A 72089-nucleotide genomic window follows, 5' to 3' on the forward strand; every position below is an offset into this window, starting at 1 on the left:
TCTTCATTTATAAAAAAAAAAAAAAAGTACTTAGATCAAAAAGTTACAAATAGAACTACCCTATGGTCCATCACTTGTACTACTTGGTATTTACCCAAAGAATACAAAAATACTATTTCAAAGGGATACATGCCCCCTGATGTTTATAATAGCTTTATAACTTTATCAACAATAGCCAAATTATGGAAACAACTCCAGTGTCCATTGGCTGATAAATGGATAAGAAAGAGGTTGTGTGTGTGTGTGTGTGTGTGTGTGTGTGTGTGTGTATGGCTAGAGAGTATTAGGCTAAGTGAAATAAGTCAGTCAGAGAAAGACAAATACCATATGATTCCACCCATATGTGGAATTTAAGATACAAAACAAATGAGCTAAGGGGGAAAAAGAAAGGCAAACTAAGAAATAGACCCTTAAGTATAGAACAATCTGATGGTTACCAGAGGGGAGGTTGATCAGAGGATGGATTAAATAGGTGATAGGGATTAAGGGGTCTACTTGTGATGAGCACTGGGTGTTGTATAAGTGTTGAATCACTGTATTGTACACCTGAAACTTATATTACACTGTATGTTAAATAACTGGAATTTAAATAAAAACTTTTTTAAGGTACTTAGATATTGGATAGAATTTGATATGGAAGTATGGTGCTAAAGGCATTTTTAAAACCCCTCAACATCTTTGTTTTTAGCCCCTAAAATAATCAATATCTATCAGTAGTGTTGAATGAGCAAAAAAAGTTTCTCTTGCTCCAGGATAGGCACTAGTATATATCAATAAACTTACATAGAGAATAATGAAATATTTTTAATAGAGAAATCTTCATGGACATTATTAAACAGTAAAGACAAAGTAGAAAAAGATTAAGTGTCCATAAAACGTAAACAATGGAGGCCAAGAAACTAGAAATGTCAGGCCCTTGAGTGAAGTTTGGGGAAATCAATCAATCAGTTATGATAAAATTATCCGTTCTCACTATGATTATTTTTAGTTGAGAAATCGTTATGTACTACTAGACTTTCTTGGATAAAGAAACACAGTAATTAAAATAGACAAATAAAGCAATACTATTCATAATTTGTGATGCTGAGGAACTTATAAACAGACTGGTTGCCAATAGCCTCATCTGTAATTTTCTTCATCCTGTAAAATACCCAACTATCAAAATATTTACTTATGAAGGGACTTCATAGCTACCATATCTGTTATTAATGTTTTTCTTTCCACTTTTATGTTTTACATCACACATTTACACAATCCTCTGTCGCTTTTAGAATGATATAGTAGTTTTCAAAATAGTAAATTCTCTACCAGTTACAATATGTAAGAATATAAAACTTAACCTCAGCAGGAAAGAAAAATGGATATTGTCATGAGATGCCTCTATTATCTTTACAACAGCTACTAAAAGAAGGTCTTGCTCCTAAGACATTGTTATTGGGTTGGGAAAAAAAAATCTCTATATTCACAGTAGTATATGCTTGTACTTTCTAACAGGTTAACACAATGGAAGCCAATTATTCTGTTGGGTCAGAGGCCATTTACAGTAAAAAGACAGCCTGTTATAGAGGAGAAACCTCTTTTCACCTCTGCCCATAGGTTGCTGAATGATATCAGCTCAAACACTCTGATTATATTATGACAATTATATCAAAAAATGGCTTTCTACTTCTTTAGCATTATCAATAATACAATTGGACATAGGAGTGAAGCTTTGTATATACTTTCTCATTTTCTCACCTTTGATTATTCTCTCCTTCATGCAGCTGCTTATTGATCTTACACTCAACCCCTTGACAACTGGATGTCTAAAATCTAACTTGCTAATTACATTTGCTGTGGTTCCAAAACAGACTCATGTCAGTGAGGCACCTGCAAATTTTATTTAATGGGCATATTATGTATTTAGAAACCGCATTATTCTCGCCTTCATTTGCAACTTTCTTACAAAATTTAAGTAGAAAATTTCCTATAACCCAGTCTATACAAACATTGCATTCTGAAATTTAATGTAAAACTATGTTATTGTGGTCTTATATTTGTTATATTTAATATGTTATTGTAAATATATTTTTATAGATATAAATCCAATACTTTCAATCAGTATTTATTGATTACCATTTTGTGGAAGACATTGTTCAAAGGACAGTGGCAGATACAATGAGATGAACTATAAGGAACTATTGTGATCAGAGCTATACAATAAATCATGGATGATAAGAGTATGGCTGAGCTTTAAACAAATTCTGTGATAGTGTCAAGGAATGAAAATTAATGAGTTAATTCAATTATTAATCTGGAAAATAAATAAAACTCAAGAATATCTTTCCTAACAAATGTTCTTGCTACTGTTGTCTTACATTTTGCTATTATCATCACAATCCACTCAGTTATCCAGTTCTGAAGCTAGGAGTTGTCTTTTGCAAGGACTTACAATGTGAAGACATGAGTTCAAACTGTGCCTTCCTAAATCACTAGCTGTGTAACGTTAGGCAAGTTGTATAATCTTTCTAAGTCTCAATTTCCTCATGAACATGGTGGATAACTATTTGTACTTCTCTCGTGGGCTTATGGCTGAGGATCAAATAAGATAATATGAATCAAGGTTTGGTTTATGTAAACCACCTAACTCTTAACAAATGTGAGATGTTTCTTTTTATCTTTCATTTCCCCAATATTTATACTACTTAGAGCATACAATCATTATTCTTTTAATCCCGCCAGTTTTTATAATTGAAGACCACAAAGAATGGGGACGAGTAAAGAGCAGAGTTATCATCAGTCTCTGAATCATCTATGAACAAGGCCATCACATAAAAAGATTTTCCTTCAAAATTGGAACATTAGAAGAGGAGGGAGATTATAGTTGCCATCAATATAGACTTGCTCAGTGGATGGTAATAAGTGTAGGAAAGGGAGGGAGTGTGCGGGCTCTTTCACTTTTTTCAAAAATTTCAGACAAGATTCTCTCTTATTAAAACTCTGAAAAGTTAGATTAGTAATGTAACTCTTACTTAGGGACTCAATTGTATCAAATGTTTCAATAATATTTTTATAGCAACATTTATCCCTCTAGTAAAGGATCTAGTCCAGGATCCTTTAATTTGGAATCATTTCTCAACTTTTATATTTTATAACATTGAAAAATTTAAAGAACACAGGCATTATAAAATGCCATTTAATTAATTTGTCTGATACATCTCTTGATGTGGCATAATAAATGCCACAGTTCCTAACTTCACAGACAAATTGAATAAAGGATCAAAAGAAGGAATTAAGGAGGCATACATAGAAATTCTCAAACTTTGCCTAGTAAGCTTTTTTTTTCTTAATAGCTTCAAACTGGAAACAAAAATAACAATAGTAGAGAAGATAAAACATTTTCATACAATGGAAAACTACACACCAATAAAGGAAAATAAACTCCTGATGCAAGCTACAGATATAGAAACATAATGTTGAGTAAAAGCAACCACAAATTAAAGAGCACCCAGTGAATTTCTCTATTCATACATATTTCAAGAACAAGCCAAACTAATCAATCTTACAAGTATGAAAATATGCCTAATCCTGTTGACGGTGGGGGGAACCACAAAGAAATTTCTAGGTAGCTAGAAGTGTTTTCTCTCTTTATCTGAGAGGAATGCTTGCACTATAAAATCATAAAAAGTTACAAATTGTATACTTAAAATTTATGCATTTTTCTGTGTTAATTATAATTCAGCCATACAAATACATGCAATATATATGTATAACATATTTAAGAATAAAAATATATAAAAAGAATATATAATTTACTTAATAACTTAGCTTGCCATTGCCCTGAAGAACTGCCCTGAAAAATAACATGAGGTATTGAGGTATTGTAAGAGAGGTATTGTAACATTAACTCTCATATGAGGCAGAAAAGTTTACAAATTGGTATAATTTACTGTTTACTTTTTAAAACCCTTATGCTCTTCTATCCAGTGGATGCATGTGCAGTGGTGAGTAGACATATGTCAAACTCTCTTCATATACTGGAAGAATATTTCCCCAATATTTGTGCTATTTCAGTGTAGTAGCCAAACATACAATATATTTAAATTTAATTTGCTTTTTTAACATTTTTTCATCACTTGTTTAGACAATAAAATTAACAAAAAATAAAATAATATAGACAATAAAAATAAAATAAGTAAAAACAATAAATCAAGTACCCATTTGTTGGGTTTGCCAGTTTTCAATGTCTAAATCCTCCCACTAAGGTCAATTTCAAGCTACTGCCATGACGTCACTAAACATGGAGTTGAGAATAGGTGGGTAGTAGCAATACAATTACGTAGTATTTCCACCAGACAGGTATAGTATATCTAAATAACCTCAAGAGCATATAAAGTAGTAAAATGTAGTCAAATAGTTAGGAAGTGATGGGTTGTGAGAAATTATTTTCTTTATTTCCAACATAGTTTATTTAATAGCTTATATACTTTAATGTTTAATATTGACTGTATTTAGCAAATTTGGTTCTCAAAATTCCTAAAAAATTAACAATCAGTTCCTGCAAACCAGTTTGAAATGGTTCCAGCTAAACACTACTTCTGCCAGTCTGTAGGCTTAATACACTACAATAAAAAATCTCAAATCTTATAGCCAGATCCCCACAGTTCTTTTTATATAGCATAGTTTCCCCCTCTACAATTTGATATTGTGTATCAGCACTTTTTTGTGGCAGGATATATATTCATGCACTGTTCCTTCACTAGTCTACAAGCTCCTTGATGACAGTTACTCTGTCTCTGGAATCTACCTATAGGCTCTTAGAACATAGAATAGCAGTGGGTATAAGAAGACATTCAATAAATACAGAAATACATTTATTCTAAACACATTAATCTTCCACTCTTAGCAATCTGTTTGACCAATAGCAAATTATTAGTCATGATTACTGTCAATCCAAAGAACTGAAGTCCAACTCAAAATACCTCAAGCAAAAATGATCATTCTTGGCACATGTAATTGGGAAGGATGCTAGGTAGCTCAACTCAAGATCAAAGAAAGAAATGTAGGAAAGCTATGAATTCAGGACATTTTCATAATTGCCTTGGTCCATCTCTGATTTCTGCTTGTCTCATTATCAACAATGCATCCTCAAAAAAATTTATTATTTATTTATTTATTTATTTATTTATTTATTTATTTACACCAGTCTTATTGACTCATTCAACAAATATTTGCTATCTGCTACCTGTGTGGTAGTGTGCTTGATATTGCAAATAGCATGCTGTAGAAGACAGACACATTTCTTGTTCTAATAGATAGCTCTCCAATGATGAAGAAACCAATACACAATTGTAATACAATGGGAAATGCTTTATGTAAAATGATTTCTTGAGATCTAAGGGGCATATAGGAAAGACAACAAATTAGCCTTGCAAGTCAGAAAATAATTCCAGGAGAAATACTGTCCAATCTAAGATCAAAATATGATTAAGAGTTAGGTGGGTCAGTTTTATAAAGACTAATTGTTTTATTGAATCCAATGTTATGTTCTTCATTCTGGAAATACATTTCTCATATTTTTAATGTTTCCTATGAAACTCCAAAAAGGAGAGAGTTAAGCTACAAATGTGACTAAACCTAAAAATTTTTAGACTCCTATTAGCAGCAAGTCAAGGAACTGAATTCACCATTCTTTTCTAAGAATAGGGAAAATGTTTTCAACTTATCTGCCATGATGAGAAAAAATAATAATAAGCACAGTGAAAAGGTCTAAGCAAGCGCATAATATTCCTCATCCTCCTGAACGTAAAATCAATTTAAAAGAGATTAAGTTGGTAACATTGAAACATAAATTAGTTTAACAGGCTCATCCTATACACCATGTTGTTGGAGAAAGCCCAATTAGTGTTAAAATACTTTCCAAAAAACTAAAATATCTTAGATTTTTATTTAAAATCACGTTTGAAGAAAAGGATATTTCTGAGAATCTCAACCTGTGGGGAAAACATCTTTTATTTCCTTAGGAACTAAATGCATAGATTTTTGCTCTACCAAATTAAGTAATTCATTTATTCTCTTTTCACAGCATTCCCACTTCTAGGTCAGAAAGGGGTTGAAATGTGAGAGAAAACAATTCTCAGAGAGAGACTTGGAATTGAATAAGCACTAACTTATTCACTCCAGCCAAGGGAAGATTAGAAATTTGACAGACTTCGTTCATGACTAGAATGAAAACCCCACACAGAGGATTAACTTGATAAAACAGCAGTTTCATCAAACCAAGTATAAACCACTTGTGCGAAAAAAGCAAAAACCCAACTACAATCTAACAAACGGAGAAAAGAAGATGGATGTTATATATTGAAACCATGAGACACGGCCACCTTCCCTCCTAGTTAATGACATTAGACCAGCACCAAGTGCATTCATTGCATAATGCAGTCTGCTAAATCTGTGAACTAATGACATAAATTGGCTACTATATGTCAAGTATGGTGCTAGCTTAGTCATTAAAATAATTATATGAGAAATATTATTATCCCCAATTTTACAATTAGATTATTAATAGTGATACAGAAATAACTTGTTTTACAAAAGAGTTAACATCTCTGATAGGATTCAATCCCATTTCTACATCTAAAGCCTTTTTCATGTTCTCTGACATATGTGCAATAAAATAATAAAAGAGATTAACAAATACATCATGTTTTAAATAATATTTTTCTATGAAGCACGTCTTCTTAAAAGTATTTTTTGTGAATTATCTAAAGTAATATGTTTCATGGCATTTTGACAGGTGGATGAGAGATCCTTTCCTAACATTCCTAAGTATGTCTAAATTATATGACTCCCACTATCACAGTAAGTATATATAATTGATATAAATCAGTATATGACATATATACATAGTACAAATTACTTCTTTTGTAGACAATTATTATTCCTGGGTCACCCCACTTTGAATGAGCTGCTTACCTCATCACAATTATTAGCTTACATTCTGCACCCAATTAGTCTATATATTAACCATAAGATTACTTACCCCTTATGGTATTACCCCTCACACATAGGGGTAATACATCTATAGATTCCCGATTGGCCTGAAATTCTACCATACTTGCACTAGACATGTCTTTCCTCCCTCTGCAAACCCACAAATGATGCAGATTCATCAGGATCTGCTGCAAACCCCTTTCTCAGAGATGCAACTCTTGCTCTAGAAAACCTCACATGTAATTTTTAATGTTGGCAGAAAACCCCCTTCAATCCAATCCTAAAAAAGCTATTATTTCTCTGACAATTTCAGGGAGATTTACTTGTTGCTAGCTGCCTAGCCTTACATCTCAACCTTAGAAAACACATTACCAAAATGTGGGTGACAGGAGAAAAGAGTTAATTTTATTTCTCTGAAATACTTGGTCTTCATATTTTATAGTTTCTTCTACCCCTCCCAGATATCATCATCCCCAAGCATTTTTTTCTCCCCCATACTGTCATTTTAATCTCTTTGGAGGCTCTTTTCATTTCTTATCCAGCCCTTCAATGCCTACCTTCTTGCTCTCCTACATGTTGACATATTATTTTTGAAAATAAAAGGAGAAAAAAAGCAGTTTTTTTCACACAAACATACCTCTACACACATTACACACAAATTTGATAAATGAGCTTAACAACATAATATCTATGACCAGAAAGACGTGGTGAACTTGAAGACAGTATAATAGAAATTATTCAATCTGAAGAACACAAAGAAAGGTTTTTTTTTAATAAAAAAAAAAGCTTTGGGAACCTAAGTGACAATATCAAGTTGTGTCATGTATGTTCAATTTAAGTTTCTGAAAGATACAAGAGAGAGAATAGTATAGAAAAACTGTTTCAAATAGAGTGGTTAAAGTATTTTCCTCAAGTATGAGGGAAAATATTAATTTTCAGAATCAAGAAAAGTAGCGAATTACAGGAAGTAAGTATGGGGAAAAAGTATGCATAAACAGGACAGTAAAACAACTGGAAAACAAAAATAAATAGAAAACCTTGAAAGCAGTCAGAGAAAAACAATATGTTATATACAAATAATGATGGAAATGTACAGTGACTTCTAATCAGAAACTATGAAGTCCAGATGATGACAGAAAAATATCCTTAAAATACAGTAAGAATAAAACAGACAAAAAAACAAACCCTTTAAGTCCCTAATTACGTATCAAAAAAATTACTTAAGAAAAAATTAAAAATAAAGACATTTGCAAATAAATGAATATTAAGAAAATTTACCAGTAGATCTTGGCTAAAAAATACTTTTAAAAATTTCTTCAAGTTGAAAGAAAAATTCCTAGAAAATCATTGAAAATGCTAAATATCATGAAACTACATAGACCCATTTAAATAAAATATTATATAATTGCCTTATGAGTTATAAATAAATGTAATACATACGACACAATAATATAATTTATAGCACCATAAATGGATCAACATATTGCAAGATTTCCTCATTTTCTGTGAAGTATAATAATAAATCTAAGTAAACTGTTAAAATTCATGACGTATATTTTATATCCCCAGTGAAGCCACTAAGTATCATTATAGAGATATAGTTAAAAACCCAATAGATAAATTTAAATTTACCTCTTTAAATACTTCAAATTATCCAAAAGATGTTAGAAAGGAAGATTCAGAGCAACAGAAAGCAGAGAGCAAAAAATAAAATGTTAGACCTAAATTATAGCATTTCAATAATTATTTTAAATAGTAATACACTAAAGAGTCAAAATAAAGGGCAGAGATTTTTCACAAGGGAAAAAAATGGAAGCCAAATTCTATACTATCTGCAAGAAACACATTGTAAATATAAAGACATAGACACCTTGAAAGTAAATTGATCAAAAAATATGTAAACCATGCAAATAGTAAACTTCAGAAGTAGTATAGACTATATTAATATCAGATAAAATAAAATCCAAAACAAAAAGTATTTTTAAGTTTATTTATTTGTTTTTGAAAGACAAAAAGCATGACCAGGTGAGAAGAGAAAGAGAGAGAGAGGGAGACAGAGAATCCCAAGCAGGTTCTGCACTGTCAGCAGAGTCCAACGTAGGGCTCAAAGTCTCAAATTATGAGATCATGACCTGAGCCAAAATCAAGAGTCAGCCACTTAACTAACTGAGCCACAGCTGCCCCCAAAACAAAGAGTATTAATAGAGACAAATGCAGACATTTCTTAATGAAAAATGGTCAACTTATTGGCAATACATAAATATCATAAATGTATTTTCAAGAAAGAAACTGTGAAGGTGGAAGATTTTACCCTATTTCAAAGCTAACAGCAGAAAAGGCAAGTCTTCTGGCTCAGAGACAAATGACACTATTTCTTACAGGAGTAGCAATAGCTGGAGTGACATTCTGTGCCATTTTCCTGAGCTCCAAGTCCCATGAAATGAGGTGATGAGGACCAAGCGGAATGAATTATAGGAGAGAAATCCCAATATTAGGCAACCTGGTCTATTGTGCTCATTCTCCCTTCCAGAAAATGGCACTATCTTTATTTCCATGTTATAGAAATAAATCAAGTCCAGAGAGGGGAGGGAGACATCCTATCTTTAATTTCTAATTGTAAATAAGTCTTCTCTGGGGAGGGAGACTATCTATCCATCTATCTATCTATCTATCTATCTATCCATCTATCTATATATTTATTCCCTGGATTGTAATTAAAACTATTATCAACAAGATTCCAGGTAGCACCATGTGGCCAACCTGCAGTACTAACCCAAGCTAGAGACTCTAGTGTCTCAGTTCTAGATAGCTGAAGAGATCCAATAAATAATCATGATCTACCTTAGAAATCCAGGTGGATTTCTCCTTAAAATTCTCTAAAGATTCTTACATCTGCCCACTACCATTGACCATTTATTGCAGGATATATTACCAACTACAGACTCCACACAGGCCCACAAAGGAGAAGGGAGATTTTGTCATCAATATCAACCTTGACCAGGGAGTTGAGACTGAGTTGAATAACTTCCAGGGCCAAGGTGCTGCCATTGATTACTTGAGCCGTCAAAGACAAATTCTATACTACCTTTTCTAATTAAATGACTATTAAGGGTAAAACTGACCACCAAGTGTGCATGAATAACTAATTTATTATGCCTCTGGAAATCACTCAAGTAATTTAGGATTACCTCATTTATAGACAGCTCTGTAGTCACCTCAGGGCTACATGACCTTCTAGTAATGTTTGCTTAAATATTTGAAATTCTCTCATGATCATCCCTAAAGAACCAGTCACCATGTTTTCATAAGAATGACATGTTCATGGGGCCCTGGAGTCTCTCAGTTGGTTAAGCATCTGACTCTTGATTTTGGCTCAGGTCATGATCTCATGGTTTTTGAGTTCAAGTCCTGCATTGGGCTCTGCACTGACACACAGAACCTGCTTGGGATTCTCTAACTCTCCCTCTCTCTCTGCCTCTCCCCACTCTCTCTCTTCCTGTCTCAAAATAAATAAATAAACATTTAAAAAAATTACGTTTGTGTATGGTTTCCACACAAGAAGTAAAACCCCAGGGGTGTACATGGTACCCCTAAAAAATATGGTTTACAATATTCAGGGCTTCCAAGGGAGGCATCCATTCATTGAGGATCGCCAGTTGACAGTACCTTCTACATAGTCTGAACATAGCCCCCTCCTGTGCATTCAAGCACAAAGAGAAAAATCAAAAGGAAAAGTTAATTCAAGCATGCTTCTATCAGAGAAGAAATGACTAGAGATAAGTATCAAACACTATTTTGAAAAAATATGAGAGAAGTAAATACAATGATAAACTCCAAAATGTGAAAAAACACTGACGCCTATAAGCCAAAATAATTAATTTAGTATTTTAAAAATTGAATGTAAAAAAGAAAGGGGGAGCAAAACACCTTAGGATTAATATTACTATTTTAATTACTAGATTTTGATACTATATTAAATTTGTAGAAATCTAAAAAGTGAGAGGAAAAAAGCTGAGAATAGGAAGAACTACATTACTACATTAATTTTTTCCATATGTTAGTATCACGTTAATATCTTAATCTTTATGGAACATGATTTTTGACTTAAACTATAACAAAATTCCCACTGAAATTAAAAATTTGATGTGTTGGGTTGATTTTGGAAAATTATGAGCATGAGAGTGAAAAAGTTAAAACATTTAATGGTGGGGAAAAAAAGAAAAACAATCTGTGTATTTTTCAAATCATGCAGAAGATGAAAGGTTTTGCATAAAGCCTGATCTATATCACAAAAGAACAAACAGAAAGGGAACCAAAATGAATACAAAAGGAAAAAAGAAAACTACAAGACACAGAAGTCATAATAAGCACAATACTTTAAAAAATAAACACAAGATTTTTTTTAATTTTAAGAGTTTTACTTTGAATTCAACATAATAATTTGATATGTATAATAAATAAAATAAAGGAAAGAAAGAAAGAAAGAAAGAAAGAAAGAAAGAAAGAAAGAAAGAAAGAAAGAGGCACTTGGGTGGCTTAGTCCATTGAGTGTCCTGCTCTTAATTTCAGCTCAGGTCATGGTCTCACCATTCATGGGATCAAGCCTCATGTTGGGCTCTGTGCTGACAGTGTGTAGGCTGCTCGGGATTCTCTCTCCCTCTCTCTCTCTCTCTCTCTCTCCCCCTCTCCCTCTCTCTCCCTCCCTCCCCCACTCGTGCATGTTCATGCTCTCTCTTTCTCTCAAAATAAATAAATAAACACTTTTTTAAAAAGCTGAATTGGTAATATTAAGACCAGAGCATAGAATTAAGAGAAATAAATCAGTAGAACAAGAATAGCTGTATTAACATTAAAAATGTAAAAGTTTGGGGCACGTGGGTGGCTCAGTCGGTTGTGTCTCACTCTTGATTTCAGCTCACATCATGATCTCATGGTTTATGAGTTGAAGCCCTCCACAGGGCTTTGCATGGAGTCTGCTTGCAATTCTCTCTCTCCCTCTCTCTCTCTGCCCCTCCCCTGGTTGCACACTCTCTCTCCCTCAAAAAATAAATAAGTAAACTTTTAAAAAATCTTTCATTCAAGTGTACACAGAACATTCTCCAGAATGTTAGGCCATAAAACAGGTCCCAATATATACAAAAATATCTAAATTAGACCATGAATCTTTTATGACCACAACACTATGAGACTAAAAATCAACCACAAGAAAAAACCTAGAAACACCACAAATATATGGAGGTTAAACAACATCATACTAAACACTGAATGGATCAACCAAGGAATCAAAGAAGAAATTAAAATTACATAAAAAAATAAATGAAAATCAGAACACAATCACCCAAAACCTTTGCCTACCTTTGGGAGGCAGCAAAAGTAGTTCTAAGAGTAATATAGGCCTATCTCAAAAAGCAGGAAAAATCTCAGGTAAATAACCTAACTGTACATCTAAAGAAGCTAGAAAATATAGAACAAACAAAACCCAAACCAGCAAAAGGAAGGAAATAATAAAGATTAGAGCAGGAATACACGATATAGAAACTAAACAAAATCAACAATAGAACAGGTTAATGAAACAAGAAACTGGTTCTTTGAGAAGGTCAACAAAATTGATATATTTCTAGAAAGACTCTATAAAGAGAGAGAGGACAAAATTACTTATGAAAAAGGAGAAATAACAACCAACACTATAGAAATACAACCAATTGTAACAGAATATTATGTAAATCTATATGCCAACAAATTGGACAACTTAGAAGAAATAAATTCCTAGAAACATATAACTTACCAAAAATAAAGCCAGAAGAAATAGAAAATCTAAACAGACCAATAACCAGCAATGAAATTGAATCAGTAATAAAAAACCAACCAAGCAAACAAACAAGAAACCTCCAAAAACACAAGTCCTGGGGCGCCTGAGTGGCTCAGTTAAGTGTCTGACTTCAGCTCAGGTCATGATCTCACAGTTTGTGAGTTTGAGCTTCGCGTCAGGCTCTGTGCTGACAGCTCAGAGCCTGGAGCCTGCTTCGGATTCTGTATCTCCCTCTCTCTCTCTCTCTCTGCCCCTCCCCTGCTCATGCTCTGTCTCTCTCACTCTCTCTCAAAAATAAATAAACATCAAACACACACACACACACACACACACACACAAGTCGAAACCAGATGGCTTCACAGGCAAATTCTACCAAACATTTAAAGAAAAGTTAATATCCATTTTTCTTAAACTATTCCAAAAAATGCAAGAGGAAAGAAAACTTAATTCATTCTGTGAGATCACCATTACCCCAATACCCAAACCAGAAAAAGACACTAAAAACAGATAAAACCACCACCAAAAAAGGGAAAAAAAAGAAACTAAAAGAAAAAGACCAGTGTCTCTCATGAATACAGATGCAAAAATCCTCAAGAAAATATTAGCAAATTGAATCCGACAATATATTTTAAAATTCATACACTATGATCAAGTGGGGTTTATTCTCAGGATGCAAGGGTGGTTTAATATTCACAAAATAATCAACATGATACATTACATCAATAAGAGAAAGAATAAGAACCATATGATCATTTCAATAGATGCAGAAAAAGCATTTGACAAAATACAACATCCATTCATGATAAAAACCCTCTGCAAAGTAGGTCTAGAGGGAACATATCTGAATATAATGAAAGCCTTATATGAAAAACCCACATTTAACATCATATTCAATGATGAAAACCTGAGAACTTTTCCCCTAAGGTTAGGAACAAGACAAGGATGTTCACTCTCACCACTATTAGTTAACATAATACTGGAAGTCCTAGGCACAGCAATCAGACAAGAGAAAAGAATAAAAGGCATAAAATTTGGTAAGGAAGAAGTAAAACTTCCATTATTTGCATATGACATGATACTATATATAGAAAATGCTAAAGACTTCACCAAAAAACTACTAGAACTGATATAGGAATTCGGTAAGTTTGCAGCATACTAAATCAACATACAGAAACCTATTGCATCTTTATACACTAATAATGAAGCAACAGAAAGAGAAATTAAGAAAACAATCCTGGGGCACCTGGGTGGTTCAGTGGTTAAGCATCCAACTCTTGGTTTTGCCCCAGGTCATGATCTCACAGTTTTGTGAGTTGGAGCCCTGCATTGGACTCTGTGCTGGTAGCATGCAACCTGCCTAGGATTCTCTCTGTCTATCTCTCTTTCTCTCTGTCTCTCTCTATCTCTGTCTCTCTCTCTCTCACCATGCCCCTCCCTCACATTGTCTCTGTCTTTCTAAAAATAAATAAATAAACTTAAAAAAACTTAAGAAGAAAACAATCCCATTTACACTTGTACTAAAAACAATAAGATATCTAGGAATAAACTTAACTGAAGAGGTGAAAGACCTGTACTCTGAAAACTATAAAACATTGATGTAATAAATGGAAAGACATTCCATGCCCATGGGTTGAAGAATAAATATTTTTAAAATGTCCATACTACCCAAAGCAATATACAGATATAATTCAATCCCTATGAAATATCTAAAACATTTTTCACAGAACTGGAATATGCAATCCTAAAATTTGTATGGAACCACAAAAGACCTCAAATAACCAAAGCAATCTTGAAAGGAAAAACAAAACTGAAGGTGTCACAATTCCAGATTTCACATTATATTACAGAGTGGTAGTAATTAAAACAGTATGGTACTGGCATAAAAATAGACACATAGATCAATGAAATAAAACAGAAAACCCAGAAATAAACCCACAAACATATGGTTGATTAATTTTTGACAAAGGAGAAAAGAATGGAAAAGAGTCTCCTCAACAAATGGTTTTGGGAAAACTGGGCAGCAATATGCAAAAGAATGAAATTGGACCACTTTCTTCCACCATACACAAATATAAACTCAAAATGGAGTAAAGACCTAAATGTGAGACCTGAAACTATAAAAATCCTAGAAAAGAGCATAGGCAGTAATCTCTGTGCCATTGGCCATAGCAACATTTTTTTAGATAGGTCTCCTGAGGCAAGGGAAATAAAAGCAAAAATAAACTACTAGGTCTACATTAAAATAAAAAGCTTATGCACTGTGAAGGAAACAATCAACGAAACTAAAATGCAACCTACAGAATGGGAGAAGATATTTGCAAATGACATATTCGTTAAAGGATTAGTTTCCAAAACATACAAAGAACTGATACAACTAAATACCCAGAAAATAAATAATACAATTAAAACATGGGCAGAAGATATGAACACTCATTTCTCCAAAGAAGACATAGATGATCAACAGACATAAAAGGTGTTCCACATCACCCATCATCAGGGAAATGCAACTTAAAAGTACAATGTGTTATCACCTCATACCTGTCAGAATGGCTGAAATCAAAAATATAAAAGAAACAACAAGTGTTGGTGGATACAAAGGAACCCTCTTGTACCATTAGTGAGAATGAAAATTGGTGCAGTCATTGTGGAAAACAGTATGGATGTTCCTCAAGAAATTAAAAACAGAGATACCTTATAATCCAGTAATCACACCACTGGGTATTTACATAAACAATACAAAAATACTAATTCAAAGGGATACATACACTCCTATGTTTATAGCAGCATTATTTACAATAGCCAAGAGACAAAAACAGCCCAAATGTCCATTGATAGATGAATGGATAAAGAAGATCCAGTATATATGGGGCACCTGAGTGGTTCAGTTGGTTAAGAGTCTGACTTTTGATCTTGGCTCAGGTCATGATCTCATGGCTCATGAGATTAAGTCTCGTGTTGGGCTCTGTGCTGACAGTATGGAGCCTGCTTGGGATTCTCTCTCTCCCTCTTGCTCTCTGACCCTCCCCCTGTTGCTCTCTCTCTCTCAAAATAAGCAAACAAAAAGAAGATGCAGTATATATATTCAATGGAATATTATCCAGCCATTAAAAAAGAATGAAATCTTGCCATTTGCAATATGGATAGAGCTAGAGAGTATACTGCTAAGTCAGTCAGAGAAAGACAAATACCATATGATCTTACTTATGTGTGTAATTTAAAAAACAAAACAAATGAGTAAATGAAGAAAATGAGAAACAAACCAAGAAATACGTTCTAAACTATAGAGAACAAAATAAGTTGTTACCAAAGAAGAGGTGGGTGGGAGGATGGGGGAAATAGGACATGGGGATTAAAGAGTACACTCATCATAATGGAAAAAAATTAAATGAAAAAAAATCCCAAAAAGTTTGAAAACATAATGGCATAGAATAAGTAGATGTGTATTGAATTTTGAAGACTTTCTTTATAAATTTCCTGTGAATATTTACTAAAATTTAGAATAGAAAACATCACAAAATATATTTAACACTCAATAAATTATTGCTCAAGCTACGTTTTTCTAAAAAATAAAGATTTAAAATTAACATTTTTAAAATCCCAATTATATTCAATGTTAAATGGTTTTTTAAATAATTTTTTAGGTCAAGGAAGATTTTAAGAATTTATTTAAAAGCCAATAATAACATCAGATCGAATTCCAGGAGTAATTCATGTCTGAAAATTCTAGAAGGAAATTAAATAGAAGACTTTTGATAATATTAAAAGGACAACTCTTTTTTTAATACTCTTAAAAAATCTGTCTTAAGTGCAGAGTACATAAAAGTTCACAAATCAAAAATGTACAAGCCAATGAATTTCACAAAGTAAACATAAGTCAGCACCTACCAAACCAGATGATGAAGCAAAACATAATCAGCAGGCCGGATTTCCATCTCATACTCCACTGTCACTACTTATAAAAGGTAACAACTATCTCAGATATTAATTTCTATCCATCTGTTTCACTCAGCAATGTTTGTATGATTCCATGTAACATCTATGATATAACAGATAGAATAACAGTAATGTGTTCATTTTTGTAGCTCTAGAGTATCCCATTCTATGAATATATCAAAAATCACTTTCCATTCTGTTAGTGGTTTCACTTCAGATTTTACTAACACAAATAATAGTACTATGAAAATTATAAATACACACAGACTCCTACACCTACACACATACACATGTTCTTTAATTCGCATATGTAGCTATTTTGGCAGAGAGGGCATATCCCAGTAGCAGAATTGATGGTTCATAGGATATATGGATTGTTTAACTTCAGTAATAATTGCCAAGAGCTGACTGTGATTACTTAGACACTATTTCATTTCAAACTTTGGGGTATTTTCTTGATATTCATTTTTAGCTTTACTCCACTGAGGTCAGAGAACATATCTTGTACAAGTTCACTGCTTTGAAATTTGTTGAAAGTTGACCCATTGTGTAGTCAATTACAGTAAATCCTAGGTGTATTTGAAATTAATGTGTATTCTGTACTCAATAGGCACAGTATTCTATATATGCCACTTAGGTCTATTTTACTAATCATGTCCTTAAATATTTTTTATCTTTATTTTTTGTCTACTTGTCCTGTCAGTTTTTGACAGATGTGTGTTCAAATCTCCCACCAAGATTATTCTTTTGCTAGGTTTGTAGACAATGTTTTCACTCTTGTATTTCAGTTTCCTAATTAAAAGCTTTTGTGTCTGTTTAATTTCCTATGAGCCTTTATGACTAAAACTGTTTCTCCTTATCTTTCTATGATCAAAGAGTATCTAACAAAGAGTAGGCATCAATTAAATGATAGTCTATGGTAAATGAACAAAAAGGATGGCCATATTCTCCATCCCTGCTCCCTTTTTCCCCAGGCAACTTGACACACAGTTGCTTTTTTGGAGAACAAAGGGTATCTCAGTAGCAAATTTAAAAGTTTGTTAGAAGGTCTAGCAAGAGAAATATGTGTATCTTTAGCAATTCTATAGAAATTCCACCTACATATAGTCACACAGGATTTGAATGTAGGTCATATACTGTAAGACTTAGTTTACACTTAAATTTGAGAAATTAGTATCTGATTTTTCCTTCACATCTGGTAACGATGATATTCCCACCCATCTCAGAAACTAAAACCTGAGCGCTCACAGAGCTCATGCTAGCTAATACATGAGAGAGAAGAAAAGCAAGCTTCCTAATTTAGGACAGAAGCCCTAGGAATTATTTTTAATTGATCTTTCAGGAGACTAAAGTGACCTTACTTTGCTGATGGGTTACCCACACTTTAGAAAAAGGTGGGAAAATAAAAGACTTCATGTACAAACAAGGGAAAGCTCTGGTATATGCAGGTTTCTGTGATCTTTAGACCACTCAAAAATATCTCTCAGTAACTGTATCCAGGGAATACCAGATGCTGAAAATGTAATCTTTCATAAGGAAAACTCTGGGGCATGATTTTTCCCACTTTGCCAATTCTTCTATGGCCTTACCACAAGTGGGCAATTTAAACTGGTTTCCAAATATAAAGCAGTACTCAAATTTCAACATCTCAAAACAAAGAGGTTGATTTGGGAGAGGTTAGATTTGGTAGATTTATAAACTCTGTTCAAGTTTTCAGCTCTCCCACAGTATCATGAGCTGTACATGATACAAAGACAAAAATGATTTTTTTTTTACCACTGGGAACTTGGGTAATAAAAATGCCAGTGCCAAAAAAAAAAAAAAAATCAGGTACTTGATGAGACTTAAAACTGGAGAAGATAAAAATCCCTCAGACAATCTTGAGTGGTAACAAAGGTAGGACTGACCTTATAGTTAGCTGTACATGGACCAAAAAATAAATGGAGCCCAAATACACAAGCCTGACTAGAAGTGGAGGCACAATCCAAGAAGCAAGCATGAAAATGAGAAATGTAAAGATTCTGAAGTAAATACAATTCTTCAGAACCAAAAAGAGAATGACGAAGAGAAAGAGGAAGAAAATAGTGTCATATAAGGAATTAAATATACAGTAGAGAGAAATTCGGGAGACACTTTGAGAATGGCAGGGACCAGCTTTTCTTTCTCAAGGTAGCTGATTATCTCATTCAGAATAAATATATAACCTTGACCTGTTGCTTATATGGGATAGCTGAATGCTTCTTTTTGTCACATACTTAGAAAATTCTTATGTATAAGACATTGAGCTGAGATCTTTGAGCTGGTCAATTATGCAAAGACTATTCATACATAAATCCTATCATCACCATAAATCTAATGGTAAAATGGGTTAAATAAAAGCTTTATTTTATTAATAACTTCAGAGACTAGTCTCTGACAAAAGTATTTCTCAAATACTGTTGACTAAACTCATTTTTCTAAAACTCATAATTGATTATATTATTTGTTTTTAGTTTCTCATATGGATGACATTCTTGATGGGTGAATTTTTCTCCTTGTGGGAAATCCATCATGCCTCACTAAGAGCAGCATTTCGGCAGCTTCACTATAATTTTAATACAGTTGTGGAAAAATATATGAAATATAAAGGTATAATTCATTGGCAGGACACAGGAAGAAGAGATTCTTTCCCGGTAGAGGAATCAGAAAAATCTTCATGGTAGCTTAACTCATGCCTGTAGGGAGTAGGTTCAGAGCAAGCAAAGATGGACAAGAGGTGTTCAGAGCACAGAGAAGAGTGCTTCAGCCAAGAGAATGACACACATAGCAGTTCTGCAGTAGAAGAGCCATGGCCAGCATGAAGATCTGATGGAGGCCCATGTGTCTGGAATGCAGTAACAGAGCTTAGCTCACGATGAGGCTGAAGGAGTAGGCAGATGTCACAACATGCCTGGCCTCACAGAATGATAAAAAATAGCCCCACTGTGGTCTGAGACCAGTGGGAAAACATTCATTTTTTTTAATCAAGAAATTCATGGTTTTTTAAGGAAGGGTTGGGGACCTATCCATATTTGTGTTTTGATAATATCACGCAATGTAGAAATGTCATCGTAACATAGAAAACAGAGAGGAATTTAGAATGAACTACTACTAGGAAAAGCAAAGTAAATTCTATGCACAATGTAATTGGGCATGAATTACTTTAATGTATACCATTATATGTATATGTATACATTATACACGCAATGCTAAGTGCTAGCAGAGTTATACAGTTATAAAAGAAAGGATAAAACATTACAAATGGATAAAAGTTATAAAAGATGGGTTATATATACTTATATACATAAACGTGTATATTTGTATTTGTATACATACTTACATATATATAATGTAAAAACAAAGGAAATAATCTACACAAAGGAAATCTTTAAAGTGATATTTTAAGAGTTAAATATCTATTTTAAATGTTAATATCAATAATATTTAAAGTTTAGATTTAAAAAATAATACAAATGCTTAAATATATCCAACATCTTTTTTTTAACTTATTTTGAAAGAGAGAGAGGTAGAGAGTGCACGCATGCCCAGGAACACAAGCGGGGGAGTGGCAGAGGGAAAGGAAGAGAGAATCCCAAGCAAGCTCCATACTATTAGCAGGGAGCCCAGTGTGGGACTCAAACTCATGAACCATGAGATCATGACTTGAGCAGAAATCAAGTCTGTCCCTTAACCAACAGCGCCACCCAGGTGCCCCCCAATGTCTGTTTTGGATTAAATGACATAAAGAGTAATATAGACCATAAAAGTTATGAAATAAAATAAAAGAGAATATTAGAATGTGCTGAAGTATGTGGGCAATGATTTATCAGAGAGGTGAAATCTAAGAATGAACATCAAAAGATTTGCAAATATTCCAGTTATCTATTGCTGGGTAGCAAGCCAACTTCAGAACACATAAATCATTTCTATTGCTCATGATTCTGCAATTTTAACATGGCTCAAGGAGACAGGTTTATCTTTGGAGTATCAGTGGGGGAAGGCCCACTGGGACTGGAAAATCAACCTCCATAGTAGTTTAATCACAATGCTGGCAAGTTGGCACTCACTGTCAGCTGGGATCTCAGCTAGGATACTAACCAGCGGTTTGGTTCCTCCACTCATGGGACTATACACGAGGTTGTTTGGGCTTCTACACAGTATGTTGACTTCAGAATATATGATCTTTTTTCATGGTGGCTCAGGAATTCAAGTTTAAGTATCTTAAGTATCCTGGTCCCTTAAGGCTGATCTAGAAATTGGTGTGCCATCATTTCTGCCATATTCTATTGATCCAGCCACAGAACCCATATCCAATCCAAAGGGTAGAAATAAATCCCCACCTCTCAACAGGAGTAGCAAGGAGTTTGTAGCTAGCTATTATCCATCACAGAAAAATACAGATAGACAAGCTGTAGTGCAAAATCTATTCAAGGACGGGCACAGAAGGTGATTGCCCTAATTAATAATAATGGCAAAAACTGAGATCCACTGAACAATTAATATGTGCCAGTCACAGTAAAATTTGCTTTGTAGGAATTATACAAGTTATTACTCACAAAAATCTCATGAATTATCATACTCATTTTACAGATAGAGAAACTCAGCCTAGAGAGAAAGATGAGCTTATCCAGTGCCACAGATCTGGTAAGGAGCATAAGCACTGTTTGAAATCAAAGTCTGATTTAGAATTTTGCTGAGTTAGCTACTACAACACACTACCAATTGGTTAAAACAGAACAAAAGTTTGAAATCTTTTGTGAGACAGGCAAATATTTTTATCTATCAATTATGCACTTATATTGAAATCATGCATTTGTCAGAATAACTCTTTTCTAAATGTAGAAATAGCCTCTGATAATTTCCTTTTTCACTATGAAGAATCTTACTGATTTTGAATGCCCAGTTCATCAAATTGTAAATATACATTTATAACCAGCATTGCCATCTCAATAATTCTATTATAAATCCACATTTTAATTTCATATTTGAATTAAACAATGGACTGTTAAGCTCAACTAGAGCTAGATTTAACATTGGTTGTACATGTAGCTCTAGCTCTGTCTGATTACAAACTACACATGACACAGAAGAAATAATTGTCTTCTAACTCTTCCTCATTGATAATTTGACAAATCCGGTAACTTCCATAAAAATAGTACATTTTCATAGGGTTTTTCAACTTAATTATGGGTAAGTATAAAAACATAAATAAAAAGAGGAATAAGAAAATATTATTAAAATACATTTTACTGTGTTTGAATTATATATTTTTAACATAATAAGCATTCTTTAATTTTTGATCAAATACGACATAGAAGTTAAAAATATTTCTACTGATGATCACAACTAACCTTTTTGTTGTGTCAACCATTCTGGCTTATCTGAGGAACCCTAAGAAATTTAATCTTCAAAGGATTTATACCATTTTAGACTAAGGTCTGTATTCTATTGAATTTGTTAATACTAAAGCACCCTCTGATTCAGTTTAGAGGACAGTAATATTTTTATGGGAAATTCATACAGCATGGTTCTTAGCCTCACTATGTACTTAATCTGCCTGGTGATATTAATATTTTGTAATAAAGAGGCATTTCTAACACTGAGCAAAATCATATTATCCAGCTAATCCTCAGAACATTAATCGGAACCATCTTGCTAAGAAGTATGAGCTTTCTATTTCTACAAGAAAAAACAGAGAATTTAAGCTATTGAACAAAGATGGTGACTAATATCTGTTCTTTTCTTAGGGCAACAAATGACCTATTCCAAGGGTTAGGAAAAGGAACCTTCAGGATGGTTTCAGGACCAAGTTTTATAAGGCAAAACTGAGACTCTATGTACAGCCACCTTCAGGTGGCTGAAGTTGAAGCATTCATACAAACTCCATCTTGAGGGCTCACTGCCCAAGTGAGAACCTGGAAGTTACTAGTGATTCGGGAAGAATATTTTGACCAGCAGTCATTCTAACATATAGCCTTTGGCAAAAATGGGCTCCTTTCCATTTACTTCCTTTTCTTAAAGACCCAATATTTGAACTGAAATCAAAATAAGAAAAGAAGCTCTCGTCCTATGAAACCTACAGGCTCTAACACAAAGCAGCTATCTGGGCAGCTATCACTGCAGTGGCCTTGCTGAGACTGATAGGGGCCACGATACAGACCACAGCACAAAGTCACACCTCAAGTGAGAATAGGGACTTAGCCCTATGCCAGGCTAGAAAGTCCTTAGAAGAATTATAATAATGCCTATACAAATATGAACACAGATGCAGCACTGTTGCAGCTTCATAAACCTTGACCACAGTGGAACCTTTGCACTTGCTGTGTCAGTTAGTTCAATATGAGAGGAAAGTAGTGTAATTAGCAGTAGGAACCTCTCTATTGTTGTTGGGTATTCCCCCACCTCCCCAAATCACAAAGAATATGGAGTCATCTTGGACAACCTACATTCTTCCAAATTCTTCTGTAAACCATTTACTGCTAAAGGGGAGCTAGTCTAACTGCAACTCAGATGACTTAGAAAGGGAAACAAAAGCCAGGCTGCAACCAGGAGCTGATAAACAAGATCACAAAAGAGAAACCAAATGATAACAAAACATATAGATGCTCATGCAAAGCAATGCATAGGAACAATAAATCAACCAGCCTTTTATGGAGTACTAGAAGGTATAGATGCTTTGGATTTAACCATTCATTCATTCATTCATTCACAATGCAAAAGCCATGGTGTGTCCTGAATTACACATGCATGACCTTTAGCTTTCATAAGTGAAAAAAACAAGTAAAGGAACTCTTGTCCCAGACAATGTTTGTATATTGTTGTCTGCTTAAGTTCATGTTGATCTCAGAGACTCCAGGGGAGAAAGCAGAGAAATGGAAGGATAAATAACATCTGAGAAGGTCTTTTTCCTTGCGGAAGATGAGGATCCAAAGGCACTGGAGCAAAGGGGATGTGACCCTGAGTCGAAAACAAGAAGACATTATAGAGGTGGACTTTCCTATTTTTTTTCTTTTTTCCCATCTGATAAACCTAAATTTCCAACTCTTTTACCTCTTTTGATCCTCCACAGAGCTTACAACAGTGCCACAGCCATACAGGTACAGGACTTGCAATACACACTAAGATGTGTAGGGCATTCAGTTTCATAAGAAGTCACCATTTTGTAGGTTTCAACTAAAAAAAACACTATGTTTTAACCCTATGTCTCTTATGTCATATCTTATATTTTTATTTTATGGAGAAAAGTTCTCTTCCCCAATGCTTTCTGGTTTTATGACTTAATGCAACCCATTCCCTTTGCTAAACATAGCAGCTTCCTCTCAAGTTGAAAACACATCTCTAATGGCAATGGAATATATCCTCCCAAAGCCCTTTAAATAGTAAAAAAGAGGAGGGGGGAATCCTTCTGCCATGCTCTTGAGGAAATTGTAAATTTTTTAAAAAGTTTAGAGGAAAGTACAGCATTTATTTGGTGAACTTTGGAAAGTCTCCATTATCTGCTCTGTTTTAAGATTGAAAGAATGCTTCATCTAAAGTTCCATTATGATTAGAATTTGCCTGCCTGAAAGCACTATAGTTTCTCTGGACTCAGCGTCCTTGTATACCAAATAGGGACAGATTGCAGGGCTGATTACAAATCCTGTATCTGAAGGACAGAGGATAATGGAACATGGTAATCATTCAATAGATTACTGTGGATGTCTTTATTTTATTTTGTATTACTTAATCACAATTTTATCAGGAAAATGGAAGAAACATAATTTTTCCTACCTGCAGCTCTGTGTTTGTTCTACTCAATGATTTTGCATGTATGTGTTTGTATGTGTGTAACAGGTCCCTCCACCATAATGAATACCACCCACCATGCCCATACACACCTCTTTTCAGAAATTAGTATTCGAAGAACAGTAGATTCATTCAACAAGAACAACAGCTCACACTCCACATAAATAGAGGAGTAAAGGACTCAGAGGAAAAGAGAAGGGATGACAATCTATCTATCATGAGTAATAAAACTTCTTATGTTAAAAAAACCAAAATACAACATCTACTATGTCATGTTATCAGAAAGATCTAATTATATCATTTTTGTAAATGAATGTATCTCTCATCTCTGTGGAAAAAATATCCACATTTTTATATAAAATTAAGCATTAGTAAAGCACACTAAATATACTGCTATTGGTATTAGTCAAGATCCCTGGCCTTGGATCCTTTAAACTACTGGAAAAAAAAATGTTTTTGAGTAATATTCAAGTACTTTCCCAGAAGTCTGCCAAAAGGTTTTGTATCAAATTCTTCCAATTAAGTAACTGAGATTTTTGTCTTAACTTTGCTGCTTTATTATCATTGCCCAGGCTATAAATCTGACTAAATTTATAGTATCAAATAGAATCATTTATTTCATTTTGGGAAAAGCACCTGAAAAAATTATATGGTTCTATTTTTAAATGCTTCCACTTATTGATTTACCATATATTTGCTTTGATTTACTCTATATTTGCTTTCCATGTGTTTGTAGAAAATATTTTTTATTATGTATATGGTTTTCGGACAAAGTTCACTATCATTTTTCTTTCAATTTAGATAGGTTGTATGATTTTTATTCCCCCATTAAGTAGACTAGTGTCCTCCCACTCAGATATCCATGATTTATTACTGACTGAAGCAGCTTAGCTTAGTACATTCACAAGCTGGTTCTCTTTAATACCCTATTGTGCATGCCATCTGGGCCTGCTGTTTTCAGTGCATCCCAGTTTTTCAAATATCCCCTCACCTTTTTTGTTTTTTTAAAGATATGCTACTATTTTGGTAAGTTCTATATTAAACTCTGATTTTTATTTTTCTATTTTCCTTTTATAATATATAAAGTATAAAATAATAACTGAGCCGAAATCAATGTCCTAGACATTTTCAAGAGTACCTCGTTTCATTGGTCCATATTTTGGGGGACTATTTTATTCCCCTCCATGGAACTTTGATGAAGTATATGAAAGTTGCCTTTCTACTTTCATTCTCTAACACAATTTGAAATAACAAATACATGGCAATTCCTATATTTTATGTGTAACACAAACTACTTTTTGTTTATTGACTAAGGGACACAGTATTCAGCTCTCTTTTTTTTTTAAGTTTATTTGTTTATTCTGAGAGAGAGAGAGAGTAGGGGAGGGGCAGAGAGAGAGAGAAGGAGAGGGAGGGGAGGGATGGAGAGAGAGAGAGGGAGAGAGAGAATATATGAATCCCAAGCAGGCTCCACACTGTCAGTGCAGACTCCAACATGGGGCTCTATCTCAGGATCATGAGATCATGACCTGAGCCAAAATCAAGAGTCAGACACTCAACCATCTGAGCTACCCAGACACCTAGTATTTAGCTCTCGAGTCAAAAGATAATACTCCTATTTTCTCTCACCCTTTCTTCATTATAAACAGTGACTAGTCTGTGTTTCTCACATGAAAACTGTATTTGTTTGTAAAATGCCTCACAGCTAACTTTTCTTTCCATGGCAGCAGAACATTTTGATTCCTCTGCTGCTATTTTGTAATACCTATGAAACTTTTACCCATATAGTGCATTCTGAGGTCAGTATCAAATTTGAAGAATCATAGGCCCCTAGAAAATTTGAGATTTATTTTTATATTACTATGTAGATGTTGCACAGAAGCTCATATTAAAAATTACCTGACCTTTTGATTATCTATTACCTTACAGTCTGTAGAAGAATCTCACCTTGATGTCTTGAGAAGAACTGATTTCCTCAGTCATACTATTCTGTTGCACAATTTGCATCCTTAATTTCCTCTCTCCTCTGGGCTGTAGCTTCTTACCTAATAATACCCGCAAAACTTCACACTCCCTTCTCTTCCACATCAGGTGATATATCTAGTTCACCTTTAATTCTGATTAATTATTTCAGAGTTTTATAAAAACTCAGTTCCCTCTACTCTTTGTGTCATCAGACAATGGGTGAAGAGAAAGAAGCTAAAGAGACAATTCCAGAACATTCCATGTCAGGTTGGAGTATGGAAAAACTATTAAGCTTCACACATAAATAATGTTTGTTCTCTTATGTACATAAAATAATTTAAGTGCTCTCCTAGGTCCCTGGACATATACCCAATATTTCCTTCAAGGGCAGTCAGAACGGGCTGTAATAGTTTTTAAGTCCACAAATATATTCATTTCATAAACACATAAGGAGAAAAATCAAAAGGAAGCATAATGTTTGATGAGTTACACTAGATCCAGAGTTTGTTTACTTACTAAACTGCATGACTGACTTATTGCCTCAAGACTTTCAGGCATCAAATAAGGGACAAAATATGTACAACACTTGGAAAAACTTGAATTGCATGTTGACAGTCACCCATAATGTCTACCCCAGGGAACGTCTGCACATTTTCCCTTCTTCAGACACATCTGTATGTTTGGGTGTATATGATCTCAGACATTCTTTAAAGAAACAAATGGGTTATAAAAAGATAACCTAACAGATGTGGCTGGGTGGCTCAGTAGGTTGAGCGGCTGACTTAGTTTCAGGTCATGATCTCGCGGTCCATGAGTTCAAGCCCCATGTCAGGCTCTCTGCTGACAGCTCGGAGCCTGGAGCCTGCTGTGGATTCTGTGTCTCCCTCTCTCTCTGCTCCTCTCCTGCTTGTGCTCTATCTCTGTCTCTCAAAAATAAATAAATTTTTTTTAAAAATTAAAAAAAAAAAGATATCCTGACAGAGGTATACTAGAACTGAAGGAGGACAACCCAATATGTTTACCTCACTAAAGGGGAAAAGTTATCAGCTAACTGTATGAACTTTCTCTTTAACATCAAGGTGGGGTCATCTTCTTTGTTGCAGTTTCTTACAGGTGCTTCCCTAAATCATCCCCAGATGTTAGACCACAGAGTCAAGCATGAAGTGAAGTAAACAATTCCATATACTCAAATTCTGAGTATTTTAAGCCACTCATTCACTAATTGAAAAGTATTTCTTGGGTGCCGACTGTGTGCCAGCTACTCTTATACATAGGCACTGGGAATATAGCAGTGAATAAAACAGACAAAGCTTCTGTGAATTGTGCTCCCTTCTCTATTTCATATATTGAAATTCTAACCTCAATGCAACTGTATTTAGAAATAGGGTCCTTAGGACATAATTAAGGTCACATGAGGTCATCAGATTAGGGCCCTAATTTGACGGAGTCTATCCTTACAAAAAGAGACACCAGAGAGCTCTCTTTATGCACACACACTGAGGAACATTGTTTTCCAAACTACACTCACTACTGGTTGTTCTTCCTAACTCCTTTTTCTCAATATTTTTTCTTCATAAAATTCATAACTTCTACTATACTATAATGTCTTCTTATCTATTTTGTTTATTGTCTATATTAGTCTTGTTGGTTATGGCAGCCCAAACAGAGTAATATAGACAATAAACAAAATAGATAAGAAGACATTATAGTATAGTAGAAGTTATGAATTTTATGATAAAAATATTGAGGAAAGGAGGATAGGAAGTACCAGTGGCTAGAGTGGTTTGAAAGACCTCACGGAGAAGGTGACGTTTGATCAAAAAGCTGACACAGGTGAAGGAGAAGGCTAGGTGGCTCTCTGGAAGAAGAGTTTCCAGGTGCCTAAGCCCATGAAAAGCCATTAAGGCAGAAACATGCCTGACATATTCAAGGAAAGCAAGGAGCAGAGAAGGGAGAAGGAGGCAGGGGTTGGGGTGGGGTGGAGTGGTAGCCAGGGATGGTAGAGGGGTGGTAAGGGGGGTGAGCATCATTTCCTGATGCCCCTGTGCCTGGTGAGAAACAGAGGAGCCTTTAGCTTGGATATCAGGGCAGAGGAAGGGCAATTAGGAAGTCTGCCTTGAGGGACAGACTACCTGAAAAATAGAAACATTCTCTGATAATGAGCTTAATGAAGTGAGGCCTATAATATGTTGGTTTCCGATTTAAACTTTATTTTCAAAATTAGTAAAAAAATTTTAACAGGATACAAATCAAAATGATGTCAGAGGTATTAGTCTTTTTTTTTTTTTACCACCTATCTTCATATCCACTGCATACTAGAAAGTATCATTGTTAGTTTTCAAATTAGCCAAGAAATTTTAAATTAGTGAAGAAATTTAAACTATACTACTTAAGAGTTCTGTGTGATGGGCCAAGTTATCTGCTCCTTTTTTTTTTTTTCAAGTTATCTGCTTCTAAAGTTGGGTAATGATGGTCTTTTTTTATTTTGTCAAAAAACAAATTTAAGGAATATGTCTTTCAATTAATTCCACTGATCTTTTATCCCCGAAATCTTATTTTTACGTCTCTACTATCAACAATGAATATCTGCTCACAAGATCTAGCAGATAAAATATGAATTAATAAGTAACAAATTAACATCAATATAAATCCAGAAAGTTTATTATGCTAAGATGCTCAATCTTTTCCTAGACATACGTACTTATGAATATGATTTAAAGTAATATACATTAAATGCAAATATAGTTATGCCATCAAATTTGTTCTGGTTCATTTATCAAAATTAAATAAATTAATAATAAAAATGAACTTGCAGAAACTCTAGTTCCATAGTTTATCCCTTAGTTTCAGCTCTCACATAGGATCAATTCTTCACTGAATCAACTTCATCACACATACTTAAGACAAAAGTAGCTCTAAATAGGATATATAGGAAGAGGCTGTTGGAAATCAGAGACCCAGACCCCAAACTGGACCCAAGGTCCACTGTCTGCATGGAATCTCTATGGGTGGCTGTGGAAACCACTCTAGATTATGGAGAGAAGATTGAAACCAACTCAATGAGACACCCTAGGCAGTAATGATAATCAGTAACCACAATGTGTTGATGCCCAGTGGGGCATATGATGTGAGCAAAGCTTCAGTGCTTTAGGAGCTCATTTCCCAAATAGTGAAATAGATGATCCAGAGCACCTTGGTGAAAAACCAAAGTCTAAATAATAGCAATTTGAAATCAGGGAGATGAGTTGTTTTGGCTTCCGTGCAGTCGTCAATAAGTTGGGATAATTATATCTTCTGTGCCAATACCAGTGTTGTCATAAAGATGAAATAAACCAATTAATTTGGAAATTTGTATATTAGTGTTTATCAAATTAATGTTAATATGATTACTTAATAAAGAAGAGTAATTAAACTAGAGAAGTGAGCAGGAGATTCTGTATAAGAGCATTACTAATTAATTACCTATTGAATATTCATGTTTGTGTCCCTACTCCTAAGGTTATTCTAGGAATAGCTGTCTCTGGCCTCCTGGGCTATATTTCAATGGGCAAGGGTACTTAGGAGTATGATGTGTTACCTCCACACATAACCAATAGAATTTGAAAGAAATATTTAAAGGATTTCATTTTCCTCTAATAGTAAGTAAAGGATATTTGACTCTGAAATAAGTCTGTGGGAGAAAAGAGGAGAAACAAAAATGTTTAAGATGAGCAATATGAAAAACAAAAAGAAAACAGTGCTGTGTAAGAAGATAAAAAGAGATAGTAATAATTTACTCAATTTTGTTTGGATTAGTAAAAAATGTCCAAACATCAAATCAAAGTAGTGTTTTTAAAATCCAACCTCACTTTATATGCTTAAAATAATTAATAGGCCAGGAGAGGGACATTTATGAATTGCATGGATTATTTAAAAGGCACAATATTTCCTGTTTGCTCTCCTTTCAAAAACAAGGCCATTTTTTATCTTTAGTCAAAAGGAAAGGGAAAGAGTGGTAGATAATATTATAAGGAGCAAATTATAAAACAAAAACAAAACATTAAACTCAGCTATTACAGGATATTTATACCAACAAAAGCTCTTAAAATGATCTAACTTCCTCTTTGCTATTATGAAAATTATGGAGCCTACCTTTTTCTGACAGTCCATCAGCTGGATAAACATACGTCTTCTGCACTAGTTTTCGTAGAAGAAAATCCAGAAGTTTGTAATAGCAGTTCAGTGCCTGAATTCAGTAGGATTTTAGGGTCTTTACACTTTAGGAAAAACCCTCTGTTTTTCTGGAATTCTCTCTGTTAACAAAGGAAGTCCAAAGTACATCCATAAAATAGTCTTATTACTCCTATCTGGTCTTTTCTGAGTGTTCCTCCACCTAAAATATTCAAATTTACTTTGTTTTACAATTAAGTCATGGCTTTGCATCTTCTGGGTCATACCCTCAGCCTGCTATTCTCTTACCACAATAATACTACTTGTGCAATTTTAAAAAGAAAACAAGATCACAGTTTGTTTTAGTTGGTATGATTTTTTATCTACCAGGAAGCTGTATTTAGAAAAGAGTCTGAATTTAAACTATAATTAAAACATTTGTTATTCTCATGAACTTGGGAATTTTCTTAAAATCTCTGACCTTCATTTCCACACCTGTAAAGTTGCCATAAGACTTAGAAATTGCATATTCAAGGAGCACCTGGGTGGCTCAGTCAGTTGAGCATCTAACTCCTGATTTTGGTGCAGGTCATGATCTCATGGTCTTCAGATCAAGCCTCATGTCAGGCTCTGAACTGGGCATGGAGCCTGCTTAAGATTCTTGCCCTATCCCTCTGACCATTCCCCTCTTGCTCGTACATGTGCGTGCTCTCTCTCTCTCTCTCTCTCTCTCTCTCTCTGTCAAAAAAAGAAAGAAAGAAAGAAAGAAAGCAAGCAAGCAAGCAGGCATATTTAAATTGCTTTATACAATGCCTGGCATATATTAGGTATAAAACAAATAGCACTGTTATATTTTATTGCAATTCTACAATTAAGTTAAAAACTAATAATTTGGAATTACTAAGTAAGTCTAGGTAAAATAATGAAATCTTAAAACTTTCTGCTGTAAACACATGAAAATGTTTTCACATTTATTATCTCAGTTGTTTCCCCCCCCTACAAAAAACTATAAAGTAGATAGGACAGATATTATTTCATTTTAAGGATGAGGAGATGGGTTCAATGAGTTGTTCAAATAGCTGCTATATAGTAGATCAAGAAGACAAATTCATGTGTTATGGCACTGAACGTTCCCTACCATGTTATTGAGAATAACAAGCCACTGGAAGGTTTTATGGTCTTCTCTCTTAAAGTCTTATTTCAGTTGATGGCAACTTTATTCTTCCATGTAGCTGAGACCAAAAACCTTCAAGTCATTCTTTATTCCCCTCTATCATACTATCGTATTTCACATTTATTCAACCAATATTTTTAAAAACTCTATCTTCAAAATATATCCATATTTCTTCCAATTCTCACCATCACCACTGGTCATCTCTCTTTTGAATTTCTCCAAAATTTTTGCTTTTATCACCCAGCATTCCTACCTATGGTCCCTTTTCAACATGGCAGCCAGAGTTACTCTTTACTAAGTAAGATCATGTGACTGTTCTCTTAAAATCCTCTAATGACTCAATTTTGCTGAGTAAACACGAAGGTCTTTGCAATGGTATAGAAGGCTGTATATTACCTGGCCCCAGTTAATTCTTTATTTTCCCTCTCATTTTATTGCTCCAGTCCCATACCAACTAATCTTTTGCTGATGACCCAAGTGACACCTTTCTGGAATGCTCTTTCCTCAAGTATTTTCATGGTCATTTTCTTCACCTTCTTCAAAGACCGTGTCTTTGCAAAAATATATCATCTTCTCAATGAGGCTTATCCCTGGCCTACCAGTTTAAAATTAGAACTTATCCCTCAGGCAGTTCTGATTCCCTTACCTTGATCTATTTATTTTTCTTCCCATAGTATTTTTCTCCTTCTGACACACTATATAACTTATTAAGTGTATTGTTTACAGTCTGACTCCTTCTGACATTAAAATTTAGTCCCCATGAGGGTAAGGACAAGTGCACAGCAGGTAAACAAATGTTGCCTAAACAAATACTGCCTTCTGATTGCCATTTCACATTTAGAACAAAGCCCAACCACCTCCCCCATAAACACGCGCACACACACACACACACAGTCACCACAAATGCACACCTGGTTACTTCTGACAGACCTACTCTTCCTGGACATTACACCAGTGTTTCTCAAAATATTGTTCATATACCAAAATCTTCTTAGAATCAAATTACAAAGGATTAATGATTGAAAGAACAAATTCCTAGCTCCCCCTCCAGAAATACTAACTTAGAATTTCTCAGAGAAAGTTTTATGAATATGACCTATTTGCACACTGGAGTTTAGAACATTGACTAGATCCTCCCTCTCTTCCCCTTTTGTTTTCCTCCAACTCAACCAGTCTTTCCTGCAAAAATCTGTAAAATCAGGCATCCCTTAAAGCACTAATAATCAAAACATCTACCAGAAAAGTCTGCTCCCACCTTCTATAATCCATACTGAAAAACAAATATAGCATTGATATGGGTCAGGGTCAAGGTGCTAACATCAAAAAGTTTTTAGTTAGTGACAAAAGTTAAAAAATGTGGCAGCCATGCCACATGTCCATTTTCAGGTAATCTTTTGTATTTCTTTTGTTTTATATCCTGCTTCTTTGGACTAATTCGCTCTTATGCAACTCATAGTAATCTGTCCTTCTCCATCTCTCCCTATTACTGCTACCACTTCAGGAAAACCTACAAGGGATCCATAGGTCAGTTCAGCTCTAGATCGTGGAAAGAGGTCTGTTTTTACCCTTGGCTCTGATTCTCTTTGCCTCATCTCATACTGTACTGGTGAGACAGGATGAAAAGAGTACAAGTTAGGCCTTGATCAAGGGAACTAAGAATTATTTCAGTTCTTAGACCAGAAGCATATATGTGGTCTAATCCATCTTCTCAGTACTAGGTGTGTCGAATAGGAAAAGTGTCTTTAGCAGACCAATTGAAGAGTTTTGGGGAGTCGAAGAACTCCCTAAACTTGACTTGCAAAATGTATTTTTATATTCCTTATTTTTATGGATCAGAGTGCAACACCTCTCCTCAAATTCTCAAAACATTCTAAAAATTAAAAAAAAAATTAAAAGATACTTCCCTTAGGATTAAGTTTCCATTATAATTAATGTCCTCATAGAAGATCCTCTTTGTACAAAGAAGTACATTCTTTGTTCATATTTGCCTTGTAAAAGTATGATAATATACTTAGTAAACATCTTTAATTATGCTCATTGTTAACATCCATTACCACCCCAAGATAATATACTTGCATTTTAACTCCTCATTTTTGAGATTCAACCCTAAGAAATGAGCAAGCAGAGAAGGCCAATGTCTTTGGACAGCCCACTTTGAGCAGTGCTTTGGCTTCAAGCCCAGAATCTATCACCAAATCCGCAAACCCTATTAGTCCTCAACTTTGTCTTTTAAAAATTATTTGGTAATGAGAAAAAATGAGACATACAAAATCAAAATTTAACTTAAATACATAAATTCATTCTTCAATTTCAAAAGTAAATATTTAATCTGAATATTTTACTTTCTATTTGTTTCCTACTGGCATATTAGTTATTTAAGTTATCTGGGCTTTACATGAGGAGTAAAATATTTTTATTTGAGCAGGAATTTGCATTAACTTCATTTTGTCCTTTTTAAAAATTTAAAACCAAATACAATTATTCAACATATTTAAACATTTAGAATAAGTCCAAGAATAATTTATCATTCTCTCTCCTTTCATTCATTGACAAATGTTTTTCAAGCTCCTTTATAGTTCAAGATATGGTGTGAGCTATTAAGAAACATTCTAAGCCTCATTCTAGGTGGAAATGGACACTGTTGTTCATGGTGTCCAGAAATTGTTAATATAGCTACAATGAGACACAAGTTATGCTTCTATCACCGGCAGTGGTGACAATGAGACCTATAATGTTTTCTGCTAGGCTCATGGAGTAGGTGAAAGTAAGAAGACTTTTTAATATTAGAAACAACTAAAGAATAAGAATTTGAGATCATTTGACAAAATATCAATCAATTTACTTTCTAGAATTTGACTTTTAGGGTCCTACATTAAAGAAATTGGATCCCAAAGATTACAGGTGGGTAATTTCTGAAGAATGTTCATATTCAAGTAGAGGTCAAAGAAGCCTAACTGAAAGAACTCTGTCTTGACAGTGACAACTGTGGATTGAATAAAACTTCTTTTTAAAAGGGCTATTTTAAAGATTATAATTCTGACTTTGGAGGAACTACCAGAGATTGGCAGTGGAAGGAATCACATGTAAAATTCCTTAAGTAAAAATTTAATGACTTTAAATTTTTTTTAAAAATGAACATTAAAAAACGTAAGGATGTGTACAATCTCAGTCTTGCCCCCCACATGCTCATAAAAGATGTGTGAAATACATATACCAATAGTTACAAAGTGAAGCATTAAAGGGTGTTATATAGACAATAGATTGAATATAGGCTCTTTCATGAGAGCTCTTTTTGTATTGGGATGTGCTAATGGAATGCACCACCAAAAAGAGAAATGTTGCCTGATCATAATTACAGTATTCAACATGTAAATTTATCATTCAGTGTTGATCAGAATCATTTTTAAAATATGGATAACTTTGATAATATACTTTCAGAACGCATTATGTATGCCATGGTAATTACATGCCAAAAGTTTCCAGTGATGATTTAGTCAATTCATCCACCCACAGGGTTGAAACATTTACCAACCCTCTGCTTAGCTGGGAAACAAAGGAGGAAAAAGGACCAAGTATTTGACATAGATCAAGTTCAAAAGGTTCAATATACACCTGGAAAAAGTAGTAGTTCCAAAAAAGAAGAAGGAGGAGAAGAAGAAGAAGAAAAAGAAAGGAAAGTTTCAAAATGAGTTTCAAACTCGACACAAAGTCAAAAATTATAGCTTATATTTCTTAACCGGTGCCTGCTGTGATGTAGGAATTACAGAGCCCTCGAAACCTTCTCCAATTCAAAATGCTTATCATGAACTTTGGGTATGAGATAACTGAGTAAATGCCTTCTTCATAAATTTGGAATGTTAGAAAATTCATATATATATGTATATAATATAAAATATGTATAGTGTATATATATAAGAAATATATACGCATATATGTGTGTATATACATAGTCACAATTTCTGTAAAAAACTAAAACAAAATAACATATTTGAATGAAAGTTGACCCCTAAGACCTCAAAATGATTATTCTTTTTAAGTTGATTTCATCTGAGAGATAAACAGTGCAGCATTATTTTGTTTAATATACATTCAGGCATCTGAATTTCTTCCACGTGTTTATCTGACACAATAATATCTACTAACTTTTTGAGAATGGAAACCATAACAGAAGACTGCATATTTCCATAAAAAATTATGCAATTATTTTGTCTTCAACTGATGCTAAAGACTGTCAGAGAGCCAGATCACCTGAGGTATCCCTTCTTTAGCATGATTAAGTTTTATATTGATTTTATGGATAAAGAATAGGACTCCTGCTCTAATTCTTTTTTGCTGAGAATTTTTGAGTTCCCCAATCTCAAAAGAATCTCAAATATTTTTTTTTAATTGAGAGAGAGAGAGAGAGAGAGAGCGAGCATGAGTTGGAGAGAGGGGCAGAGAGAGAGAAAGAGAGAATCTCAGACAGGTTCCACACTCAGCTCGAACCTCACCTGGGGGGCAATCCCATGATTCTGGGACCACACCCTGAGCTGAAATCAAGGGTCAGATGTTCAACTGACTGAGCCATGTAGGTTCCTCAGGAAGATCAAACTTTTAAACTGAGAGTACAACAGGTATACATATTGTTAATCAGGAACAGTGGAGAATCCATTGTTACATAAATTACTCAATTTTTTTCAGTTCAATAAAAGTTAATCTCTTGGTTCAGAAATTTAAATTCCATGAGAAATTTACTGATGGACATTAAATAAAAGCATATGTATTTTTTTGTGAGAAATCATTTTCGTTTTCTAGGTCTCCTATTTCGAGGGAATGAGTGGAAAGAATGTTTTGTTTATTTGGAAATTATATGAGTATTATGAAATTTTAATCAACCTTCCCATAAAAATAAGCAATATCTTAAATTCTAAATAAGTTCAAATTATTCACTTATTCCATTATAAAAATGTCTTCAACTCATAATAATTATAGGAATCTATAATTCTGTGTAGCAACATTCTTGAAGACAACTCCTAGTCAGTCATGTACATTTACATCTTTATACATAATTTAAAAATTTTAAACTATTGATTAAATTAAATAAGAGAAATTAACAATATTCCCAAGTATATTTCAAAAAGTAAGTTTGGCTATCTATGTGCTTTTATCTAAGCTTTCAGCTATTATTTTCAAACATGAAAAGACCATAAAAATCATTAGAAAAAAACAAATACTCCTATGATATAGCTGGTGGTGCTTGACACAACTGGCCAACTGTAAAATGTGATTCCAGAGCATTCAATCAATATGTGTACTGGTCATTAGGCAACTATAATGTTGCCCCTTTAAATTTTCAGCACTCTGATGATGAAGAATAATCAATTATTATTCTATTATAACCCTATCTGTACTGCCTGGAATTTATTGAGTGTTTTAAGGAAAGTTTCAAAAGACTCCATTTTGCTGGCTCTCCAAGCTATAATGGAACAGGTCAGTCTTTCTGGCTGCCCTACTACCCTCATTTCCTGCCCTATACCAACCCCCTTGTCTTGCTCATTCTGATTTCTTCAATAGCCTTGATCAATTCCTCATGTGACCCTTATCTACTACCACACACAGAACTTTTGATATTTAAAACAGTGGAATAAAATCTTCTATTTCATGAACTAATGACACAAAACTCCAGAACATTGTTTTTCAGTGTTCCTCAGAACCCCATAAAACGTTAGCTGAGTTTTATTGGTTCATAATCTGCCAGGAAGTGAATAAGTGATTATGTGCATTTAATACCCCTAAGACACCCATCAGATAAGAAATGTTACTGAGGGAACTGAAGGTGAAGAAAGCTAAGAACTTTACCCAAGGCCTCTAGTTAATCACGTGTGAAATCTGAACTGACACAGCGTGACATCAGAGTCCATGCATTGAACTACCTATACTACACAGCCCTCTCAATAATAGAAAAAGGTTCTGTCTGTAGTCTAACAAATTGGTTAATACTGTTTTCAACAGATTGTCAGGAGATTCCGTGTTCATTGTTATTTATCATGCATTTTAGCACTTTCTAGGCTCTGTGAAGCTCTGTGGTGGACTGTATAATGTCTACCTTTCTGCAGGAGATATCATTGTCTCTGTTCTCTTCAGATCAGGCTGGGCCATGAACTTGATTTGACTAATGAAATGTGACCAAAAATGATATGTGTCACTTCTAGACACAGGCATTAAGAGCCAAAGGGTGCTGCCTAGGCCCTTTTCTACCTCAGTGACAGCAACATGAAAGTATCCCACTGGTCCAAGGGGCTTCTCTGTCCAATTGCTTTCAAAGTAAAAACAGTGACCAGAGGCTGCATCTGACCCACAAGGAACACTTGTGAGTGATAAATAAAACTTAGTTGTTTTAAACTATAAGATTTACTGGTTGTTACCTGACTTATCCTGGTGTGTTTGCATTTTTGTTTATTCGTTTGTCAAATTTGTTTTACTTTAGAACCTGTTTTTACAGAATACCTATTAACATCTAACAAAATACTGGTATGACACAGAAAATGGATGGAGAGACTTTTCCCTTATGCAAAGGAATGAAAAGGAAAAATGTTTTCTTTGTGAAAATATGAAAAGGAAAATGTTTTGGAGACAGTGTGAAAGCCTTGTTCTTGACACAGCATGACTGAAACCTGAAGAAAAGAATACTTAAACCTGACATAGTTCTTTTAACTATGTTCTCCCCAGCAATAACTTCACAAAGGTACCCCACAAGGGGCTGCTTTTTCCCTTTTCCCCAAGGGGCTGCTCACCCAAACATATTAATTCCTTCATTCAATAATTATTTTCTGAATGTTCACTAGATGCTACCAATATCAGGTACCCACTCCCAATCCAACATGTCCCCAAACTGCCCAGTGATAATGTAGAAAAATCTAGTTTCCCATTCTCATTCATAAAAGCTTTAAGTATTTTATTAATCTCATTGTAATGACTTTCTTGAGATGTCAACTTGGATATGCTGAGAATGGATTTTGCAGATGTATTTGGAGTCTCTAATCAGTTGACTCTAAGCAAAGAGGAGAGGAGGAAATTATCCTGGATAATTGGGTGGGCCTGATTTAATTAGTCCAAAGGCTTTAAAGGTTTTCCTGAGAGAAAGAAGAAACACGCTTTGGCTTTTGCCCACAGCTCACATGCCACGCACTGTTCTACAACTAATATTTTGAAAATGTATCCATAGTAACTCTAGTTTAATTTTCTCTCTTTGAAAATCTCCCTTTATATGAACATACAAAAAATAATTTATTGTTTGTCCTGTTTATGGGCATTTATGCTTTTTGATATTATTGCCTTTACATAAAAAGCCACCATAAGCATTCTTATACATGTCTCCACATAAACATGTATAAGACCTTCTGAAAAGTTCATATCTAGAGGTAGAAATTTCTTCAGCATTACCAGATACTTCCAAGTCACTATACAAAGTTGTTTAACAAGTCTATACTACCAACATCAGCATGTAAGTGGTACACTTCCATTTTTATACACACACACACACACACACACACACACACATATATATACACAGTAGACATTTAGGTTTCTTCCTCTGTGCATTGTCTGCTCATTTCCTTACATACTTTTCTATTCAGAGTTTTGTGTTTTTCATACTGATTTTTTAAATCCTTAATATAATCTAATTTATGGTTAGTTATGGTCATTGTATATATTTCTGTTGCTGAGATGTTTTTCCTACTCTTTGAAAGGTGACATTATTATGAGGAAGTTTATAATATAATGTACTCAAAATGATCACTGGTTTCTTTCATACTGTGCTTCTTCATGCCTACTCAGCCTTGTCTTCTGGTATCCCACAAATTCTGTGCTCCCTGGGTATTCTTTCAATAAATGTGCTTTAGTTAAAACTGGCCACACAGGATATATTCAATGTGATGATCAGAAAAATATGCGGCCACTAATTCTTTATCCACCATGGCTGTCATTCAAAATAGAAGGAGAAATCAAAAGTTTCCCAGACAAACAAAAATTAAACAAGTTCATGACCACTAAATGAGCCCTGCAAGAAATTTTAAGGGAGACTCTATGAGGGGAGAAAAGATGAAAGAAAGAAGGAAAGAAAGAAAGAAAGAAAGAAAGAAAGAAAGAAAGACCAAATCAACAAAGACTAGAAAGGACCAGAGAACACAACCAAACTCTCCAACTCTACAAGCAACATAATGGCAATAAATTCATATATTTCAGTACTCACTCTAAACGTCAGTGGACTAAATGCTCCAACTGAAAGACATAGGGTAACAGAATGGATAAGAAAACAAGATTCATCTATATACTGTTTACAAGAGACCCACTGTAGACTTAAACACACCTTTAGATTGAAAGTGAGGGGATGCAGAACCATCTATCATGATAATGGTCAACAAAAGAAAGCCAGAGTGGCCATACTTATATCAGACAATCTAGATTTTAAAATAAAGACTGTATCAAGAGATGCAGAAGGGCATTATATCACAATTAAGGGGTCTATCCACCAAGAAGACCTAACAAATATAAACATTTATGCTCCAAATGTGAAAGCACCCAAATATATAAATCAATTAACCACAAAAATAAAAAAACTCATTGATACTAATACCTTAATAGTAGGGGACTTCAACCCCACTTACAGCAGTGGACAGATCTTCTAAACAAAAAAATCAACAAGAAAATAAGGGCTTTGAATGACACAGTGGACCAGATGGACTTAACAGATATATTCAGAACACTTCACCCTAAAGCAGCAGAATATATATTCTTCTCCAGTGCACATGGAATGTTCTCCAGAATAGACCACATACTGGGACACAAATCAGCCCTAACAAATACAAAAAGTTCAAGATCATACTATGCATTTTTTCAGACCACAACAATATTAAACTTGAAATCAACCACAAGAAAAAATTTGGAAAGATAACCAATACTTGGAGACTAAAGAATATCCTACTAAAGAATGAATGGGCTAACCAAGAAGTTAAAGAGGAAATTAAAAAGTATATGGGAGCCAATGAAAATGATAACACCACAACCCAAAACCTCTGAGACGCAGGAAAGGTGATCATAAGAGGAAAGTATATAGCAATCCAGGCCTTCCTAAAAAAGGAAGAAAGATCTTAGATACACAACCTAATCTTACGCCTTAAAGAGCTGGAAAAAGAACGGCAAATAAAACCCCAAACCAGCACAAGACAGGAAATAATACAGATTAGAGCAGAAATTAATGCAATCGAACCAAAAAACAAAACAAAACAAAACAACAACAACAACAACAACAACAAAAAAAAAAACAGTAGAACACATCAATGAAACCAGAAGCTGGTTTTTGAGAGAACAAAATTAATAAACCACTAGCCAGTTTGATCACAAAGAAAAAGGAAAGAACTCAAATAAATGAAATCAAGAATGAAAGAGGAGAGATCACAACCAACATAGCAGAAATAAAAACAATAATAAAAGAATATTATGAGTAATTATATGCCAATAAAATGGGCAATCTGGAAGAAATGGACAAATTCATAGAAAGATATACATTACAAAAACTGAAACAGGAAAAATAGAAATTTGAACAGATCCAAAACCAGTAAAGAAATCGAATTAGCAATCAAAAAGCTCCCAAAAAACAAGAGTCCAGGGCCAGATGGCTTTCCGAGAGAATTCTACTAAACATTTAAGTAACAGTAACACCTATTCTCTTTTAGCTGTTCCCAAAAATAGAAATGGAAGGAAAACTTCCAAACTCTTTCTATGAAGCCAGCACTACCTTGATCCAAAACCAGACAGAGACCCCACTAAAAACGAGAACTATAGACCAATTTCCCTCATGAACATGGATGCAAAAATCCTCAACAAGATTTTAGCCAACCGGATCCAGCAATACATTAAAAAAATTATTCACGACCAGGATCAGAAGGAAGATGGCGGTGTAGGAGGATGCTGGGCTGACCATGCGTCCTGCTGATCACTTAGATTCCACCTACACCTCCCTAAATAACCCAGAAAACTGCCAGAAGACTAGCAGAATGGAGTCTCCGGAGCCAAACACAGACTAGAGGCCCACGGAAGAGGGTAGGAAGGGCAGCAAGGCGGTAAGCGCTACACGGACTGGCTGGAGAGAGCCGGGGCGGAGGGGTGGCCCGCCAGCCCAGCAGAGCCCCCGAGTCTGGCTGGCAAAAGTGGAGGGGCCGGACAGAGTATGTTCCGACAGCGAGCGGGACTTAACATCTGGAAGGTTATAAGTTAACAGCTCTTCTAGGAGAGCGGGAAGGCTGGAGGACAATGGGAGGGAGAGTTGCTGAGCCCCGGGACTACAGAGCTCAGTTTGGTGGGGAACAAAGGCGCTCACCAGTGCCATCTCCCTCGCCCATCCCCCAGCCAAAATCCCAAAGGGAACCAGTTCCTGCCAGGGAACTTGCTTGCACCGCGCAAACACTGAATGGTGTGCTTCTGCGGATCCATCCCTCCGGCGGCGGTTCTGACTCCCTCCCGCTGCCACAGGGCCCCTCCCGAAGCGGATCACTGAAGGAGAAGTGAGCTAAGCCTGCACCTCCTGCCCCGTGCACCTTGCCTATCCACCCCAGCTAATACGCCAGATCCCCAGCACCTCAAGCCTGGCAGTGTGCAAGTAGCCCAGACGGGCCACACCACCCCACAGTGAATCCTGCCCCTAGGAGAGGGGAAGAGAAGGTACACACCAGTCTGACTGTGGCCCCAGCAGTGAGCTGGGGCAGACATCAGGTCTGACTGCGTCCCTGCCCACCAATGCAAGTTATTCAAGACAGCACAGGGGAAGTTCCCTGCAGGTCCACACCACTCCAGGGACTATCCAAAAAGACCAAACTGAAGAATTCCCCTCAAAAGAATCTCCAGGAAATAACAACAGCTAACGAACTGATCAAAAAGGATTTAAACAATATAACAGAAAGTGAATTTAGAATAATTGTCATAAATTTAATCACTGGGCTTAAAAACAGTATAGAGGACAGCAGAGAATCTATTGCTAAAGAGATCAAGGGACTAAGGAATAGTCAGGAGGAGCTAAAAAAAATCTATAAATGAGCTGCAAAATAAAATGGAAATGACCACGGCTTGGATTGAAGAGGCAGAGGAGAGAATAGATGAACTAGAAGATAAAATTATGGAAAAAGAGGAAGCTGAGAAAAAGAGAGATAAAAAAATCCAAAGTGTGACGGGAAAATCAGAGAACTAAGTGATACACTAAAGAGAAATAATATACGCATAATTGGTATTCCAGAGGAGGAAGAGAGAGGGAAATGTGCTGAAGGTGTACTTGAAGAAATAATAGCTGAGAACTTCCCTGAACTGGGGAAGGAAAAAGGCACTGAAATCCAAGAGGCACAGAGAACTCCCTTCAGACGTAACTTGAATCGATCTTCTGCACGACATATCATAGTGAAACTGGCAAAATACAAGGATAAAGAGTAAATTCTGAAAGCAGCGAGGGATAAACGTGCCCTAACATATAAAGGGAGACCTATAAGACTCGTGACTGATCTCTCTTCTGAAACTTGGCAGGCCAGAGGAATGGCAGGAGATCTTCAATGTGAAGAACAGAAAACATATGCAGCCGAGAATCCTTTATCCAATGTTTGTCATTTAGAATAGAAGTAGAGATAAAAGTCTTCCCAAACAAACAAAAACTGAAGGAATTCGTCACCATTAAACCAGCCCTACAAGAGATCCTAAGGGGGATCCTGTGAGACAAAGTACCAGAGACATCGCTACAAGCATAAAACATACAGACATCACAATGACGCTAAACCCATATCTTTCCATCATAACACTGAATGTAAATGGACTAAATGCGCCAACCAAAAGACATAGGTATCAGAATGGATAAAAAAAATAACCCATCTATTTGCTGTCTACAAGAGACTCATTTTAGACCTGAGGACACCTGCAGATCGAGACTGAGGGGATGGAGATTTATCATGCTACTGGAAGCGAAAAGAAGGCTGGAGTAGCCATACTTATATCACACAAAGTAGACTTTAAATTAAAGGCTGTAACAAGAGATGAGGAAGGGAATTATATAATAATTACAGGGTCTATCCATCAGGAAGCGCTAACAGTTATAAATGTCTATGCGCCGAATATGGGAGCCCCCAAATATATAAAACAATTACTCACAAACATAAGCAACCTTATTGATAAGAATGTGGTAATTGCAGGGGACTTTAACACTCCACTTACAGACACACGGATAGATAGATAGATAGATCATCTAGACACACGGTCAATAAAGAAACAAGGGCCCTGAATGATACATTGGATCAGATGGACTTGACAGATATATTTAGAACTCTGCATCCCAAAGCAACAGAATATACTTTCTTCTCAAGTGCACATGGAACATCCTCCAAAATAGATCACATACTGGGTCACAAAACAGCCCTTCATAAGTATACAAGAATTGAAATCATACCATGCATACTTTCAGACCACAATGCTATGAAACTTGAAATCAACCACAGGAAAAAGTCTGGAAAACCTCCAAAAGCATGGATGTTAAAGAACACCCTACTAAAGAATGAGTGGGTCAACCAGGCAATTAGAGAAGAAATTAAAAAATTTATGGAAACAAATGAAAATGAAAATACAACAATCCAAACATTTTGGGATGCAGCGAAGGCAGTCCTAAGAGGAAAATACATTGCAATCCAGGCCTATCTCAAGAAACAAGAAAAATCCCAAATACAAAATCTAACAGCACACCTAAAGGAAATAGAAGCAGAACAGCAAAGACAGCCTAAACCCAGCAGAAGAAGAGAAATAATAAAGATCAGAGCAGAAATAAACAATATAGAATCTAAAAAAACTGTAGAGCAGATCAACGAAACCAAGAGTTGGTTTTTTGAAAAAATAAACAAAATTGATAAACCTCTAGCCAGGCTTCTCACAAAGAAAAGGGAGATGACCCAAATAGATAAAATCATGAATGAAAATGGAATTATTACAAACAGTCCCTCAGAGATACAAGGAATTATCAGGGAATACTATGAAAAATTATATGCCAACAAACTGGACAACCTGGAAGAAATGGACAAATTCCTAAATACCCACACGCTTCCAAAACTCAATCAGGAGGAAATAGAAAGCTTGAACAGACCCATAACCAGCAAAGAAATGAATCAATCATCAAAAATCTCCCAACAAATAAGAGTCCAGGACCAGATGGCTTCCCAGGGTAGTTCTACCAGACTTTTAAAGCAGAGATAATACCTATCATTCTCAAGCTATTCCAAGAAATAGAAAGGGAAGGAAAACTTCCAGACTCATTCTATGAAGCTGGTATTACTTTGATTCCTAAACCAGACAGAGACCCAGTAAAAAAAGAGAACTACAGGCCAATATCCCTGATGAATATGGATGCAAAAATTCTCAATAAGATACTAGCAAATCGAATTCAACAGCATATAAAAACAATTATTCACCATGATCAAGTGGGATTCATTCCTGGGATGCAGGGCTGGTTCAACATTTGCAAATCAATCAATGTGATACATCACATTAATAAAAGAAAAGAACCATATGATCCTGTCAATCAATGCAGAAAAGGCCTTTGACAATATTCAGCACCCTTTCTTAATAAAAACCCTTGAGAAGTCGGGATAGAAGGAACATACTTAAACATCATAATAGCCATTTATGAAAAGCCCACAGCTAACATCATCCTCAATGGAGAAAAACTAAGAGCTTTTTCCTTGAGATCAGGAACACGACAGGGATGTCCACTCTCACCGCTGTTGTTTAACATAGTGTTGGAAGTTCTAGCATCAGCATCAGACAACAAAAGGAAATCAAAGGCATCAAAATTGGCAAGGATGAAGTCAAGCTTTCACTTTTTGCAGATGACATGATATTATACATGGAAAATCCGACAGACTCCACCAAAAGTCTGCTAGAACTGATACATGAATTCAGCAAAGTTGCAGGATACAAAATCAATGTACAGAAATCAGTTGCATTCTTATACACTAATAATGAAGCAACAGAAAGACAAATAAAGAAACTGATCCCATTCACAATTGCACCAAGAAGCATAAAATACTTAGGGATAAATCTAACCAAAGATGTAAAAGATCTGTATGCTGAAAACTATAGAAAGCTTATGAAGGTAATTGAAGAAGATATAAAGAAATGGAAAGACATTCCCTGTTCATGGGTTGGAAGAATAAATATTGTCAAAATGTCAATACTACCCAAAGCTATCTATACATTCAATGCGATCCCAATCAAAATTGCACCAGCATTCTTCTCGAAACTAGAACAAGCAACCTTAAAATTCATATGGAACCACAAAAGGCCCCGAATAGCCAAAGTAATTTTGAAGAAGAAGACCAAAGCAGGAGGCATCAGAATCCCAGACTTTAGCCTCTACTACAAAGCTGTCATCATCAAGACAGCATGGTATTGCACAAAAACAGACACATAGACCAAGGGAATAGAATAGAAACCCCAGAACTAGACCCACAAATGTATGGCTAACTAATCTTTGACAAAGCAGGAAAGAATATCCAATGGAAAAAAGACAGTCTCTTTAACAAATGGTGCTGGGAGAACTGGACAGCAACATGCAGAAGGTTGAAACTAGACCACTTTCTCACACCATTCACAAAAATAAACTCAAAATGGATAAAGGACCTGAATGTGAGACAGGAAACCATCAAAACCTTAGAGGAGAAAGCAGGAAAAGACCTCTCTGACCTCAGCCGTAGCAATCTCTTACTTGACGCATCACCAAAGGCAAGGGAATTAAAAGCAAAAATGAACTACTGGGACCTTATGAAGATAAAAAGCTTCTGCACAGCAAAGGAAACAACCAACTAAAAGGCAACCAATGGAATGGGAAAAGATATTTGCAAATGACATATCGGACAAAGGGCCAGTATCCAAAATCTATAAAGAGCTCACCAAACTCCACACCCAAAAAACAAATAACCCAGTGAAGAAAGGGGCAGAAAACATGAATAGACACTTCTCTAAAGAAGACATTCAGATGGCCAATAGGCACATGAAAAGATGCTCAATGTCACTCCTCATCAGGGAAATACAAATCAAAACCACACTGAGATATCACCTCACACCAGTCAGAGTGGCCACAATGAACAAATCAGGAGACTATAGATGCTGGAGAGGATGTGGAGAAATGGGAATCCTCTTGCACTGTTGGTAGGAATGCAAATTGGTGCAGCCGCTCTGGAAAACGGTGTGGAGGTTCCTCCGAAAATTAAAAATAGATCTACCCTATGACCCAGCAATGGCACTGCTAGGAATTTACCCAAGGGATACAGGAGTGCTGATGCAAAGGGGCACTTGTACCCCAATGTTTATAGCAGCACTCTCAACAATAGCCAAATTATGGAAAGAGCCTAAATGTCCATCAACTGATGAATGGATAAAGAAATTGTGGTTTATATACACAATGGAGTACTACGTGGCAATGAGAAAGAATGAAATATGGCCTTTGTAGCAACATGGATGGAACTGGAGAGTGTGATGCTAAGTGAAATAAGCCATACAGAGAAAGACAGATACCATATGGTTTCACTCTTATGTGGATCCTGAGAAATTTAACAGAAAACCATGGGGGATGGGAAGGAAAAAAAAAAAGAGGTTAGAGTGGGAGAGAGCAAAAGCATAAGAGACTCTTAAAAACTGAGAACAAACTGAGGGTTGATGGGGGGTGAGAGGGAGGGGAGGGTGGGTGATGGGCATTGAGGAGGGCACCTTTTGGGATGAGCACTGGGTGTTGTATGGAAACCAATTTGACAATAAATTTCATATATTGAAAAAAAAAATTTAATTAAAAAATAAAATAAAATAAATAAAATAAAATTAAATTAAAATTAAAAAATTATTCACCACGACCAAGTGGGATTTATACCTGGGACGAAGGGCTGGTTCAATATCCACAAAATGATCAATGCAATTCACCACACCAATAAAAGAAAGGACAAGAACCATATGATCCTCTCAGTGGATGCAGAGAAAGCATTTGACAAAAGACAGCATCCTTTCTTGACAAAAACCCTCAAGAATGTAGGGATAGAAGGAGCATACCTCAAGATCATAAAAGCCATATATGAAAGACTCAACACTAATATCATCCTCAATGGGGAAAAACTGAGAACTTTCCCCTGAGGTCAGGAAGAAGACAGGGATGTCCACTCTCGCCACTGTTATTCAACATAATATTGGAAGTCTTAGCCTCTGCAATCAGACAACACAAAGAAATAAAGGGCATCCAAATCGGCCAGGAGGGTCAAATTTTCATTCTTTGCAGATGAAATGATACTGTATATGGAAAACCCAAAAGATTCCACCAAAAAACTGCTAGAACTAATTCATGAATTCAACAAAGTTGCAGGATAGAAAATCAACGCACAGAAATCAGTTTCATTCCTATACACCAACAATAAAGTGACAAAAAGAGAAATCAAGGAATCGATCCCATTTACAGTTGCAGCAAAAACCATAAAATAGCTAGGAATAAATCTAACCAAAGAGGTGAAAAATCTATACACTGAAAACTATAGAAACCTTATGACAGAAATTGAAGAAGACACAAAAAAATGGAAAAATATTCCATGATCCTGGATAGGAAGAACAAATATTGTTAATATGTCGATACTACCCAATGCAATCTACCTATTCAATGCAATCCCTGTCAAAATAACACCAGCACTCTTCACAGAGCTAGAACAAACAATCCTAAAATTTGTATGGAACCTAAAAAGACCCTGAATAGCCAAAGCAATCTTGAGAAAAAAAAAAAACAAAACCCCAAAGCAGAAGGCATCACAATCCCGGACTTCAAGCTGTACTACAAAGCTGTAATCATCAAGACAGTATGGTACTGGCACAAGAACAGACACCCAGAACAATGGAACAGAATAGAGAACCCAGAAATGGACCCACAAATGTATAGCCAACTGATCTTTGACAAAGCAGGAAAGAATATCCAAAGGAATAAAGACAGTGTCGTCAGCAAGTGGTGCTGGGAAAACTGGACAGCGACATGCAGAAGAATGAACCTGGACCACTTTTTTACACCATACACAAAAATAAAGTGGATGAAAGACTTAAATGTAAGACAGAAGCCATCAAAATCCTCGAGGAAAAAGCAGGCAAAAACCTCTTTGGTCTTGGCCGCAGCAACTTCTTACTCAACACGTCTCCAGAGGCAAGGGAAACAAAAGCAAAAATCAACTATTGGGACCTCATCAAAATAAAAATCTGCACAGCGAAGGAAACAATCAGCAAAAGTAAAAGGCAACCAACAGAGTGGGGAAGATATTTGCAAATGACATATCAGATAAAGGTTTACTATCCAAAATCTATAAAGCACTTTTCAAACTCAACACCGAAAAAACAAATAATCCAGTGAAGAAATGGGCAAAAGATATGTATAGACACTTCTCCAAAGAAGACATCCAGATGGCCAACTGACACATGAAAAAATGCTCAACACCACTCTATCAGGGAAATACAAATCAAAACCACAATGATATATCACCTTACACCTGTCAGAAGGGCTAACATTAACATCTCAGGCAACACCAGACGTTGGCAAGGATACAGAGAAAGAGGATCTCTTTTGCATTGCTGGTGAGAATGCAAGCTGGTGCAGCCACTCTGGAAAACAGTATGGAGGTTCCTCAAACAATTAAAAATAGAACTACCCTATCATCCAGCAGTTGCACTAGTAGGTATTTATCCAAGGGATAAAGGTATTCTGTTTTGAAGGGGCACATGCACCCCAATGTTTATAGCAACACTACCAACAATAGCCAAAGTATGGAAAGAGCCCAAATGTCCATCAATGGATGAATGGATAAAGAAGATGTGGTATACACACACACACACACACACACACACACACACACACACACACACACACAATGGAGTATTACTTGGCAATAAAAAAGAATGAAATCTTACCATTTGCAACTACGTTAATGGAACTAGAGGGTATTATGCTAAGTGAAATTAGTCAGAGAAAGAAAGTATCATATGACTTCACTCATATGAGGACTTTAAGAGCCAAAACAGATGAACACAAGTGAAGGGAAACAAAAATAATATAAAAACAGGGAGGGGGACAAAACAGAAGAGACTTATAAGTATGGAGAACAAACAGAGGGTTACTGGAGGGGGTATGGGGGGGTGGGCTAAATGGGTAAGGGGCACTAAGAAATCTACTCCTGAAATCATTGTTGCACTATATGCTAACTAATTTGGATGTAAATTTTAAAAAAAAAAGAAGAAAAGAAAATGATTACATTCAGGCTATTGCTACTGTTGTGGGTAATAAAGTTGCCTTGACTCTGAAAAAAAAAAAAAAACTGGCCACAGACATTCTCTATTGCTTTCAAACTAACCAATAAATCCTGAAATCACATTATGACTTTATTTGAATAACATTAAACTTTAGGGAGAAAAATCTTTGTACAATAACTCCTGCTTATGCCTTGAACAAATTTCTTATCACTTTAAAGTATTTGAGATAGATAGCAGATATAACAACACATGGGTGAAGCTCAGAGCATTTTTATATTTCTATGGTATGTAACCTCTTACATAACCAAAAAAGACAGCTCTTGAGTACATGAAAAAAAAAGATTAATAATGATTATTGAATATATGGTGAAGTGAAGATAGTGTCACATTGTTTCTCATTAACTTGGATCTTTCGGCATATTTCTGTGAGTCCTTGCCTTTCATGAAGCTGACTTTGAAAGAGCAAGATAAGTACAATTAAACAGAATACAGTGCAAAAATTCCAGAGATATAATTCTGAAGTCCCTTCTCAAAATTAGACAAACTAAAAGCATTTGCAAAATGATGAGAATAGCTACAGGAATATAAAAATTTCAGATACTTATAAGGATAAGGCTGTTTCATCTACTAGGATTTGCCCTTAGTCATCCGGCCTTAAGAATAATGGTTATTCTTGGAATCTCTCAAGGGTCAAGATATGAAACCGAAACATTTTTTTTCCTTCTTTTCGAGAAGGCTTAAAAACATTAAGGATACATAACCTATTAATTTAAAAAGTTCCATCCTAATGCAATGTTCATCTAGCAAACTATAGAAATGTTAGGGAAGATTTTTAAGTGGTTGTGCTAACCCTCTTGTTTTCTACTATTAAGTAATACTGAAGTTTGTTTTCTTCTTTACTGTCACAACAAAGTTGGTGGGATGGTAACTGGTTCCATTAAATGGAACTTCTGGAATCCCAATGCTAAGACATGTATATAGCATCCATACACACAGCAATTAATGTATTAATCATGTATGTGAAAACATACATTTATCCATGACCCTAATTCAGGATTCAGTATAATATAAAACATAGCAAGAAGTCCTAAAGGATACAATTCTTACTTGGTCTTTTCACTGAGTCTCTTTCCAGATTTGTTTCTTTTGATCCACGTGCCAATGAGTCCTGATAAACATGATGGTATGAGGAAAGAATTTTAGAAACTGAAGAATAGAAGCCAACCATACCTTGGCCTGAGGTTTATTTTGCCAAGGGTTCCATAGATCAAGGGAAAGTATTTATTAAAAATTCATCAGCTTTCTTTACTCATTCGTACTTTGCTGTAATATCTCTCCTAAATTGCTTATAATCCAATTTCTGAAAAACAAACAAAAAACAAAACAAAAACAAAAGAAAAAAAAAACACCATTGGCGTGTTTCATGCTTTAACTGGTTGTCAGAATGGGTTTTATTTGTGTATGTTTTGGAATAATCAATCCATACAAAAGACCCTTTCTCTTGTTGCTTTCATTTGCTTACCTTACAGCAAAATGTCATCTACTCTCACAAGTAGTAAGATTTCATAGGAATACTAACAGATAACACCTAAGGAATAGTACCTAATATTACTACTTTATAGCCAGTGTACTTGCTGTTCATACACATGAAAAAGAAAGAACAATATTAATAAAGATGAAAAAGGGTCCTCTTACTAATCCCCCAAATCGTTTTATCTGTAATTAATCTGTAGTCGGAACAGGCAGTTGACATAAAGTAAAAGATATTGTACTAACAAGTCCTCTTAGCTGGGTAAGAGACTTTTAATTAAAATGAGGCATTTCTGAGTATGTTGTTGATAAGTGGTAGTAGATTATGTTAACATATGGCCTTAACTATTTAGGAGTTCCAAGGCAAACTGGAAAGGGATAAGAGAAACTTGTTTCAATCACTTTTTTTGTAAATGTTCTATCTTGCTACAATATATACTACAGCAAATTGTTAATCTCCACTGAGGAAAATAAAGCCATTAAAAATTTTTAAACAATTTAATATCTGTTTTCAATGCTCACATTTTAAGGTCTTCAAAAGTAATACACAGATTATTGGTCTAGATATATTAAACAGATTTTTCATTTTTATTTTACAGTCCACATTTTGGAATTGTCTTACAAATCCCCAGTAGTACTTCAGAGCTGAGTACTTAGCAAAGTAGATATTGGTGCCTCATTATGGAAAACAAACTGGCATATGTGTAAGTCATTTCTAGCAGAGTTAGTTGCATGTATATTTAAGAAAAGAAGGATATGTTCATTATTTCCTTCCTCTGGGTGGAGCACATCAGGCTGTACAATCAAATAAAACTGTACTGGGACAGCATAAAGTGAAATATCTTTACAATAACTAGGAGAGTAAATATTTGCTTCTTTTCAAGGAAGGAGAAAGTACTTATCTTCATTGGCAACATGGGGCAGTTACAGTGACATATGTCATTTGTCCTGTTATCTCAGGAAAGCTTTCTCCCTATCCTAGTGAGCAGGATGGGCAGTGACAACTCAATCCCTTTGAGGTAGCATAACTGCACGCCCCAGGAAGCTGACATAACCAGAAACAAATTGGACTTTTAAGAAAAGTCTGTTAAGAGTAAGGGTGTTGCTTCTCACAACACTAAAATAGTATGATTTTGCCAAAAACATATGCAATGGCCAGAATGTCACTGCTGGAGAGTAGTCTGTTCTTCATGTTGCCTTAGTGGGAAGGGAGCTCGTAAGGAGTGCCACTGTCCTTACTCACCCATTCTTGTCCAAATGATAAAGCCTCCTGCTTTTGTAAGTCTTAAGAGTGTTGCATCTTGCTCCCTGTCACATGGTCAACTTAATAGATCCCTGAAGGCTGGGGCTCATCCGTGCTTGAATATCCCCTTTATTTTTTATGGAAGTGTAAAATATTCAAACTTGTTGGATAATTAAAAATAGGCATCTTCAGTGTTCATGGAGACATGATTTGTAAAATTTATATATAACCCACATGTACTCATAGGAAATTGGTTGAATAAACTAAGGCATGTGCGCATGATGGGATTCTTTGCAGCTCTAAAAAAGAATGAAAGAGGTCTTTATAAAACCGATATGAGTGATTACCAGGATATATCATTAAGCAAAAAGGTGAAAACAAGTGTGTAGAGTGTACAACTTTGGTGCAAAGAAAAAAAACCCCAAACAAATTAATAAAAACCAAAAAAAGGAACAAAGAAAGGAAGGATCGGAAATAAAAGCCATTAAACTGGTGAAAAAGATAAATTCGGGGATAAAAATGGTAAAAAGTATACCACCCCTTTATACAGCTTAAGTTTTGAACCATAGCAATATTTTATCATATTTTACACATTCAAAAATAAAATTAAATTAAAAGTGGGAAGGAATACACCCTAAATTACATATGGAGAGAAATAAATGAACCTAACTCCAAAGCAAATTGATAACATTGACTATGAAAATAATTTTTAAAAGAACTATTGACTAGAAGACTTAATGTAATATTCTAAGGAAATAAATAAATCCAAAGAGGTCTTAAAGTTCATTTGGTAAGTTTCTTACTGGTGGAAATATTAGCAGCATAATTCTAAAACTATTGTCTATGTGTGAATGCATATAAAGTAGGCTAAAGCTAATATGCAAATATGAGTGTCATTACAGTAAAAAATGTTCACTATAAATAAGAGGAGATTCAAACATAAAACTTTAAAAACAGTGGTAAGGAAACACTGTAAGATTACATTTGACTTAGAAATATCTGTATAAACTCATGATATTTTACAAGATATATATTTCCTAAAACTCTATCCATTAAAGGGCCTAAAAGAAATGCCACTTCATTAACAACAAAAACATCACTTCCAGAGACTGTTTTCTAGATTTCATTATTCACTGAAAACTCTAGTGATCCTTGGAAAAACAACTGGTTCCAGATGTGATGCAAAAAAAAGTAGGAGAGCCTGGGACACCTTGTGGTTCCAAAGACTGTTCAGTAATTACTGTAATGGGATCATGCCAAAAGGACACAGGAGGCAGCTTGCAAGAGATACCAGCAACCAAAACAAACAAATAAATACAAAGGTTATACACACGCACGCGCACGTACACACACACACACACACACACACACATAATACACACATATATATGTGTATATATTTAATTGTATAAAATAATTTGTATGTCTATAGTGATACTTTTTTAAAGGAGAAAGGAGAAAAAAGGAAGAAGGATGCTAACAAGTGTAGGAAGACAGAATTAGAAAACTACCACTCTTCAACGTAATATCTGTGTTAGGCAAGGCTCATCAATAGGTGCTAAATCTCTGGGTAATAGAATATTAGGAAATAGGTTATCATAGTGGCAAGGTATCATAGCATAGATTACTGATTACCAAGGGGAAAAATAATTCCTGCAATTGAAACGCTCAGCAAACATCATTTTAACCCAAGTGGACAAATGTAAGGTCACCAATAGTAGGCTGCTATGAGTCAACTGACATGGGGTCTATAAATATCCAAGATAATCAAAAGAAACAGACAAAAGAGGCATAAAAATTAAATTCAGTTGTGAACCTTAACTGGGTCTTCAATGGAAAAGAAACAGCTTTAAAATATAGTTTAAGAAATAATTGGGAAATTTGAATATTTCTCTACATAGCTACATAGTCCAGCAATTCCTCTTTGAGAAATTTATCCTAGAGATATAGTCACATAGTAGACCAAGATATGTACAATAGTTTGTAACAGAAAAAACAAAAAAGAACCTCAGAGTCCATCAACATGAGAACTGTTTACTAGATATTGTTATGTTGCCATTTAAAAACAAAATAAATTACTTGTACTGAAATGACAAACTATCCAAGATAAATATATGGTTAAGCAGGAATACAAGCAAGCTATAGGACAGTATTATGTTTTGATATGATTTTTGTCTTCAACAAACTTCACAACTATTGAAAAAATTAAAAAGCTGTTTATATTATAAACAGTAATTTTTCTAGATTGAAGGATTTGAAGGTGATTTCACTCTCTGTAATATATACTATAGAATTCAATCTTTCTACAAAGCATGTATTACTTTATACTAACTTCAATTTAAATTCCTCTTTCCCTGACTACCATTGTTAAGGAAATGTATGCAACACAAATGCAAAACCTAAAACCACAACATTTTTCAAAGAAAACATAGAAGAAAATCCCTATGACTTTGGTTAAGGCAACTATTTCATAGACATGACATCAAAAGCATGATCCATTAAAGAAAAGTTGATAAATTTCATCAGCCTTTAAAATATCTACCCTTCAAATGACACTGTTAATAAAATGAAAAAGGAGGTTGCATACTGGCAGAAAAATTTCAAAAAAACATATCTGATAAAGGACTTGTATTCTAAATATATTAACAAAAAATTCTTAAAACTTAGTAATAAAAAAACAAACAACCATCAAAAAATGGACAAAATTTCAACAGATGTTTCAGCAAATCAGTGCATGATAATATGTCCAACATCACTAGTCACTAAAGAAATGTGAATTAAAATCATAGATATCATTATGCATCTATTAGAATGGTTTAAAAAATAATCAGTATGATATGAAGTGGGTTCAGGATTCAGAGCCACTGGAACTCTTTTATTATATAATCATGTTGACAAAAGTTTGTCAATTTCCTACAAAGACTATACTGACCATATGACCCAACAACGTTACACCCAGGTATTTGTCCAAGTATAATCAAAATATGAAACACTACTCATGAACATTTAGAATAGCCAAAGCTTAAGGAGAAAATCTCAAGTGTCCCTCATCTAGAGAAGGGATTAACAAACTGTGATAGATTCATATGATGTCATACTGTTCAGCCATAAAAAGGAATGACCAACTGATCAACATGACAATATGAGTGAACCTAAAAGGCATTCTGGCATGTGAAAGAAGCTGGATTCAAAAAGGCACATACTGTAGGATTCCAATTATTTGACATCCTTGCAAGTGTACAATTATAAGATAAATTCTTGAGAGGCAATGGAGATATTAGAAGGATTTGTAAAATAAAAATCTTGGAGAATTTTTTGAATGAAGGAACTATTTTAACTCTGTTATGGGGTAGTGATTACATAACTGTTTACAATGTCAAGTGTCACAGAACTATTCATCAAAAGTAATAAATTTTACTGCATGTAAATTGAGTAAAAATAAGGACACAATATATCAAAATTTATTCTAAAGTATTGCTTAGAGAAAATTTACAGCATTAATGGTCATATTTAAAAAAATTTTATAGGGGTGCCTGGGTAGCTCAGGTTGTTGAGCATTTGACTCTTGATTTCCACTCAGGTCATGATCCCAGGGTCGTGGGATCAAGCTCCACATTGGCTTCCTTGCTGAGCATGGAGCCTGCTTAAGATAATCTCTCTCCTTCTGCCCCTCTCTCCAGTTCATGTATTCTCTCTCTCTAAAAAACTGTTTTAAATAAAAAATAAAAATAAATAAGAATTTTCTCTATCCAATGATCTATGCTTTTACTCTTAGAAATTAGAAAAAAAGATAAGCAAATGTAATCTAAACAAAGGAAAGAATATTAGTAAGCACAAAAATCAGTGAGATACAAAACAGAAAAGGGACATAGAAAATGTGCTTAAAACCACCTTTCATATAAGGTAGGAAGAAATCTACCAAAGGTCACTAAGGTAATGTCAAAATGACTTGAGAGGCAAATTGCAGAAGTTCTCACAAAATAAGTGAGATAATTTATGCTCCAATAAGGATATTACTTGCAACAGATTGAAATAGCAAATATATATAAGTCTGTGAGTCCATAATCAAATTTGAAAAAAAAAATGATTAACTTTGGAAAAATGACAGAGTCCAATTATCAATTATCTTGAAAGAATGAAACATATCTTAGCTTTCTTATAATAGCTATACCACATTACAACAAAATAGTAAATGAAGGGAAACATCTATTTATAAAAGTATTCTACCTAATAAATAAAGCTAAAGTGATGGAATTAAAATGTCATCATTTTAATCTCCAGTGAGGGGCACCTGGGTGGCTCAGTCTGTTGAGGGTCCAACTCTTGATTTCATGATCTCATGTTTTTTGCGAATTCTTGAGATAGAGCCCTGCCCTGGGCTCTGTGCTGACAGTGTGGAGCCTGCTTGGGATTCTCTCTCTCCCTCTCTCTCTCCCCCGCCCCCTGTTGCAACTACTTTCTCTCTCCCTCTCTCTCTCTCTCTCTCTCAAAATAAGTATACATTAAAAAAAAAAAAAAGTAAAACTAATCCCCAGTGAATTAATGGACCCAGATATCAGACACCAATGGTTACTAACATTCCAAAAGAGAGGTACCTTCCTGATAATAGAATACACTATACCCCCTATAAAGTTAACTTTAAAAAAATTAAAAGAAAATTAATCAAGTCTTCAGATGTAACTACCAAGTTATAGGGAATACAGAGGGCATGGGAAATATACCATAGGTATCAAATCAGCAACACTCAAGACTATGGGAAACTACAGTTAAAACCATCTGATTTTCCAAAATAATAGATTTTAAGAGGGAAAAAAAACAAGATGAAGGAAAACTGAGACTTAACATGTGTGTGGAGAAAAACTAAATCACCGTGTTTTAGGTTGCACACTTGGGTGAAAAAAACACCTTTATAGAAGCAAGAAAGTGATTCCCATAAAAGCCAGGAAAAGCGGTTTCTTTTAGTGTAGAGTATGAAGTGGCAATTCGGAAGGGTGTGTGGGTGGGGTTCTCGAGCTGGGTAGTTCCCAAGGTTTTTGTTTTATAAGAATTTGTTAAAAAAAAAAAAAGAATTTGTTAAATAAGAATTGTGTCTTATTGTACTATTCTGTATCTGTGTTATAAAAAAAACTTTTTTTTTCCCAAAATGACTTTAGGCATGAAAAAGGTTTTCTCTGGGGTGCTTAAACTGCACTGTGTTAAAGCTCTAGGGAAAAAAACAACATAATAAATCCAGTGGATTGGCTTAAAGGTCCATGAACCTCTCGAAATTAATTGCAAATTTTTATGTGCCTCCGTGACTGGGGACCATGAGCCAAGAAGGGGAATTTCATTCCAGTTATGTTTATATTGTTTCCGACTTTCTAAACTTTCCTAGCACAAGAAACTGGTGTCAAAGAGCAACTGTTGAGGAAAAGATTTGTTTCCACAAGCAGCGGAGAGTCAGGACGGAGGGGTTGGAGGGGGCAGAAAAACATTAAAAAACAATGATAAAAAACAAAATAAAAAAAATCCCCACCAAACTACAATAGAGCTAAGGTCATCTTATTCCCTTCCCTTCATTCCCTATTTATTAATTTTGCTTCTGGTGTATGCAGGTTTGATAGACTGGCTATTTCCTATTTGTTAATTACTTCCTAGATTATCCATCTATTGTAACATCCTTTCCCTTGGTTTTCTTTACCAAGGGAATTCTTTCTTTTATTTTCTATACCTGGCCCCTCACCAGAATCTCTCCTCTTCCCATCCGGTTTATCTCTGTCTTCCGTCAGCTGTTACCTTTACCTGTGAAATGAAGGTGTTCATGACAAGCATGAATGTTGGAATCACCTCAACTACTGGTTAGAAATTCTGATTCCAAAGTGCAAACTCCTCTATTGCCAATTACTAGGGTAAGGACCCTTTGGAGTCTATCACTTCAGAGATCCCCTAGCCCACGAGACTGAGGCCCCAGAAACCCCTGCATATGTGTCAGTAGGAGGACTCTCCCATTCTCCCACAGAAACAAAGTTGTTTTTAATTCTCTTTCCTTTTCTTTTTAGGACATATACCATTGCAGCTTAGCTAATTTTACCTGCCTATCTTGCAGTTGTTAATACACAAATGATGTATGTCTCTTAAAATATACAAACTTTATATTATACAATATCTATTTCATAAGAACTCAATGCATATTACAGAATTCGCAAATATCCTGTTATCTCTGAGGCATCGGCACGATAGCATCTGCTTTAGGAATTGAGAAGAAACAACAAAAGCTGAACACTAGGTCATAAAGCATAGAACCAGAGTTTTCACAGAACTTTTGTCTTCTTTTATTTCATTTGCTAACTTTATATGTGTGATTGTTCAAAGGCTATCACTTTTACAATGAAATAAGAATGAAAAGAAACCAGTAGCACAAAATTGAGCATTATACCAACACCTTTATATTCTAATTCTATAATCTCAGACAAAAGCTCCAGACAGTCCACATGGTTAATATTTTGTCTGGACTAGAATTCCAGCTTTTAAAAGACAATAAATTATGAAAATTAAACTATGTCTAGAGATAGTTTTATCCACAAAATCACAAACTCCAAAAATTAGCTTCACAGGGAATAACAGAAAACATCACACACAGTTTACTGATGTGAAGTTGTCCAAAAGTATCTTAGTGTTTACAAATGCAGTTGTTGCCCGAAGAAGTCTGAAAAGCAACTTGAGACTCATTTGTTTTCCTTTTTCTATTACTGTCCTGAAAGGACAGGTAAAGAGGGGGGAGGGGAGGTTCTTGAAAATGATTGTCAAATTTGACTTCCCAAATTAATTTCTTCCTATGTCTGCATCCTGTTGAAGTAGTTTTAACTCAAGCTAGATGACCACAAGGAATGTTTACTGAGTGCATAGCAAAAGAAAACAATAGCTCATGATGATGTCCTTTTTTTCCTCTCAAAGTCTAAGTGCTGTTGGATTCTGGAATAAGCATCTTATCACCTACATTAGCCATGAACAGCAGGTTGACCATTAGGTAATAATGGCACCCTCTGTGACATTACTTTTTAAGATGGTAAATTGGTGTTAAAGTAGTTTTGAGATTTGAAAGCCTAGCAGTGCCTAGGCATAACTACAAGCAGGAATATGTTCGTTGCTTTTCTATGTATTAGTGAAAGCTGTTTTGGGGGGGTACAAATTTTCATTTTTTCAGGCCAGATTATAGTTTGAGTTATGTCCTTTTTACAGCAAACTATCATAAACTTATGAAAAGAACTTTGTAAATGTTAATAAAGCTCTTACCTCATGCTGGTCCACTGATGTTGCTATGTATAAACAGAAGTAGGTTTACTGGAATGTTACACTATTAGGAATTATCAATGTTGAGAAATGACCTCTTAAATTTTGATTAGGAGGTTTCTGCTAAGACTTTACCTTATTTTGTATTAGAATGGTTTTCTTGTATACAGCATTCTGAATTATTTATTAATTGAAGTTGAGCCTAACCACAGCATTATTAATAATTAATTCTTCTTTATGATCTGTGTGCATTCATGTGATTAAATGTCTGTGCCTTTGCTTATGGAACCCACAATCTGCTTTTTTGCATTGATTACAAGGAATGCACAAAGGGCAAGCACCCATTATGGAATTCCCAAAGGATAACCTCAGTAACCTTATCCTAAGTGTATCTAACCTCTGATGCACCATTATGTGGGAAGGGAAAAACAAACTCTTCTACCCGCATTTTTACTGCATTTGAAATGCTGCATTATAATTAGGTAGGGTTCACTCCCTTTTCACAGTTATTTTTACGATACCGATTTATCTCCCAGGATCAGGGAGATGAGTGTTGAATAGGAGATATAACCTACACGAAGTGTCCTCATAAACATGAAGGAAAAATTAAACTTTTTGTTAAAAAGACCCATTCTGTACAGAATTCTCAGCTTTACCCAAGGTAATTTGATAGGCCAGATCATGTTTTAGGAACAAATCACTCCCAAAGCACAGCCACTTTACATAAGAAAGTTTTTCACTCAGGGCTCAAGTTGGCAGGAGGCTCTGCTCCACACTGCCTCTCAGAGATAGATCTGACAACGGGTTCTTCTCTTCTAACTGTGCTATCTGGAGCAAGAGGCATGCTCAGTCTCCACACCAGGAAAAGAGAGGCTGCAGACCACATATGGGCTTTTCACTACCTCACCATGAAGTGCTGCTTTGCCTCCACTCAGAGTTCATTGTCTATCACTAGTCACATAAGTGGAGATGAAAAGGTAAATGGGATGTTTGGTGAGCATTACTGTCTATGATCCACTTTCACCTTCCAGTTACCAAATATTCATTTTCTCTCTTCTGCCAACAGATGGACCACATTTAACAACCTCCCAAGGAGAGCTCAGGGTCTCTGGGTGATGTGCAGTCATCTCGATGTTAGCCCATATATAGCTCATGTAGGCCCAGAGACATATAGACTAAAAAGACCTGTTACTGCTCCCTCTAATAAGAAAACAGTAGTAGAAAACATCCATCTGTAGAGAAAAATAGGAAATGCACAGTAGTGACTTTTTTTGTACTAATTCCAAAATTCCACTGAACACACATTGTCAAGGGCACCCTGAGCCAGGATGGGAAATGATACTTGATTCCTTTATCTTTATTCCTTTATTCAGTCCACATCTGAATTGGACATTGGGTGGCATATTTTTGAGCCCAATTCCTGCCCATAGAGCATTAGTAGCCTGTAATTGTATCTCTCAGTGTTCACCCTGCATGCAAGGGAACATATGCTCCACTCTGTTAACCTCTGGGTTTATCAGTGTTTTAACCAAGATCACACCAGAAGCGGCATGTGGCATCTAGGGCAGAGCCTGGTCCTATGCCCTCTGCCACTTAGATTTGCAATGTGCCAGACAGTGGCTGTTTCAGATGGGAACCGGGGCAAGGACAGCATGGAGCCAAGTCATAGCCCATGTGATGGTCACAAAGTGCAAAGGAGAAATAGACTCTGCCTTTCTAAGCCAATAGCACTTTGCAGTTGTTTGTTGCCCCAGCATAATTCAATCTATCCTACAGTGGATATAAGCCCTAGCTAGAGTCATTTTAAGGCTCCGTCTCATTTAGTCCAGCGGTTTCTTTGGCAATATAATTGCTTCAAAACCTTTAATAGAGTTCTCATGTACTCCACTTTAGCTAGCCCAGTGTGCCAGTAAATGCATCTAACATTCTCTCCATTAGAGTTCTATAACTATAGTTCTATAGAACAACATAGTTCTACAACAATGAGACATAGTTCTCGTATACAAAATATGTATTTGCGTTTTCCTCCTTTAACTTGCACTTTCCTCCTTTAACTCTACACTTAATAATGACTTCAGTCCCTTGGGCTACAGTGAAACATTTTGTCTGCTCTGCTCCATAGTGTAATTTTGCCCTTAAAGCATTTTAATTAGTTGAAAAGGTACTCAGTAGGTCTCTTAAAGAGGCTTTCTCAAGCCTATTATTGTTGGGTTCCAAAGCAGTTGACTTTCTTAACAGCGAAAAGCCTGAATGTCCTCACTCCCTTTCATTAAGGGGCAAATTGACAATTTGCTGAAATCACCTGTTTCTTGTCATACCTGGTGAAATACAACCAAAAGGCAGCCAACACACACTATTAATGCTGTCTTCCAACTTCTTCCCCGAGAGCCAAATCAGGCGTGCTACAAGATCTGCTTCCCAAATGACCCCAGGTTCCAATTTTACAAAATATTTCACACCTGCAAAAATAGATTGCTACTGCAAAACTAAAACAGTTCTGAAATAAAAAAGCTTATTTAAAAAATATATTGGTACCTTTCTAGCTCAATAATCATTTCCCCTATAGCCACCAAACCCATGGCCATGTACTTAAGGATTTTGGTTTTGTTTGTTACAGCACCACATCTTTGCTGGTATCAGTTTCTGTATTAGACAGGACAGGGTAGGGGATGTTGGGGTAAACAATAACCCCCAAATCTCTTTAGCTTCACATACCAAAGGGTGTTTCCCATTCATAGCATATATCCCCAAATCTTCAGGAGCTCTACTCTCTAAAGCAGCCCAATGGGGACTCATTCTCTAGGATCTGCACTAACTGGAATGGAAGCAGCCCTTTGCAAAGCCTCAGCTTGGAAGTTACACAGAGTATTCCTCCCACAATTTTTGGCCAGAACTGGTCTCCATGGCACCACCTCATTGTAAAGGGGCTGAAAAATCTATCTCTACAAAAATAATATAATACATCAAATTAAAAAGCAAGTAACTGTAAATATGACCACAATGACAGGAAAGAGAACAAAAAAACTTTATTATTATTATAATAATAACCAGGCACACTAATTATGGAATAATCAGATTTCTCACATGCCTGTTTGCATGACAGCAAAATAACACAATCATTTCTGAAGGATTCAGAAGTTTACTGTCTAATTTGCATGTTTTATCTCTTCCTTGCTCATCCTTTCCCTCCTGGTAGTTACTATTACCTCCTGGTAGTTACTATTTAATATAAGACATGAAACTCAAAATAAGCTATTTTATACCTTCCAGTTGCTTTGGCAAAAGGTACTAACAAATACTACTTATATGCATTACTTGTACAACTTGTAATCTTCATCCACTGTGTGGCTATATAATTTATTGCCCACACCAGAACATTTGAGAGTGAAAACAGGTGATATTAAGTCCACAGAGACAACTCATTTCAGTTTTATTTTCTTCTCCTTAAAGATGTCTAGAGAGGAGCTGTAGAGAGGTTTAGGAACTTACTGAGGTCATAATGTTAAAAAGCAGCATGTTTGGGGGTACCTGGGTGGCTCAGTCGGTTAAGTGTCTGACTTCAGCTCAGGTCGTGATCTCACAATTTGTGGGGTTCAAGCCCACGTTGAGCTCTCTGCTGTCAACATAGATCCCACTTCATATCCTCTGTCCCCCTCTTTCTCTGCCCCTCATGCACTCACAGACACTCATGCATGCACACACGCTCTCTCAAAAATAAATAAATATTTAAAAAGAAAACCAAAAACAAAAAAATAAGCAGCGTATTTAAACCCAGGCTGCCTGACTCCCACATCCAAGTTCTTACCCACAATGCTATCTAAAACATCTCTCTTCCCACTATAAGGCCCGCTACAATTATCTATTAATAGATAATTTTCTAAACTGAACCAAACGTAAAAAGAATTCTGAGGAGATAGGAAAGCTTTATTTGTATCAGATTCAGTTGTAAGAATTCCTTGTTTATCAGGAAAGAGCAAGACAGTGGCAATTATAGAATAAAAAGAGCCTAGTTGGCCAAAATCTTTGCTTGAAGATGGAAGGAGACTAAAATAGGGTGAGAAGTCAGGCCAAGGTTTTCAGGGACTACAGAAGATTGGCTCAGTTGTTAATTTTTAACAATAATATATATTAAAAGTATTCAGAAAAAAAGTAATAAAAAAGGTAATATCCAATTTATTTTAAATGACTAGTATATACTGATATACAACACCAACATTTCCATTTACCTCTCTGTGTCCTTCACGAGTTCTAATGATACCTGTATGTAATTAGACGTGTTGTGTTGAAATAGGCAATGGAAGTTACTAGCCAGTATAACCTGATGGAAGAAAACAGAAAATGCAAAAGAAGTGAATTCAGCGGAGAAGTTAATAGAACTCAGAAGCATTTCATTTTTATAGTATGGTCTCTGGGTTTTGATTTGCTTTTGATTTTAGCATTATACCTTTTAAGACCACAAGACCATTTGTTAATTTCCATGCCCATTGACAATCAAAATTCACAGGTAACATTTTGCATGAATCTTTTGACCTATCAAGCACAGTGCAGGAGTAATAAAAGGAGCAGATAAATAGACATGAGGTACAAGAGAATGAATGAGTGGATGAATGAATAAATAAATGCAGAGTAAATATAGAATTTAAAATACCCAGTTCTGTCTTTCCACAGACACTGCTTCTCAACACTATGCACTGAAAACCAAATAGACAACTCTCCTTTCATCTCCATGAACATGTGACTTTGAACCTAAACACTAATAATGTCTTTCCATAGTGGACAAGACAACTACACTACAAATAAAGTGGTTATTGTGTATTTTCAAAAATAACATTTGCCCTATAAAATTGGCAGTCTCACATTCACCAAGGCTTCCCTCAAAGAATCTTTTATTGATTAGGTATGGAATAGGTTACACTTATTTGATAATTTACAGGGTCAATTACAGGTTTCCCACAGTCCAGATTAAATTTGAGTTTAATTTTGGATATATATTGGACATTTGATGTCCTTTAAAGAGATGGTACTACTTTTATTAACTAATTTATATACTTTTTGCTATGGACAATTGTTTTTAAATGACCCACAAACTGTCCGAAATCGATTTAGATTTTGCTTTAGTGTTTCACCCAGATAATAGTCACAATCAAATTAGTCCTTAATGGTAAGTTAAGTACACTAATATATCTTGGGTATTTTTAATCACATGTATGTGGGATGATCATCTATGATTGTATGTAGCACTACCAGCAAGAAGAAAATTGATAATAATTGGAGATAAACTATGTGTAATCATGAAGCTACCCTTGGCATAAATCTATATATAATGAATTCATAAGGAATGCTGTAGTCAGGAAGCCTTTTTGTCTAATTCAAAGATCTAGCTAATAAACTGTAGATTTTTCTTTTAAGTGACTAACCACAGATGAGTTAATAGCATTATTTGATAGTTGGAATATCAATGCCAAATGACCCAAAATCACTAATTTTGTTAGTGTGCATTAGTGTACATTAACATTAGTGTATGTATTTATTTGATAAAAAGAGACACTCCGGATCTTAGAAAATGGTTAGGCTGTGTTATCTCTATGCTTTGAAAATAATTTGGAGATCTCTCTTCCCATACCCCAGACTCTGTCCTTTACAGCGGTTCCCATAACATACAGTTTCTTTCTCTTCTTCAAAGCTGTTACTACCAACATTCTCCCTTAGAATTCTCTGTTCCTCACAAGGCTAGTTATAGAAATAGTTTTTTTTTTCAGCTTGCCTACACTTTCTCTTTCAAAAAAAATAAAATAAAATGTAATAGACCTACTGACAAAGGATTTTGCTGCTGTTAGAAAATAAGAGATCTGGCATACCAAAAATAACAAATATGGGAACATTAAAAAGATTGCCAAATTGTTTTACATATTTTAACAGTAATTTCAAATCTTAAAAACAATTTATAGTCCTAATTTTCTCCTAGGCTTGCAAATGGGCATTCTGATGGATTTCATCCCTCCATTTTTGTTCCTGAGCATGGCACTTAGTAACTGTCCATGTGCTTTCTGTTTCTACCTCAATGAGAGAATTAGTTCTCCATGAACACTACTCATCCCAATATGCAGAATCAAAACAAGCCATAGGTTTTCCTGTGTTTCAAGGAAATAATTCATTTTCCTAAGGTAATCTGGAATTAATAAGCCCATTCCCCCAAATTCTACCCCTCATAGGAATGTCATTTCCTCACAGGGACATATTAAAATAAGTGAGAGCTTGCTTAAAAGTTGTCTTGCTGATTGTTAGAGTAAGAATCTACTAGGTGCAAAATACCACCTCAGCTACAGTAGCATTATATTTTTATAGCAGAATTGCAATCTTTGAGTGTATGTAATAACAAAATATTTTAACCAGACAATGCAATATATCCTTTTATAATTTTGCAACTTGATCATAAACACATGTTGAAAAGATGAAAGATTTATAGATGTAACATATAGTCATTATGTCTGAATTGTTTTACTCTATCACAATTAAAACACAAATTAGGGAACAAATATTATTTTCCCTCTAGGTGGCATCTATTATTGAAATATAAAGTTTCCAATGCCATTGCCTGAGCATTTCTTGCAGCTGACACGTTTAAGGAGGTTCACAGTCATGACAGCTACAACATCTCCTACTTCTGGTGCTATTTATCTGAACATTTGCGCTCGCTCTTCTCTCCGCCCCTCCCCCAAATCCATATGCTGAAACCTAATGCCTAATGTGATGGGATTAGGAGACAGAGCCTTTGTAAAGTGATTAGATTGCGAAGATGGAGGCATGGGAAAAGAGACCCCATAGAGCTTATAAGCCTTTTCTTCCCCCATTGAGGTTACAGCTAGACAGCGCCATCTATGAGGAAGGAGGCCCTGACCTTACACTGCATCTATGGGTATCATGATCTTGGATTTCCCAGCCTCTATAATTGTGAGAAATAAATCTTTGGTTCTTTATAAGCCACCCAGTCTGTGATATTTTGTTGTAATAGCCCAAATGGATGATGACAACTGGTATGCTCTGTGGTGAACACCAGTTACAAACTACAACAACCTAATTCCAGCAGGACTAGAAATGGCCCAGATTCTTTAGGAATGAAGAGGGGCTCACCCTACTAGGTAAGGAACCATGACCAGCTGAGGTGCTTACTGAGAGCAAAAGGAATATGGAATGAACAGTAGAAGAAGGTAATTATAAATAAACAGCTATGACCACAAGACCAGTTATAGAAATTAGGACTATAATTATTATATTTTTCCTTATTTTGTTATTAATATATTTGTATATATACACACAACACACAAACACACACATATATTTACTTTCTTCTGTTTCATCCCTTTTCCATATAATATAAAGTATGTTAACTTTACATCACAGTACTTAAGTATTGTTAACTTTATGCCACAGTAACTAAGGTACAGGATGTCAAGGAGAAAAGTGAACATCACCCAAAAACTTTGTATCCTCTTCTGGGGATAAGAAGCATTTTCAGTTGAAATGTAATGTAAGAGCATTTTCAGTTGTATCCAGGAGAGTTGTATGTTTGGGCAAAAGTGTACTTCTTACTGTTGGACATTAAATATAATTTATAAACTTACAAATTATAAATTATAATTAAAATATAAATTAACTTGGAAATTAAGTGTAATTTATAAAAATGTATATGGGTACCAAGTTGACTATGATGATTAATTTTCATATGTCAACCTGGCCAGACTATAATGCCCAGTTGTTTGGTTAAACTCTAGTCTAAATATTGCTGTTCTGAAAATTAATAAAAGGAAACCTCATTTAGAATAGAGTAGGAAGGCCAAGAGGGGGAGTTCTCATGCCCAGCACCAGTCAATGAAGACCCAACAGGAAGAGATGAACCATGCCAGTCAATACTACTTTATTACCCCAGTAGGAGGAAAAATGATTTCTTCCTTCCCCAACAACAGCTCAGCCAGTGAGAGCTCAGCCAATGAGAAGCTAATACACTTCAAACTCCCAGTTTACTCTAATGGACTTTTAGTTCATAATAGTCCCTCAAAACTCTCCTCTTTGCTCTTTTTTACAAAAAAGGGTCCCTTTCCTTCGTTCTCCAGACTTGCCTATGGTTTTCCTGTAGCTTCTCAGTCCTGGATAGCAATGCTCAGTTATTCCCAAATAAATCCACAGTGTTCTGGTAAAATAACTGGCAGTTTTATTTTTAAGGTTAACACTGAAGACATTTTTAGATGTAATTAAAATTTATAATCTGTTGACTTTAAGTAAACCAATTATCCTCCATAATATAGATGGGCCTCATCCAATCAATTGAACGCCTTAAAAGCAAAGACTGAAATTCCCCAAAGAAAAGAGAATTCTACTTCAAGACTATAACATAGAAATCCTGCCTAAGTGTCCATACTACTGGCCTGCCCTGCAAATTTAAACTCAAGAATGCAACATCAGTTCTTACTTGAATTTCCAGTCTGTCTGCCCTGCAGATTTCAAACTTGCCAGCCCCCACAATCATCATCATGTGAGCCTATTCCTTAAATTAATCTTCCATATTCAATTTTAATAGAATAAATCTCCTATTTATCCTATTGGTTCTGTTTCTCAAGAAATCTAATACATATACCTTTGGTCCTCTTCATTTTTATTATAAGCCTCCAGCTGAAATAATCATTTAAGCTGAATGCAATAAATGAAGAAACTCTTGAAGTTTTGTTCCTGAATTACAATCCAATACAGAAAAAAATTTTAATAAACTATATTAAAACATTTCTCACTCACCAATTCAAAGAGTGCTCAAAGTATAATGCATTCAACAGTGACTTTTGAAGTAAACTAGGTAAGCTGAATCTAGCCCCCTCTTCTTCCCCATAGACTAGATTCAGCCTTGGAAAAGGAACACACATAATTTCCAAACTGTTCTGGATGAAATGGCGAATTAACATTACATTAAAAATGTGTTGGTTGCATAACTCAGTTCAAACCTCTATAAAAATGCCAACTGTGGGGGGGGGGAGCCAAGATGGCGGAACAGCATGGAAGTTTCTTGTGTGTCTCATGTCCATGAAATACAGCCAGACCAACACTAAACCATCTTGCACACCTAGAAAACTGATCTGAGGATTAACACAAAAATCTGCACAACCTGAACCACAGAATTCAGCAGGTATGCAGTGTGGAGAGATGAACTGGGGGAGAGAGAAGCTTTGGAGGGCACGGAGCCACTTGTGCATGTGGAGAGAGGATGGAGACTCGGGGAGAATACAGGAAAAGCACCTGGAGACAAAGTGGAAAAGTGAAAACAGCTGCAGGGACTGAACTAAAAAGGGAGAAAGGAATGAGGAGAAAGGAGAGGGTTTAAATTCCATTAGGACTGAAAATGGGGAACACAGAGTCTGAAACTCTGCAGCTCAATACCTGGCAGTGTTCTGGTGAGAAGGGCAAATCCCCAGGAGTAGAGTGGGGTCTGGGGTTCTTCAGGCCACAAGGGAAGAGGCAGTGCCCCCGGTGGGAGGACACCTGGTACTGGCTGGGTGGGTCCCCCAAAGGCAAGGCCCCAATGGACCTGGGAGAACAACCATATTCGCTGTTGCTGGAACAAGGTCTTTAAGGGTGAAGCCTGGTACCAGATGTGTATTGTGATTTTCCATAATCCCTGAAATGCTGCTGCTACACTATCTCATGAAATTTTTCTGGGGCAGGATGGCACCCAGATGCTGTCTCTGGGCATTGGCAGCAGCATGGTCCTGAAAACATTCCTGGGTGTGGCCAGCACATGGCCATTGCTCAGTGAGACCCTACTGCAGAGGAGCAGAACGGGTCAAAGCCACAGTCCCTCAGAAGTAAGGGGTTGGGAAAAACAGCCACATATGAGACAAAATGCAGGAGGGAGGTGCTGCCTGGGAATTGGTCACAGACTGTGTAAAGCAGGGACTGGACGGAAGCTGAAGACAAAGGACAGGTTGTGCAAATGCTGATCAGGAAGAACAGAGTTCCGATGGTAGAGACTAGGTGGCTGGGTGACGCCATTTTCACTGCTTCCGAGCATGCGCATTCGCACCTACAAGCACCACAATACATCCCAGTAAGCTAAGCAGAGTCATCTAGTGGAGAACAGAGCCATTACACTAAGCCCAGCCCAACTAGGCCAAACCCACTCCTCAGCAACAAAAGTCTCTCCGTCAGCTTAGATTATGGACTATAAAGTGCTTCATAGTTTGACTTCTAGGGGAAAAGAGGCATTCAGACTCATTTCACTCTGTTCACCAATGAATCTATTCAATTTCCTTTCTTTTTTTTTTTTTCATTTTCCTTTTTCCATTTCTTTTTTCCTGAATACACAATGATTCACAATTTCTTTTTTTTTTCGCTCCCCTTAGTTAGGGTTATCATGCCCTTTAAACACGCAGACCAAAACACACCTAGGATCTAGTATCATTAATTTGATTTTTTGTGTGTATTTGTTTTTAACTTTTTAATTTTAATATTTTTAATTTTAATTTTTTTAATTTTATTTTTTTACCTCATGTTTTCCTTTTCTCCCTTCACCATAGAAGAAAGAGCAGGAGGAAACAACAGACAAGGACTTAACCAACACATAAACAAGCAGGATGTCTGAAACAGAATTTAGAATCACGATAATAAGAATACTAGCTGGGGTCAAAAATAGATACAATGCCTTTCTGCAGAGATAAAAGAAGTAAAAGCTAACCTGCATGAAATAAAACATGCTATAACGGAGCTGCAATCTGGAAAGGATGACATGGGGGCAAGGATGGATGAGGCAGAACAGAGAACAGTGATACAGAGGATGAACATATGGAGAATAATGAAGCAGAAACAAAAGAGGGACATTAAGTCAAAAGAGCACGATTTAAGAATTAGAGAAATCAGTGATTCATTAACAAGGAACAACATCAGAATCATAGGGGTCCCAGAAGAGGAAGAGAGAGAAATAGGGGTAGAGGGGTTATGTGAGCAAATCATAGCAGAAAATTTTCCTAACCAGGGAAAAGACACAGACATCAAAATCCAGGAAGCAGAGAGCACACCCATTAGAATCAACAAAAACTGACCATCAACAAGGCATATCAAAGTCAAATTTACAAAATTTTAAGGCAAGGAGAGAATCATGAAAGCAGCAAGGGAAAAAAATCCTTAACCTAAAAGGAAAGACATATCAGGTTTCCAGCAGACCTACCCACAGAAACTTGGCAGGCCAGAAAGGAATGGCAGGATATGTTCAATGTGCTGAATCAGAAAAATATGCAGCCAAGAATTCTTTATCCAGCAAGGCTGTCATTCAAAATGGAGAGATAAAAAGTTTCCCAGACAAAACAACCAACAAAACTAAAAGGCAACTAACGGAATGGGAAAAGATATTTGCAAATGACATATCGGACAAAGGGCTAGTATCCAAAATCTATAAAGAGCTCACCAAACTCCACACCCAAAAAACAAATAACCCAGTTAAGAAATGGGCAGAAAACATGAATAGACACTTCTCTAAAGAAGACATCCGGATGGCCAACAGGCACATGAAAAGATGCTCAACGTCACTCCTCATCAGGGAAACACAAATCAAAACCACACTGAGATATCACCTCACACCAGTCAGAGTGGCCAAAATGAACAAATCAGGAGACTACAGATGCTGGAGAGGGTGTGGAGAAACAGGAACCCTCTTGCACTGTTGGTGGGAATGCAAATTGGTGCAGCCACTCTGGAAAACAGTGTGGAGGTTCCTCAAAAAATGAAAAATACATCTACCCTATGACTCAGAAATGGCATTGCTAGGAATTTACCCAAGGGATACAGGGGTGCTGATGCATAGGGGCACTTGTATTCCAATGTTTATAGCAGCACTCTCAACAATAGCCAAATTATGGAAAGAGCCTAAATGTCCATCAACTGACGAA

The 72089-nt window shown here is 35.5% G+C and overlaps 1 non-coding gene across 1 annotated transcript; it reads left to right on the forward strand.

The window, feature by feature from the left end:
* The first annotated feature begins 34417 nt into the window (after positions 1-34417).
* On the forward strand, positions 34418-34542 carry LOC122232852. Its single transcript, XR_006210260.1, has one exon. It is a non-coding gene; the product is annotated as a small nucleolar RNA SNORA1 (small nucleolar RNA).
* Positions 34543-72089: the final 37547 nt, after the last annotated feature.

The sequence above is a fragment of the Panthera tigris genome, chromosome D3 (genome assembly GCF_018350195.1).
Source record: "Panthera tigris isolate Pti1 chromosome D3, P.tigris_Pti1_mat1.1, whole genome shotgun sequence".
Taxonomy (NCBI): Eukaryota; Metazoa; Chordata; class Mammalia; order Carnivora; family Felidae; genus Panthera; species Panthera tigris.